A 72,089-nucleotide genomic window follows, 5' to 3' on the forward strand; every position below is an offset into this window, starting at 1 on the left:
ACCCTCCGAGATGTCTGCGCTCCTCTAATTCTGCCCTCTTGAGCACCCCTGATTATAATTGCTCAATCATTGGCGGTTGTGCCTTCTGTTGCCTAGACCCCAAGCTCTGGAACTCCCTTCCTAAACCTCTGTCTCTCTACCTCTTTCCTCAGTCAAGGTGCTCCTTAAAACATACCTCTTTGACCAAGCTTTTGGTCAACTGCGCTAATTTCTACTTATGCGGCTCAGTGTCAATTTTTTAAATCTCATAATACTCCTGTGAAGCGCCTTGGGATGTTTCATTACTTAAAAGGCGCTATATAAATACAAGTTGTTGTTGTTAATTAGATCTTTCTGACCAAATCTCCCCACATCCCCTCCGCCCCCCCTCCCCCGCCTCCCCGTAGCTCAGAGGTCATGTTTTTGCTGGTCTGGTGACGGTAAGCGCCAGAGAGAGATGCTTATGGCTGCTTGCCCCATGATAATGAGGTGACATTGATGCCCACTGACCCCTCAAACTCGTGCTGGAGGGCACCATTGGACATGATCCTGGCAGGACCAAGAAACTGTGAGCCATGGAATCTCGAGAAACCTGACACTTTATGCACTTTTAGAGCTCTTGTTGGACAGTGTTACAGCATGTTCAATGTTTGGTCAACTACTTTGTCACGATTCTTTCCTGACTAACTGTTTAACAGCTTACTCTTCATTCTATAATCACAATTCCTAATTTTAGTACCATTACATATCATCTTAAATGTCTCCGTATTAAATGTCATTGGTGATTCATCTACCCAGTTGCTGAAGCTCTCATCTTCCGATTCTGCTGCATCCTTGGAGAATTCCAATACATTTTTTTGGCATGACCTACCTCTCATAAACTCATGTTGGTTTGGAATTATTGCTTTTGCTCTCTTAATTTTCTCTTGTTATAATAGATTCCAGTGTTTTGAACTGCAATAGATGTCAAGAAGAAGGTTTGTAATACCCAGGGTCATGTTCGTCAGTATTTGTTACAAGTTGATAAAAACATGAGCTACTTTCCAGTCATCCAGAAATGTTGTTTCTATCAACCAGGAAAATATTTCAACTGCCACGACCCCCTACTCAGTTGGTAGCACTTTTGCCTCTGAGTCAGAAGGCTGTGGGTTTAAGTCCCACTCCAGCGACTTAAGCACGTAATCTAGACTGACACCCCAGTGCAGTATTGAGGGAGTGCTGCACTGCCAGAGATGCCGTCTTTCAGGTAAGACATTAAAATAAAGGCCCCACCTGCCCTCTAAGGTGGACATAAAAGCTTCCATGACACTATTTCAATGAAAAAATTAGAAACGATAATCCATGATAAAATTAACAGTCACTTGGACAAGTGTAGATTAATTAAGGAAAGCCAGCACAGACTGTGAAAGGCAAATCGTGTTTAACTAACTTGATTGAAATTTTTGGTGAGGTGACAGAGAGGGTTGATGAGGGCACTGTGGTTGATGTAGTATACATAGATTTCCAAAAGGCGATTGATAAAGTGCTACATGAAAGGCTTGCCAGCAAAGTTGAAGCCCATGGAATAAAAGGGACAGTGGCAGCATGGATACGAAATTGGTTAAGTGACAGGAAACAGAGAATAATGGCGATCAGTTGTTTTTCAGATTGGAGGAAGATATACAGTGGTATTCCCCAGGGGTCAGTACTAGGACCATTGCTTTTCTTCATATATATTAATGATTTTTATGTGGTTGTGCGGGACACAACTTCAAAATTTGCTGGTGGTGCAAAACTTGGAAATATAGTGAACAGTGAGGAGGATAGTGACAGGCTGGTGGAATGGGCAGACATGTGGCAGATGAAATTTAATGCCGAAAAGTGTACATAGATTTTCAAAAGGCGTTTGATAAAGTGCTACGTAAGTGCGAAATGGAACATTTTGGTAGGAAGAATGAGGAGAGATAATATAAACGAAAGAGTACAATTCTAAAGGGGGTGCAGAACAGAGTGACCTGAAATCATTGAAGATGGCAGGGCAGGTGATGAAACGGTTAAAGAAACATACGGGATCCTGGGCTTCATAAATAGAGGTATAAGGGCAGAAATTGCTCCCCGCCCGAAACTGGGTTTTTACCGCAACTTTTTTTTTGTTTTGATCCGGAAGTCGGTCTTAATAGAGACGGTGACAAGACTTGAGGAGCGGAAACGCGGCGGTGACAGCAACTGAGGGGTGGAAGTTGGGGGAGGAGCAGAGTCACCGCCGCAATGACGTCACCATGGCGACGCGCCACCATGGCTTTCCCCTTCACTTAAAGGGGAGAGCCTCCACACTGTTAAAACTTCGGCCCACTGGGCCGCCTGGGAGAGTTTCAGTCGGACCAGCAGCCTCGCACCCAAGAGGGGATGCCAGGCTGCCTGTTGGCTGTTGGCCAACAAAAAAAACATGGCGGCAGCGGCAGTGGTCCCTCCTCTTTAAGGGAAGCCATACCGCCACTGCAGAAGGCCATAGCCTCACTGGACCATCGAGATAAAACAGGTTTTGGCACTGCCAGGTGGGCCAAAGATTTTCTGAGGGGATTATAGAAACATAGAAACATAGAAACATAGAAAATAGGTGCAGGAGTAGGCCATTCGGCCCTTCGAGCCTGCACCGCCATTCAATGAGTTCATGGCTGAACATGCAACTTCAATACCCCCTCCTACTTTCTCACCATACCCCTTGATCCCCCTAGTAGTAAGGACTTCATCTAACTCCCTTTTGAATATATTTAGTGAATTGGCCTCAACTACTTTCTGTGGTAGAGAATTCCACAGGTTCACCACTCTCTGGGTGAAGACGTTTCTCCTCATCTCGGTCCTAAATGGCTTACCCCTTATCCTTAGACTGTGACCCCTGGCTCTGGACTTCCCCAACATTGGGAACATTGTTCCTGCATCTAACCTGTCTAAACCCGTCAGAATTTTAAACGTTAAAACGTTTCTATGAGGTCCCCTCTCATTCTTCTGAACTCCAGTGAATACAAGCCCAGTTGATCCAGTCTTTCTTGATAGATCAGTCCCACCATCCCGGGAATCAGTCTGGTGAATCTTCGCTGCACTCCCTCAATAGCAAGAATGTCCTTCCTCAAGTTAGGAGACCAAAACTGTACACAATACTCCAGGTGTGGCCTCACCAAGGCCCTGTACAACTGTAGCAACACCTCCCTGCCCCTGTACTCAAATCCCCTCGCTATGAAGGCCAACATGTCATTTGCTTTCTTAACCGCCTGTTGTACCTGCATGCCAATGAGGATAGATTGCATAAACTTGCCTTGTATTGCCATGAGTTTAGAACATTGAGGCATAATTTAATTGAAATGTTTAAAATGACAAATGGATTTAATAGAAGTAGATAGAGAGAAACTATTTCCGATGGGGGAGGGATCCAGAACAAAGGAGCACCATCTTAAAATTAGCCAGCCTGCACTTTGTTTACACAAAGGCGACTGGAAATCTTAAATTATCTCTCCCAAAAGGCTGTGGATGCTGGATCAATTGAAATTTTCAAGAGTGAGACTGATAGATTTTTTTTAGGTATGGGCATCAAGGGATATGGAACAAAGGTAGGCAAATGGGGTTGAGATACAGATCAGCCACAAACTAATTGAATGGCAGAATAGGCTCAATGGGCCAAATGGCCTACTCCAGTTATTATGTTCCTAATAAAGCAAGTTTTATTTTTATAAATCACTGTTGACACACTCAGCTATTTCCTTTTGTGGGGGAATCTGGAACAAGGGGACATAATCTTAAATTTAGATCTAGGCCATTCAGGAGTGAAAACTGAAAGCACTTTGGTTAGGCAGTGTAAAACGGTGCTACTATAACTACACATTTTAAAACAACATTGGTGCAACATAAATACACTCTTAGTTATCATCAGCAAACTTAGCAACATTACACTCGATTCCTTCATCCAAATCATTAATATAGATTGTAAATAGTTGAGGCTCCAGCACCGATCCCTGCGGCACCCCACTAGTTACTGTTTGCCAATTTATCCCGACTCTGTTTTCTGTTAGTTAGCCAATCCTCTATCCATGCTAATATATTACCCCCAACCCCATGAACTTTTATCTTGTCCAGTAACCTTTTATGTGGCACCTTGTCAAATGCCTTCTGGAAGTCCAAATACACCACATCCACTGGTTCCCCTTTATCCACCCTGTTCGTTACATCCTCAAAGAATTCCAGCAAATTTGTCAAACATGACTTCCCCTTCATAAATCCATGCTGACTCTGACTGACTGAATTCTGCTTTTTCAAATGTCCTGCTACTGCTTCTTTAATAATGGACTCCAACGTTTTCCCAACCACAGATGTTAGGCTAACTGGTCTATAGTTTCCTGCTTTTTATCTGCCTCCTTTTTTAAATAGGGGCATTACATTTGCAGTTTTCCAATCTGTTGGGCAGTATAAGTGAGGAGAGTTGTTCAGAGTGTGTCATTAGGAGCAGAAGGAGATGGAGTGAAGCGTGCTGCAATGAATGCAGCAGAGTGCAGGTAATTGGGGGGAAGGAAGGTTAGTGAATGCCGAGACTTCAGGTAGTTCAGGGTTATGCAGAGAGTGATGCGAGGTAGGAGTTATGAGTCTTACCTTAGCAACTCTGGTCAGGTCATTAAACAGTTTCCTACATTGGAGCCAGGCCCATGACGCAATACTCCAGGTGCTAACACCCTCTGCCACTTGTGCCCACTGCTTGTATCGTCAAAAATGCCAGATATTCGATCCATAGGACCAGTGCTGGCAACCTGCCTATTTAATGATAATGAACTTACGCCGCGAATATGCAGTCTCCAGAGAATACAACCACCATACCAGCAAGACGTGCTGATCTACGATGAGTTGAACAACTTACCACCAACCCGTCTCAAATCTAGAAGGCCATTTTGGACCGTCGCTGAAGCCCGTCAGCGATCTCCCCTGAGCCTTGATGACCGATGGCAAAATGCCTAGATGAACTGTGACATATGGAATGGATTCCTTATAGAGGAGTCCACAGTACAACCTGAAGGATCAAACCTCCCTCACAAACAGTGGACAACCATCAACCGCCTCAGAACCGGTCATGATAGATGCTATCATCTTCTCCATAGGTGGAAGATTAAAGCATCCCCATCATGTGACTGTGGAGCTCCTGATCAGACCCTGGAGCACATCACTGAGCACTGCGCTGTTACACCAGAAGCTTTGGCCTGGATATCTGACTTAGATATTGACACTTGATTGGCTTTGCTACTACCATACGAAAGAAGAATGACAATGAGGGTCCTGAACCATAATCTATCCTGTTGGCGAGTCGTCGATTCTCATCCCGAAGATGGGCCCATGCGAATTTCCACCCCTTTAAGTTCAGGCTGTAACAACACTTGCGCATAGAACAATTCAAGGGGGTAGAAATTGATCTTGAGCAGTAATGCAAAGGGGCGGTATCGAATCAAGCCGTCGGTTATAAACCCTGCCCGACATTTAGGTCCATTGAAATAAGTGGAATAAAATACTGAGCGGCTGATGATGGCTGTCCCAAGATAAGTTTCTGCCCCAAGGTGCTTTGACACAAAAAAAGCTTCTTACAAATACAAGTATTGCTAATTATTCCGTAAAGTTCACATCCATTAGAGGAGAGATGGTCTAATGGTGATGCTAATTATTTGATTAGTAACGTTGAATAATTAACATTTAGAAACCATACTAGCTATATATCAGCAGTACAAGATGTAAAGTAGAAATCATTTAATGAGGTCAGATTCTTTTCTCAGGGATCTGAGAGTTGAAGAGTCCTTACCATGTCTCAGCACGTGTGGATATTCCTCCAGACAGACAGGTGCGCTAAGAGAGACTCAGACAAACAGGCAGCTCCTGGTCAAATCCATCACTCAAGGTAAGGCTAAACTTTCTGTTAGCTGACCAAGCAAGTAGGTCAGTGATAACCTTCGCAATTAGGGCATGCAAATCAATGAAAAACAGGCTGGGGATGGAAGAGGATGAGGTAGAACATCAGGGAAGCGATGGGCTGTAATAATCTTGGTAAATAGTGAAAGACAAGAACATTTGCAATGGAGAGAGAGAGCGAGAGAGAGGCTCGTTACTTGAAATTCAGGCAGCTGAGAGCCAAGTTACGTTTTGTGCTACATTTTCCGCTCGGTATTCGCACCTTCTGCTCCTGCACACCTGATTTGGCAATATATTTGGACGTGTATACAGGGGCCGCCATTTTGGAGACAGAATTCAATGTGTAGTTTCCATCCTGCATTATTTAACGGGAAGCCTCGGAATTGGCGATAAAAATAGAATGAGAGTATGAGACTCTTTATTTAAAAAGAGAAAAATGAAAAAGGCTTTAGCTCCATGAGGCCTTTGACTCACGAGTCTGCATTTTGAACTACGATAGAGACAGTTAATTCAGCACACTGAACCAGAGCATTGATCAATCGCTCATCTCTGCCAGCAGTGGCTAGTCTGACCTGAATCATCCGACACAGCCCTTAGTTTGCCTTCATACTATAGCTGTTGAGCCAGAATTTGCTGCCAAAATAATGGCGAGTGCCGATATTAATGTGGAAATTGTCCAGCAATTTCAAAGAGTTGTTTTTATACAGCAACTGTAGGATGTCCCACAGTGCTTTATATCCAATGGAATACTTATTTGAAGTGCAGTCAATCGCTCATCAGGGCAAGGATAGACCAGGAATAAGAGCTCGAAATTGGGGAAAAGCCACTTTGCTAAGCTGGGAGGTGATTTGGCCATAGTGGACTGGAAACAGCTACTTGAAGGTAAATCAGTGTCAGAGCAGTGGGAGGCATTCAAGGAGGAGATCCTGAGGGTTCAGACCAAATATGGGCCCTTAAAGAAAAAGGGTGGGAATAACAATTCTAGAGCCCCCTGGATGTCGAGGGACATATAGGGTAGGATAAAGAAAAAAGGGCAGCCTTATGACAGATACCGAGGGCGCAATACTGCAGAATCTCTAGAGGAGTATAGAAAGTGCAGGGGTGAAATTAAAAAGGATATTAGGAAAGCAAAGAGAGAGCATGAAAAATTCTTGGCAAGTAAAATCAAGGAAAGCCCAAAGATGTTTTATAAATATATTAAGAGCAAGAGGATAACTAAAGAAAGGGTAGGGTCTATTAGAGACCATGAGGGTAATCTGTGTGTGGAGGCGGAAGATGTGGGTATCGCTCTTAATGAATACTTTGCATCTGTTTTCACAAAGGAGAGGGGTGATGCAGACACGGTTATCGAGGAGGAGGAGTGTGAAATAGTGGATGAAATAAACATAGTGAGGGAGGAGGTACTAAGGGATTTAGCATCTTTAAAAGTGGGTAAGTCCCCAGGCCCAGATGAAATGTATCCCAGGCTGTTAAGCGAAGGAAAGGAGGAAATAGCAGAGGCTTTGACCATCATTTTCCAATCCTCTGTGGCTTCAGGTGTGGTGCCAGAGGACTGGAGGACTGCTAATGTGGTCCCTTTGTTTAAGAAGGGAGAAAGGGCTAGACTGAGTAATTACAGGCCAGTCAGCCTAACCTCGGTGGTGGGAAAATTAATGGAAAAAATCCTGAGGGGCACAGATTAATCAAGTACAGTCAGCATGGATTTGTTAAGGGAAGGTTGTGTCTGACTAACTTGATTGAATTTTTCGAGGAGGTAACCAGGAGGGTCGATGAGGGCAAAGCATATGATGAAGTGTATATGGATTTTAGCAAAGCTTTTGATAAGGTCCCCCATGGCAGACTGGTCACGAAAGTAAAAGCCCTTGGGATCCAGGGCAAAGTGGCAAGTTGGATCCAAAATTGGCTCAAAGGCAGGAAGCAAAGGGTAATGGTTGATGGGTGTTTCTGTGACTGGAAGGATGTTTCCAGTGGGGTTCCGCAGGGTTCACTACTAGGTCCCTTGCTTTTTGTGATTATACTTCAATGATCTAAACTTGAATATAAGGAGTATGATTAAGAAGTTTGCAGATGATACTAAAATCGGCTGTGTGGTTGATAATGAAGAAGAAAGCTGCAGACTGCAGGAAGATGTCAATCAACTGGTCAGGTGGGCACAACAGTGACAAATGGAATTTAATCTGGAGAAGTGTGAGGTAATGCATTTCGGGAGGGCTAACAAGGAAAGGGAATACACATTAAATGGTAAGACACTGAGAAGTATAGAGGAACAAAGGGACCTTGGAGTGCAGGTCCACAGATCCCTGAAAGTAGCAGGCCAGGTAAATAAGATGGTTAAGAAGGCATACGGAATGTTTGCCTTTATTAGTCGAAGCATAGAATACATGAGCAGGGGAGTTATGCATGAACTGTATAAAACACTTCGGTTAGGTCACAGCTGGAATACTGGTCAGTTCTGGTCATCCCATTACAGGAAGGACGTGATTGCACTGGAGAGGGTACAGAGGAGATTTACAAGGATATTGCCGGGAGTGGAGAATCTTAGTTTTGAGGACAGATTGGATAGGCTGGGTTTGTTTTCCTTGGAACAGAGGAGGCTGAGGGGGAGACCTGATTGAGGTATATAAAATTATGAGGGGCCTAGATATAGCAGATAGAAAGGGCCTATTTCCCTTAGCAGAGGGGTCAACAACCAGGGGGCATAAATTTAAAGTAATTGGAGAAGGTTAAGAGGGGATTTGAGGGAAAATTTCTTCACGCTGAGGGTTATGGGGGTCTGGAACTCACTGCCTCAAAGGGTAGTAAAAACCCTCACCACATTTAAAAAGTACTTGGATGTGCACCTGAAGTGCCGTAAACTGGAGGATTACGGACCGAGAGCTGGAAAGTGGGATTAGGCTGGATAGCGTCTTATTGGCCAGGACGGACACAATAGACCGAAATTGCCTCCTTCCATGGTGTAAACTTATATGATTCTAGATTATTTGATTCAGTCAGTGCTGTAATGCGGGAACCACTGCTGCAGCCAATTTGCAGACAGCAAGCTCCCACAAACAGCAATGTTATAATGACTAGATAATAGGGTCAAAATTGATGGCCTTACCGCTCAGTGCAGCCCACTGCTGCCGACATTCCTCTGATCGAACCACCCAGTGCCACTTTCGACGTGGCCTGGAGCGGGCGGGAGGGGAGAGCCACCGGGACATCAGCAGACGGCCGAGTCGCGCAACAGAGCTCCCGTTCGCCGAGATGCGATATTCATGCGGGCGGGAGTCGGCGGGACTCGGGGCGGCAGAACGGGGGTGGACCGCTGGCTGGAGGCTGGTCTGTCCCCGACGGTAAGTAGGAAGATGCTGAAAAAAAGGTTTGTGAACTTTTTGTAACTTATCTCTTTGCAGGGACTTACCTGGATGGGGTCCCCTGGTCTAATTGGTCTTCAGGTGTTTTCTTTCTTGATGCTCTTACCTTCCAGCTCTTCGACCCTCCATGGGCCCAACTCCGTCCTTGGCGGCAAGCGCCTTTGCTGCTGAGATTGAGAGCTCCCATCAGCTGCCGCCCAGATTGGCGGCATAATTCTCTCATTTACCGCCCGCCGACCTTCAAGGGACCTTCTTCATGAATATTCCACCCAAAGAACCGCCAGGGACCTCGGCGGTCATCAGCGGTCCTTTGGGCGGGCGGAGGCCTTTATCAATTTTGGGCCCAATATGGTTTAGTGGTGATAGTTGAGGGATAAATATTGGCCAGAAGACCGGGGAGAACTCCCCTGCTCTTCTTCGAAATAGTGCTGGGAGATCTTTTACGAGTGAGCAGACAGGGCCTTGGTTTTAGAAAGACGGCATCGAAAGACGGCACCTCTGACAGTGCAGCACTCCCTCAACACCGCACTGGGGGTGCCAGTCTGGGTATTGTGGTCAAGTTTCAGGAGTGGGACTTGAACCCACAACCTTCTGATTCAGAAGCGTGAGTACTGCTATTAAGCTACGGCTGACAGTTGTATAATTTCTGGATCAGAGAATGTACAAGCTGTTAGTGCATGTTTTAAACCAGTTATGATTGTTTTATGGCTCGTACAAACCAGTCTATTATTTTCCTTCTTGCAAATCACTGAAAATTAGTCTGGGAATACCACACTCTCTGCCTCATAGATTCAACCAATTAGTTCCACTTAACAACTGTACTAATTTACACTCACCTTCTCTGCTTATATGTACAAAGCGGTTTGCGTTAAGCTGTGCTGTGCTTTTCTAATTTCGATTTAATAGCATGGAGGTAGGGATCTAACGCTGCTTATTGCCACAGCAATGGACCTGAGGAGACTCTGGTGACAGAAGGGGAAGAGAATCCCATTTTTGATGGGAGGGCTCGACACATTTTAATTGGTTGTTTTCTAATAAAGACTTGCATTTATATACAAGGTCTTCTCAGTTCTCTCAGAAATATCTTGAAGGGTCAGTGTGACTGAAATTCTGCTGGTGTTTCACCCGTCTCTGTCCCCAGCATAAACTTTATTGGCACAACAACTCGGGGAAACAGTACCATTATTTCTCTTGGGGTTCCTCAGAACTCCTGCTGGAATTATGGTGGAACACCCATCGAATGATTTTGAACTGTAGTGAGTGCCGTCATGTAGGCTAATGACTGCACAGTGAGACCCCACAAACAATGAGAAGAACAAAGAGCTGATGGGCTTTAGGTTGAGAAAGACTTGCATTTATATAGCACCTTTCCCAACCACTGGATGTCTCAAAGTGCTTTACAGTCAATGAAATACTTTTTGGAGTGTAGTCACTGTAGGAAACGCGGCAGCCAATTTGCACACAGCAAGCTCCCACAAACAGCAATCTGATAATCACCAGATAAACTGTTTTTGTTATGTTGATTGAGGGGTACATATTGTCCAGGACACCGGGGATAACTCCTCTGCTCTTCTTCGCAATAGACGGGTCCTCGGTTTAACGTCTCATCGGAAAGACGGCACCTCCGACAGTGCCTCAGCACTGCACTGGAGTGTCAGCCTAGATTTATGTGCTCACGTCACTGGAGTGGGACTTGAACCCACAACCCTCGAACTCAGAAGTGAGTGTGCTACCCATTGAGCCACAGCTGACACTGGCGATTGGAGGCTCGGGCACCAGGAGGGACTGATCTTTCAATTGGGCTTTTGTTATTTCTGGCCGGAATATTCTAGAGGGTCTGGAATATTTTTTAAAAAACAGCTAGTTATTGCCACAGCAATTGGAGTATTTATTCAGACAATCTCCACTGAAGTCAAATGGGAAAGAGAAAACGGGGCGGAGAGTGAAACGAGCAGCCAATTCGCGATCGCCCGAGTATCGCTCCCGCCCAAGGCCCATTCCAACCCACGTCCAGTAACAAATACAACAGCACAAACATGGAGTACACAGTCTCGTCACTCACAGTAGCTTTAATGCTCTTTCCCCACCCCCCAGTTTTTAAAAAAACAAACTACATTACGACAAAGTGTTGCGATACAATTCCTTCTTTTCACCTGGTATAAAACGAATGGATAAATAAACGCACGATTTGCCAACTAAACCATCGGACATTGAGAAAAAAGTTCAGATGAGGCGTCCCTCGGGCCTATGGTAAGGAACCGTGTTGGTGAGTGAGCAGCAGCCGCGAATGGCGTGTTGGAAGGTGACCGAGGAACACAAGTCATGGAGCAGCGATGGCAGTGACCCGCAAAAGGAGGTTTCACGAATAGACGGTTACTGAGCACAACGCGGGGCGTTTTTGTCTTTCACTTTGGTGGAGGGGGGAGCGTAAGAAAAAAATAAAATATATATATATATATATATATGTACACCAGGGGTGTATTGATAATTCAACAACATTTTCGGAGATATTTATACATGTCAACTTCATAGCCAGCCAACTGCAGCCCTGCCCCTGCCCAACAGTGAATGTAACCCGGGTGGGGCAAGAGGTAACTGCAGCTCCGGGAGAGGTGGTCCTCCATTGCCTGGTAACTGCGTTACCTGTGATCGAACCGGCTTGTCAGGAGTAAGTTCCCATCTCACGTACTTTTATTTCTTTTAAAACACTGCCGCGTGATAGAAAAGAGTAACGGCGGGAGAGAGCCCAGAGGCCATCGACTTATGTCATCAAGCCCCTCACCAAATCACCTCCCTCCAATAAAGTGGCTCTTGGACACATGTCTGCCTCTCCCCACCTTCCACCGTATTCTTCTCTTACTATTTTCCCTCCTGTGAGTTGATATGGCCTGAAGCCAAATCGATAGCCTCCCAGTTAGGCAGAGCCTCCATTTTGGTATTCATTGCTATTTCCTCCTGTCCCAGTAGCTCTTAAAAGCCTCTTATTGACGGGCATTTCGTAGACTTGAAACCAAGACGGTATTTAAAAAAAATGTTTAAAAAAACTACTTGAGGGACTTTTTACTCACCAAAACAAGATCAAATTCTGCATTTAAAACCCCCAGAGGCGCTTTGCGCGTTCGATAAGGGGACTTTCCTTGTGGAATAAGAACAGAATTATCACCGTAAAGGGGGAGGTTAAAATGGCTGTACATTCATCATTTTTAAGCAATACATAATCAGCATCACAGGCTCAGATCTGACCAAATAGTTCGGGCCGACCGACAAGCATCACATCACTTCTCCAAGGTGAAGCTTTTGTTATTGGCTCTGTGTGAGTTTTCTTACACAAGTGGAAATCCCTTCATCAGCATCAACCAGGCCTGGATTTGACAACAGTGCCCCAAGGCAGGATTAACCTCACCTTTCACTTTACAATGCCAGTACTTGTTTCCGTTTGATTATTATAGTCTGGTGGCGTTGTACAATTGGAATACACTCAAAATGAACAGCTGCAGCTCCCGGGGTAATTCAAGCAAGTATGTGTGGAGTATGTGTATATCTGATGTGCGTGTGTGATATGTGATGGTGTGTTGGACAGGTGTATGTGTATATATGTGTCTGGGTGATGTGTGTGTGTGTGTGTCTGGTGGATATGTGCATGTGTATGGTGGATGTGTGTGTGTGTATGTCTGGTAGATGCGTGTGTATGTGTCTGGTGGATGTGTGTGTGTATATGTGTATGGTGGATGTGTGCGTGTGTATGTGTCTGGTGGATATGTGCATGTGTATGGTGGATGTGTGTGTGTGTGTATATGTCTGGTAGATGTGTGTGTATGAGCCTGATGGATGTGTGTGTGTATGTGTCTGGTGGATGTGTGTGTGTATGTGTGGATGTGTGCGTGTATATGTGTCTGGGTGGATGTATGCGTGTATATGTGTCTGGTGGATGAGTGTGTGCGTGTATGTGTGTCTGGTGGATGTGTGCATGTGTATGTGTTTGGTGGATGTGTGCATGTGTCTGGTGGATGTGTGTGTGTGTGTGTCTGATAGCTGTGCATCTCAATCCTTTAAGGGCAAATGTATTTATCTAAATTACCCAGTAATCCTAAATGCTCTGATGGGAGGTTTCTGTCACATTACTTGCTGGTATCGTTCAGTCTTCCTTCACTTTTATCTGCTTGTGAGCACCCTTTCCCCACCAGTACCCAGTGTGGTGCGGAGGCAGCAGGAAGCTCCAGAGTTTGGTACCTGTTCTGTGATGGGTCCGTTGATCTCAGTGAGGGGGTTGTAATTGTCTGCAATGGCTCCAGGTTAGGGAGGGGGAAAATGAGCTGGAGTTCCTCTTGCTGGTCTATCTGGATGGAAAATGCACAAGTGTGGACATCATATGAGGAACCAATCAGAGCTCCCTAATGCATGTCTGACAGTTGATTAACCTGCTGATAGTCAATGTGACCGGGGCTGACCGAGGAGTAGACCAGCGTTAGTTAACAGCATCAAGTGAGTTAGAAAGAAAATTGGGGGTTGCGGAGAAAATATTTTAATCATTCATGGGATGTGGGTGTCACTGCGTTTATTGCCCATCCCTAATTGCCCTTGAGAAGGTGGTGGTGAGCCATCTTCTTGAACTGCTGCAGTCCGTGTGGTGATTATTCTTTTCTGTAGCAACTGAGTGGCTTGTTAGGCCATTTCTGAGGGCAGTTAAAAGCCAACCACATTGCTGTGGGTCTGGAGTCACATATAGACCAGACTGAGTAAGCACGGCAGGTGTCCTTCCCTAAAAGACGTAAGTGAACCAGATGGGTTTTTATGACAATCTGATAGCTTCATGGTCACCGTTACTTCTTATTCCAGATTTATTTAATTAACTGAATTCAAATTCACAAACTGCCGTGGTGGGGTATGAACCTGTGCCTCCAGATTATTAGTTCAAGCCCTCTTGAATAACTAGTCCAGTAACATAAGCACTGCAAGACAAGAGCACAGTAAAAATCTCAGCTTAACACTGATGCAGAAGAGGCTCCAGTGGGACGGCGTGTTGAAGATGGAGGCGGCCTATCGGGACTGGATTTGGATCCCAAATTCAGCAACGGCAGGTGGAATGAAAGGGGGTAAGTATCTGCAAAGGGGTTTCTCCTGAGAATCTGTGGTAACGAGCCACAGGAAATCCCGGAACAATGGCATAACAGCTGAAGGAATGGCACGATCAGGGAGGACCAACCCCTGTGGAAGGTCACCCGCAAAACTCTACCTCGCGAAGCTGGGAATTACAGATATTAACAGGCAAGTACTCAGCACGAGCATCTGACAGTCTTCTGTCTACCTAGTGCATGGAGCTGTTAACACTTTTAAAAAGGTTGCATTTGCCATTTATGAATGGGATGGATGGATGTCAGTCGATTGCGTTAGGAACACAAGCCATTCAGCCCCTCAAGCCTGTTCTGCCATTCAATTAGATCATGGCGGGTCTGTATCTTAACTCCACAGAATCATAGAAAGATACAGCACAGAAGCAGGCCATTCGGCCCATCATGTCCATGCTGGCCGACAAAGAGCTATCCAGCTGAATCCCACTTTCCAGCTCTTGATCTGAGTAGCCTTGCAGGCCACGGCACTTTAAGTGCATATCCAAGTACTTTTTAAATATGGTGACGGTTTCTGCCTCTACCACCCTTTCAGGCAGTGGGTTCCAGACCCCCACCACCCTCTGGGTGAAACAATTAGCCTCAAAACCCCTCTAAACCTCCTACTAATTACTTTAAATCTATGCCCCCTGGTTGTTGACCCCTCTACCTAGGCCCTTCAATAAGGTCTCCCCTCAGCCTCCTCTTTTCCAAAGAAAACAAACCCAGCCTATCCAATCTTTCCTCATAGCTAAAATTCTCCAGTCCAGGCAACATCCTCGTAAATCTCCTCTGTACTCTCTCTAGTGCAATCACATCTTTACTGTAATGTGGTGACCATTATTCACCTTCATCCTTGGTTCTGTATGCCTTAATACCCTTGCCGAACCAAAATATATCAATCTCAGTTTTGAAATTTTGGCATGACCTCGCCTCAACAGCTTTTGGGGGGAGAGAATTCAAGATTTCCTTGACCATTTGAGTGAAGAAATGCTTCCTGACATCACCCCTGAGCGGCCTAGCTCTAATTTTAAGGCTATGCCCCCTTGCTCTACACTCCTTCCATCAGAGGAAATAGTTCCTCTCTAACAACGCTGTCAAATCATCTTGAACATCTCATTAAAAGATCGAACAAAAAAAGGCGTCAATGCCGGGGGCAATTGGAGCATCCAAGACTGAGCTCGATAGATTTTTGTTGGTAAGGGTATCAAGGGATATGGAACAAAGGCGGGTGAATGGCGTTGAGGTGCAGATAAACCATGAATGGCGGAGAACGCCTCAGGGGTTAAATGGCCTACACCTGTTTCTATGTTCCTTCATTGATATGGTCCTTCTCACTCCATCTCTCCCTCTCTGATTGACAACATTTGATCATTGGATTCTAAGGGGTGATAGAAATAACATTTCAAAACAATTAAAGGCTTAATTGGTGAGGCAGTCTGGTACTGGGTCATAAAGGATCGGAAGGTCCCGGTTTTAACTACCAGCTGATGTGGGAGTAAAAGAAAGACTTGCATTTATATAGCACCTTTCACAACCACTTGACGTCCCAAAGCACTTCACAGCCGATGAAGTACTTTTTGGAGTGTAGTCGCTGTTACATTGTGGGAAATACAGCAGCCAATTTACACATAGCAACTCCCATAAACTGCAATGTGATAAAGATCAGGTCATCTGTTTAAGTGATAAATATTGGCCAGGACACCAGGGATAACTTCCCTGATCTTCTTCTAAATAGTGCCATGGGATCTTTTACATCCACCTGAGGGAGCAGACGTCGGTTTAACGTCTCATCTGAAAAATTGCACCTCCGACAGTGCAGAACCCCCTCAGTACTGCACTGGAATGTCAGCCTAGATTTTTTTTTAACCCACAACCTTCTGACTCAGAGGTGAGAATGCAACCCACTGAGCTACAGGAGTTGGAGCTAGGGAGGGGGAAAAAAGAAATCAGCCAGGTCTGTCCACTCCTGAAAGCTATCGAATGATCCCGTGGGACAGTGCTGTTACGTGGACCTTTATATATTCCTTTAATATTCTTTTTTGAAGTAATTATCCAATTCCTTTTTAAATAATAACAATCTCTGCCTCAATCCCACTTGCAGTAAAGCAGTCATCATCTAATGACCGTCTGTGTTAAAGCATGTATTTTAATTACCCCCCCTCCTCTTTATTCCAAGTCTACATCCTCTTGTTGCTGATTTGCTAGTTAGTGATAACAACCTTTGTTTATTTTCTAAAGAGAAGTCTAAGGGGTGACCTAATAGAGGTCTATAAAATCATGAAGGAGTTTGATCGAGTGGATGGAGAGAAGATGTTTCCACTTGTGGGGCAGACCAAAACTAGGGGTGATGAATATAGTATTAGTTACTAATAAATCCAATAGGGAATTCAGGGGAAATTACTTTACTCAGAGAGAGGTTAGAATGTGGAATTCGCTACCACAAGGAGTAGTTCAGGTGAACAGCATAGATGCATTTAAGGGGAAGCTAGATAAACACGAGGGAGAAAGAAATGGCAGGTTATGCTGACAGGGTTACTTTGAAGTAGGGTGGGAGGAGGCTCATGTGGAGCATAAACACCAACATAGACCAGTTAGGCCGAATGGCCATTTTCTGTGTTGTAAATTCTATGCAATTCCATGTCATTTACCCTCTCAAAACCTTTCACTATGTTGATAAAGTGGATCACCTGTCTGTTCCAGTGCACAAAGCTGAGAATTTCTTGGTAACTATAACCTCTCATTCCTGGGATTGATCTGGGGAATCTTCGATGCGCCCTCTCTGTGGTCCGGCAACCCTCGCCTGCAGTCCGCTTAACCGTTGCCTAACCGTCCTCTTGTACAAACTAAACATGGCTTCCTTCCTTTTAGATTCTGTGCTCCTCAGTGCAAAGACCCGCAAACCCTATTTACTTCTCGGGGCTTGGGTGTGATGCACCCTCCCACCTTTGAACTGCCTGGTGACTGGCCGGGGCCACGCATTGAATGGCCTGGTGAATGTGGTATCAGCGGGCAGTACCCTCTGTGGAACCCTACCCCAGCAAGAGTCAAAGCCTTCGGGAGAGAGAAAACTAGAGGAGTGGGGGCTGGGGGGGGAGGGGAGGGGCGGGGTGAATGTTACCTACTCTGCTTTCAGCACCGCAGTGCTGTTTGTTACTGACACCGTGCTCACTTTGCAACCTCCCTTCCTTGCTGAAGAATCAGTCCGGGAGCTGCAGCTGATTGTGATAAAGGACGTACCAGTGTAAGTTAGCGTCACATTCAATGTGGGACTTAGTTCGGGTGTCGCAGCTAAGATCCGGCACAAATTTGTTTTGTACGTGTTGCCGGTTAGTGCGACATGCGTTATGCAAGGACCACAGGCAAAAGGTTGTATTTTGTTTTTGAAAGCATTGGTATTATTTCCCATTCACTGAATCTCCTGGCGGTTCTGCTCTCGTTCCCTGCCAAGTCAGCCGGGATTTGCTGAAGCACTCAAACCCCGCTCTCCCCTCCCCCACCGCCTCTGCATTCACAGTAGATTTTCCGTAAGCTTGGCCGAGTCCTCCTCTCGCCCTTTAAACCGTGCTCTCCATCACCCAGTCTGAGCTGCAGTACATCCCTTTGGTGATCTCGAAGTCGTCCTCGTCGTACTGGAGGAGCACGCCGTTCACCGACAGACTTCTCTTAGTCCAGATGTTGGTGATCTTTTTGGGGTAGCTGTAGCACTGGGTGGAGGCGAAGTCGCCCATGTCGAAGGAGTGGCTGCGCCGAGTTTTCCCTTCCATGGGCAGCGCGAGCAGCTTGTTGAGCCGGGACTCGCTGCGGCCCAACAAGGGCTCCTTGTCCGAGTAGTGGGCCAGGGTGGAGGCCTTGGAGTCGTAATCGCCCTCCTTGCGCTGGCACCTCAGGTCGAGGGAGGCGAAGGCCCCCATAAGGCGGTCGATGTTGTGCCGGGACCTGGACGTGGACCGCCACTTCTTGGAGAGGGTGCTGGAGTTGCTGTGGAGGCTGTAGCAGTCCTCGCAGTCCTGGCTGGAGCCCGTGGACGAGGACAGGCTGCTGTGGATGGAGCCGCAGTTGAACTCCAGCAGCTCGTCCCGCCCCACCGCCTTCGGCTGCAGCTGCGGCAGGATCCCGTTGTGGACGGGCTGGGCGGCGGTGGTCTGCGAGTACACGTCGCTGACGTTGGCCATCTTCTCCTGGCCGCTGCAGAACTTGTACTTGAGCATCAGAACGATGATGAAGACCAGCAGCGAGGCGACAATGATGCCGCCGATCACCAGGATCATGGTCCCGCCGAGGAAGTGGCTGTGGAAGGAATTACACTGACTGTAATCCTCCCCGGTCATGAACTCGATGCAGCCGACCACATTGGTGGCAGTGAGGGTCGTGGCAGTGTCGTCCCATATCGCCAGCACACAAAGGTCGTAGCCGGCGCCAGATACCAGGTTCTTCACCACAAAGGCTTTATTTGAAGCCGGGATCATCCTGAAAAAAAACAACAAAAGTTAAAGGATTAATCTTGTGACAATCGGAGTCATCGACCCTTATATAGAATTACACGGAGTTTTACAGCGCAGAAGCGGGGCTGGCCGGCCCAACTGGTCCGTGCCGGTGTTCATGTTCTGCGCGAGCCTCCTCCCACCCTATCACTTTATCACCAGCACATCATTGTGTTTATACATCGCAAAGCACCTCACCGGCTGTGGCTGGGGATTTCCTCACAGCTGCTCCTGCTCCGCCGCTATAACCTCACTAAGTTCGGCGGGAACCTGATTCACCAGCAAATGGAGTTTTATCCTCACTGCCAGCAAAGTTGGATGGGACCAGCACAGCTCAGCTCTCTCCCGAACCTCCAGATTGCACCTCCTTCCAATTGCCCCTCCTCCTAATCCCCCCATCTCCCGATTCCACCCCCGCGCTCCCAATCCTACCTCCTCCCAATCCCCCCTCTCCAAGGACCTATGTGACGACCACTGCTGGCAACATAGCGACACACAATTGAATCCTCTGCACCGGGCAGCTGCCGAGTAGGCATCTACGTCTCCCTGGTCTCAATATTGGGCCTCAGGCCCACCTGTTCCACGAACAATCCCTGCACACAGTTTGCAGGCCAAACAAAGACCCTTCGGAGAGGTCCTGTATATCATCCCATACCCCTCCGAACCTTTGCATTCCTCAAGGCCAAGGATATTAGAACTCGAGAATGGAACTCTCATTTCAGTGTAACCATGTTAGGTACAGAGCAGCGTATGGTAGAGTAAAGCTCCAGCTCCATCCCTTCCAAACTCAGAATTACCTCTGTGTCACCAGTGTGTGGACAGTTTAAAAAGAGCGGGAGCGGCGAGTCGGAGAGCGGGCAGTTTTTAAAAAGTGGGAGTCGGAGGAGCGGGCAGTTTAAAAAGAGCGGGAGTCAGAGGAACGGGCAGTTTAAAAAGAGCGGGAGTCAGAGAGTCGGAGGAGCGGGCAGTTTAAAAAGAGCGGGAGTCAGAGGAACGGGCAGTTTAAAAAGAGCAAGAGTCAGAGAGTCGGAGGAGCGGGCAGTTTAAAAAGAACGGGAGTCGGAGGAGCGGGCAATTTAAAAAGAGCGGGAGTCGGAGGAGCGGGCAGTTTAAAAAGAGCGGGAGTCAGAGGAACGGGCAGTTTAAAAAGAGCAAGAGTCAGAGAGTCGGAGGAGCGGGCAGTTTAAAAAGAGCGGGAGTCGGAGGAGCGGGCAGTTTAAAAGAGCGGGAGTCGGAGGAGCGGGCAGTTTAAAAAGAGCGGGAGCCAGAGAGTCGGAGGAGCGGAGCAGGTCGGTAGCAGCGAGGCCCATAAAAGGGGGCCCAGCAGTCGGGAGGCTAGCTGGTACAGGGACAGGAGCAGAAGATAAACAAAGAAGTAAAAAGAAATCGAAGTGTGACGTCACAGCCAAGAGGGTAAGTGATTGGCTGGTGGATTGTTGAGTATTTAATCTTTTTCTTTTCTGATCAGTAAGAAACTGTTGGCATTATTATCAATTAGGTTCTTTTCAGAGTTAAGCCCAGACCCATGTCATGCTCCTCCTGTGCTATGTGGGAAGTCAGGGACGCTTCCAGTGTGCCTGACAACTACATGTGCAGGAAGTGTGTCCAGCTGCAGCTCCTCATAAACCGCATTGCTGTGCATGGATTCACTGTGGAGCATCCGCGATGCTGAGGATGTCGTGAATAGCACGTTTAGTGAGTTGGGCACACCGCAGGTAAAGGTTACACAGGCAGATAGGGAATGGGTGAACATCAGGAAGAGCAGTGAAAGGAAGGTAGTGCAGGGGTCCTCTGCGGTCATCTCCCTCCAAAACAGATACACCACCTTGGGTATTGTTGGGGGAGATGGCTCATCAGGGGAAGGCAGCACAGCCAAGTGCATGGCATCAGAGGTGGCTCTGCTGCACAGGAGGGCAGGAAAAAGAGTGGGAGAGCTAAGTGATAGGGAATTCTATTGTCAGGGGAATAGATAGGTGTTTCTGCGGCTACCCCACCTCCTTTTCCTTCCTGTCTGTCCTTCCTGATTATTGAATACCCCTGGATGTTGAGTTCCCAGCCTTGGTTAGAGCCTTGTCTCCGTAATCCCAATTACATCATATCCGTTAACAGCTATCTGCGCAGTCAATTCATCCACCTTATTACGAATGCTCTTCGCATTGAGACTCAGAGCCTGCAGGCTTTTTTTTTTCACACTCTTTGTCCTTCTAGAATTATGTTGTAATGTGGCCCTTTTTGATTTTTGCCCTTGATGGTATGTTGCCTCCCTGGTGCAAGGGTCAAGGATGTCTTGGAGCGGCTGCAGCGCATTCTGGAGGGGGAGGGTGAACAGCTAACTATTGTGATACATACAGGTACCACCGATATAGGTAAAAAATGGGATGGATCCTACAAGCTGAATTTAGGGAGTTAGGAGTTAAATTAAAAAGTAGGACCTCAAAGGTAGTAATCTCAGGATTGCTACCAGTGCCACGTGCTAGTCAGAGTAGGAATTGCAGGATAGCTCAGAATACATGGCTTGAGGAATGGTGCAAGGGGGAGGGATTCAAATTCCTGGGATATTGGAACTGGTTCTAAGGGAGGTGGGACCAGTACAAACCGGACGTTTTGCACCTGGGCCAGGCCGGAACCAATGTCCTCGGCGGAGTGTTTGCCAGTGCTGTTGGGGAGGTTTAAACTAAAAAGGCAGGGGGATGGGAATCTATGCAGGGAGGCAGAGGGAAGGAGAAAGGGGGCAGAAGCAAAAGGTAGAAAAGCAAGAGTGGAGGGCAGAGAAATCAAGGGCAAAAATCAAAAAGGGCCACATTACAACATAATTCTAGAAGGACAAAGAGTGTGAAAAAAAAAGCCTGCAGGCTCTGAGTCTCAATGCGAAGAGCATTCGTAATAAGGTGGATGAATTGACTGCGCAGATAGCTGTTAACGGATATGATGTAATTGGGATTACGGAGACAAGGCTCTAACCAAGGCTGGGAACTCAACATCCAGGGGTATTCAATAATCAGGAAGGACAGACAGGAAGGAAAAGGAGGTGGGGTAGCGTTACTGGTTAAAGAGGAGATTAACGCAATAGTAAGGAAGGACATTAGCGTGGATGATGTGGAATCTATATGGGTAGAGCTGTGAAACACCAAAAGGCAGAAAATGTTAGTGGGAGTTGTGTACAGACCACCAAACAGTAGTTGAGAGGTTGGGGATGGCATCAAACAGGAAATTAGGGATGCATGCAATAAAGGTACAGCAGTTATTATGGGTGACTTTAATCTGCATACTAATTGGGCTAACCAAAATGGTAGCAATACTGTGGAGGAGGATTTCCTGGAGTGTATAAGGGATGGTTTTCTAGACCAATATGTCGAGGAACCAACTAGACAGCAGGCCATCCTAGACTGGGTCTTGTGTAACGAGAGAGGATTAATTTGCAATCTTGTTGTGCGGGGCCCCTTGGGGAAGAGTGACCACAATATGGTAGAATTCTTCATTAAGATAGAGAGTGACACAGTTAATTCAGAGACTAGAGTTCTGAACTTAAAGAAAGGAAACTTCGATGGTATGAGATGTGAATTGGCTAGGATAGACTGGAGAATTATACTTAAAGGGTTGACGGTGGATAGGCAATGGCAGACATTTAAATATCACATGGATGAACTACAACAATTATACATCCCTGTGTGACGTAAGAATAAAAAAGGGAAGGTGGCTAACGAGGAAAATTAGGGAAAGTGTTAAATCAAAGGAAGAGACATATAAATTGGCCAGAAAAAGCAGCAAACCTGAGGACTGGGAGAAATTTAGAATTCAGCAGAGGAGGACTAAGGGTTTAATTCGGAGGAGGAAAATAGAGTATGAGAGTAAGCTTGCAGGGAACATAAAAACTGACTGCAAAAACTTCTATAGATATGTGAAGAGAAAAAAGATGAGTGAAGACTAGTGTAGGTTCCTTGCAGTCAGAATCAGGGGAAATCAAAATGGGGACTAAGGAACTGGCAGACCAATTGAACAAATACTTTGGTTCTATCTTCACCAATGAAGACACGAATAACCTCCCGAAAATACTAGGGGACCGAGGGTCTAGCGAGAAGGGGGAACTGAAGGAAATCCTTATCAGTCAGGAAATGGTGTTAGGGAAATTGAAGGGACTGAAGGCCGATAAATCCCCAGAGCCTGATAGTCTGCATCCCAGAGTACTTAAGGAAGTGGCCCTAGAAATAGTGGATGCATTGGTGGTCATTTTCCAACATTCCATGGACTCTGGTTCAGTTCCTATGGATTGGAGAGTAGGTAATGTAACCCCACTTTTAAAAAAAGGAGGAAGAGAGAAAACAGGGAAATATAGACCGGTTAGCCTGACATCAGTAGTGGGGAAAATGTTGGAATCAATTATTAAAGATATAATAGCAGTGCATTTGGAAAGCAGTAACAGATCGGTCCAAGTCAGCATGGATTTATGAAAGGGAAATCATGCTTGACAAATCTTCTTGAATTTTTTGAGGATGTAACTAGTAGAGTGCTTAAGGGAGAACCAGTGGATGTTGTGTATTTGGACTTTGAAAAGGCTTTTGACAAGGTCCCACACAGGAGATTAGTGTGCAAAATTAAGGCACATGGTATTGGGGGTAATGTATTGACATGGATAGAGAGTTGGTTGGCAGACAGGAAGCAAAGAGTGGGAATAAACGGGTCCTTTTCAGAATGGCAGGCAGTGACTTCTGGGGTGCCGCAGGGTTCAGTGCTGGGACCCCAGCTATTTACAATATATATTAATGATTTAGACAAAGGAATTGAAGGTAATGTCTCCAAGTTTGCGGATGACACTAAGCTGGGTGGCAGTGTGAGCTGCGAAGAGGATGCTAGGAGGCTGCAGGGGAACATGGACAGGTTAGGTGAGTGGGCAAATGCATGGCAGATGGAGTATAATGTGGATAAGTGTGAGGTTATCCACTTTGGTGAGAAAAACAAGGAGGCAGATTATTATCTGAATGGTGACAGATTAGTAAAAGGGGAGGGGCAATGAGACCTGGGTGGCATGGTACATCAGTCATTGAAAGTGGGCATGCAGGTAAAGCAGGCAGTAAAGAAAGCAAATGGCATCCTGGCCTTCATAGCGAGGGGATTTGAGTATAGGAGCAGGGAGATATTACTGCAGTTGTACAGGGCCTTGGTGAGACCACACCTTGAATATTGTGTGCAGTTTTGATCTCCTAATCTGAGGAAGGACATTCTTGTTGTTTGAGGGAGTGCAGCGAAGGTTCACCAGACTGATTCCCGGGATGGCAGGACTGACATATGAAGAAAGACTGAATCGACTAGGCTTGTATTCACTGGAATTTAGAAGAATGAGAGGGGATCTCAGAGAAACATAACATTCTGACGGGATTGGACAGGTTAGATGCAGGAAGAATGTTCCCAATGTTGGGGAAGTCCAGAACCAGAGGTCAGAGTCTAAGGATAAAGGGTAAGCCTTTTAGGACTGAGATAAGGAGAAACTTCTTCACCCAGAGAATTGTGAACCTGTGGAATTCTCTACCACAGAAAGTTGTTGAGGCCAGTTCGTTAGAGATATTCAAAAGGGAGTTCGATGTGGCTCTTACGGCTAAAGGGACCAAGGGGTATGGAGAGAAAACAGGAATGGGGTACTGAAGTTGCATGATCAGTCATGATCCTATTGAATTGTGGTGCAGGCTTGAAGGGCCGAATGGCCTACTCCTGCACCTACTTTCTATGTTTCTATGTGGTATATTTTCCACATCCAATATTCTCACTGCATGTAATAAATGGGATAGCTTCAGTACAGGTCTAGCAGCTCAAAACTGAGCATCCTTGAGACACTGTGGGCCATCAGCAGCAGCAGATTTGTGTTCCACCTTAATCTGTCATTTCATGCCCCGGCTTATCCCTCACTCTACCATTACCTAAAGCCAGGGGACCAACCCTGGTTCAATGAGGAGTGCAGAAGAGCATGCCATGAGCAGCAGCAGGCATACCTAAAAATGAGGTGCCAACTTGGGAAAGCTGCAACACAGGACTACATGCATGCTACACAATGGAAACAGCATGCTTTAGACAGAGCTAAGTGATTCCACAACCAACGGATGCAATCCTGCCACATCCAGTCATGAATGGTGGTGCACCATTAAACAACTAACAGGAGGAGGAGGCTCCATGAATATCCCCATCCTCAATGATGGCGGAGCCCAGCACGCAAATGCAAAAGACAAGGCTGATGAGTTTGCAAGCATCTTCAACCAGAAGTGCCGAGTGGATGATCCATATTGGCCTCCTCCTGACGTCCCCACCATCACAGAAGCCAGTCTTCAGCCAATTCAATTCACTCCACAGCTGAGTGCACTGTATACAGCAAAGGGTTGTGGGCCCCGACAATATCCCGACTGTTGTACTGAAGACTTGTTCTCCAGAACTAGCTGTGTCTCTAGCCAAGCTGTTCCAGTACAACTACAACACTGGCATCTACCCGACAATGTGGAAGATTGCACCGGTATGTCCTGTCCACAATAAAGCAGGAGAAATACAGTCTACTCTCAATCATTAACAAAGTGATAGAAGGTATCGTCGACAGTGCTATCAAGCAACATTTACTCACCAATAACCTGCTCACTGATGCTTAGTTTGGGTTCTGCCAGGCTCACTCAGCTCCAGACCTCATTACAGCCTTGGTCCAAACATGGACAAAAGAGCTGAATTCTAGAGGTGAGGTGAGAGTGACTGTCCTTGACATCAAGGCAGCATTTGACCGAGTGTGGCATCAAAGAGCCCGAGTAAAATTGGGAATAAGGGGGAAAACACTCCACTGGCTGGTGTCATACCTAGCACAAAGGAAGATGGTTGTGGTTGTTGGAGGCCAATAATCTCAGTCCCAGGACATCACTGCAGGAGTTCCTCAGGACAGTGTTCTAGGCCCAACCATCTTCAGCTGCTTCATCAATGACCTTCCCTCCATCATAAGGTCAGAAGTGGGATGTTCGCTGATGATTGCACAGTGGTCAGTTCCATTCGCAACTCCTCAAATAATGGAGCAGTCCATGCCCGCATGCAGCAAGACCTGGATGACATTCAGGCTTGGGCTGATAAGTGACAGATAACATTCGCGCCACACAAGTGCCAGGCAATCACTATCTTCAACAAGAGAGCAGCTAACCAACGCCCCTTGACGTTCAACGGCATTACCATCGCCGAATCCCCCAACATCAACACCCTGAGGGTCACCTTGACCAGAAAAATAACTGGACCAGCCACATAAATACTGTGGCAACAAGAGCAAGTCAGAGGCTGGGTATTCCATGGTGAGTGTCTCACCTCCTGACTCCACAAAGCCTTTCCACCGTCTACAAGGCACAAGTCAGGAGTGTGATGGAATACTCTCCACTTGCCTGGATGAGTGCAGCTCCAAAAACACTCAAGAAGCTCGACACCATCCAGGACAAAGCAGGCTGCTTGATTGGCACCCCATCCACCACCTTAAACATTCACTCTCTCCATCACCGACGCACCGTGGCTGCAGTGTGTACCATCTACAAGATGCACTGCAGCAACTTACCAAGGCTTCTTTGACAGCACTTCCCAAACCCGCGATCTCTATCCCGTAGAAGGACAAGGGCAGCAGGTGCATGGGAACTCCACCGCCTCCAAGTTCCCCTCTAAGTCACACACCATCCTGACTTAGAAATATATCGCCGTTCCTTCATCGTCGCTGGGTCAAAATCCTTGAACTCCCTAACAGCACTGTGGGAGTACCTTCACCACAAGGACTGCAGCAGTTCAAGAAGGCAGCTCACCACCACCTTCTCAAGGGCAATTAGGGACGGGCAATAAATGTTTTTTACAACGATGCCCACATCCTGAGAATGTATTTTAAAACTCCACTTATCTTCATTGATTACTCGGAAACTTAAGCCAATCATAAACACAATACTTTGCCACTATCTGCTTACTTCATTGATACTCACAAGCCTCTACAACAGCAACTTGCATTTATATAGCACCTCTGAAGTAGTAAAACAACCCAAGGCGCTTCACTGAAGCGTTATCAAACAAAATTTGACACAGAGCCATGTAAGGAGATATTAGAACAGGAGAAAGATACTTTTTAAGAATTGTCTTAATGTAGGAGAGAGGAGTAGAGAGGCAGAGAGGCAGAGAGGTTTAGAGAGAAAATGCCAAAGTTTAGGGCCTAGGCAGCTGAAGGTACGGCTGCCAATGGTGGGGCAAAGGAAATCGGGAATGCACAAGAGGCCAGAAGTGGAGCAGCGCAGAGTTCTCGAGGAGTTGATAGCACGACTCAATGTAAGTGAGCAACACTGGGGTGATGGGTGAGTGGGACTTAGTCCAAGTTAGGATATGGGCAGCAGAGTTTGCATATCCTCTGGTTAATAGCTAGCAATGTCACACAGATCTTTGAACGATAAAAAGAAAGCCTTGCATTAATATAGTGCATTTCCTAACCACCAGATGTCATAAAATGCTTTACAACTAATGAAGTACTTTTTTTAAAAAGTGTTATCACTGTTGTAACGTGGCAGAAAATTTTCACTCAGCAAGCTCCCACAAACAGCAAATTGATAATAACCAGATAATCTGGTTTTGTTTTGTTGATTGAGGGATAAATATTGGCCAAGACTCCGGGGATAACTCCCTTGCTCTTTTTCAAAATAGTGCCGTGGGATCTTTTATGTCCACCTGAGAGAGCAGACGGGGCCTCGGTTTAATGTCTCATCTGAAAGACAGCACCTCCGACAGTGCACTACTCCCTCAGCACTGCCCTGGCATGTGAGCCTAGATTTTTTGCGCTCAAGTCTCTGGAGTGGGACTTGAACCTACAACTTTCTGACACGGAGGTGAGGGTGCAACCAACAGAGCTGGCTGACAAATGATAACAGGGACTTTCATAATAAACGACCATCTTGGTCAGTTTGGGATTCAGGATCAGACCTATCTTGGGCCCACCCTTGAGCCAGAACTCTTAAACTGAATAAGCGTGGCAATATTTTCAGGCTCACAGTGGCTGCACTGTAAAATCATCCGAACTGAGAAAGGCAAATGCACTTCACAGGCCCTTCTTGTCATCTGCTCCCTTTTTAGATCGATGTCTATTTACACTCGATAATTCCCAGTCAGAATTTTTCTTTTTGATAAAACACACAGAAAATGCACGCAATTTATTGTCACAGCCGCTCATCTGAAGAAATACTTTGGGATTCAGCAGTAGCCCACGGCTTTTTCATTCCAAAGCAAAATTAATCTTGTCACACTAAATGTACAATACATGCTATCTCATTACGGTTTAATTTGATTATGCTCCTATTCATTTACTCATAAAAATTAAAAATGTAAATGACTAACCTCATGTGAAATATTGTTCATCATGAGCAGTGAAGGGGAAAGTCTGTGGTTAATTTGCAGAGCTTACATTGTATGGAATTGCATCACCGACAATCTGCAGCACAGGCACAGGCCATTCAGCCCAACTGATCTAGACTCCACACAAACCTCCTCCCACTATAATTACCTCTCCCACCCAGAGCCCATATCTTCCTACTGCCTTCTCCCTCGTGTATGCATCAAGCCTGTCCTTAACAGCAACAGTCCTATCTGGTTCAACCACTCCACGTGACAGTGAATTCCACAGTCCCATCGACCTTTGTGTAAACAAATTCAACCTAATTTCATGGCTTGATCCATTAGTGCCGACACAGGCACAACGTCTGAAATCCGGCAACCTCAGGACCGAAACCGTGTCGGTTTTTGGATTTTGCCGGATTTTGGTCCTCGCTGCTTGCGCTTCTCACCTCCCGCCGATTCCCGCCGCCCGTGACACCCCGGCGCTATGTTTTTACCGGTTTCCTCCTCCCTCGCCACCGGATATCGCCATCTTGGCCGCCTCAAAACTGTCCGGTTTTCGGACAGCCAGATTCGCGAGGTTGTACCTGGATTACATTTACGTCCCCTTGTTCTGGATCACCCTCGAGTGGAAACAGTTTATTCATATCCACCCTATCGAACTCCTTTGTAATTGTAAAGATCTCTATCAGGCTTCCTCTTGGTCTATTGTTCAGAGAAACATGCCCCAGGCTGCTCAATCTTTCCGGATAGTTTTCTCCTCTCAATTCTGATAACATCCTGCTAAATCTTTGCGACACTTTCTCCAGTGCTTCAATTTTCAATTGATCCTTTTTTGCGCCCCGATAGCACCATCAGTAGGTTCTAACGGGGCACAATTGCCTTTTCGCCCGGGGGCGGGTAGCAGTGGCGCCTGGGGCAAAATTGCCCCCAAGATTTTGAGGGCAATTTGGAATTTACCGGCTGCCCTGCGATTTGTGTCCCCGGGTCGGGGCACACCCGCCGATGATGTCATCACAGCTCGAGCCTGGGGCTGGGCACTGACATCTGCCCAGGGCGCCACTTAAACGGGAGGCAGTGCGTGCCCCAGGCCGCCATTTCTTTTTGGCGGGCGACTTTTTCGGCAATGGCGGCCCTAGCTGCGACTGGGCACCATCATGCAGCCAGGCACTCCTTTTTGCGTGCCGGGCCGCTGTCCCATTCGCGATTCTTCCTGGTGGCCCAGCGTTGGCCGCTAAACGGCCTGCAGAGTCTGCAGCTGCCCTCCCCTTTAAACGAAGGAGAGGGCGTTGCGGCACATTAGTGCCACGCGGAGCAACCGTATAGAGCTGACCTGTTCAGCGCAGCGCTGACCTCGGTGCCGCGCTGACGCCTCGGGAACACCCCTCCAACAAGGTGGAGTGCCTGAGATAGCGCTCTGCCTCGTTTGAGGGGCACATAGGGCAACTCCACGCCGGGAGTGGGACTTCTGCCCCGGGAATTAACTGACTGGAAGGTTACCGGCCTCGGACAATCGCAGGACAATTTCGGCCCCAATATCTTTTTTTAATATTATAGTGAGCAGAACTGCACACTGTACCCCAAGCGTGATCTAACCAAGGTTAGATGTAAATTTAACATTACCTCCCTGCTTATGTATTCTATTCTTCTAGAAATGAAAGCTAGTGTTGTGTTTGCACTTCTCATAGCCTACTTGTGTTGTAACTTTTATAAGAACATAGAACATAAGAAATAGGAGCAGGATTAGGCCATTTGGACCCTGGAGCCTGCTCCGCCATTCAATATTCATGGCTGATCTGATCATAGACTCAGCTCCACTTCCCTGCTCGCTCCCCATAAGCCTTCACTCCCTTATCGCTCAAAAATCTGTCTATCTTCACCTTAAATATATTCAATAGAGTCCTGAACTTAAAGAAAGGTAACTTTCATGGTTTGAAACGTGAATTGGCTAGGATAGGCTGGTGAATGATACTTAAAGTGTTGACGGTGGATAGGCAATGGCAGACATTTAAAGATCACAAGGATGAACTTCAACAATTGTACATCCCTGTCTGGCGTAAAAATAAAACGCGGAGGGTGGCTCAACTGTGGTTTACAAGGGAAATTAGGCATAGTGTAAATCCAAGGAAGAGACATATAAATTGGCCAAAAAAAGCAGCAAATCTGAGGACTGGGAGAAATTTAGAATTCAGTAGAGGAGGACAAAGGATTTAATTAGATGGGGAAAAATAGAATATGAGAGTAAGCTTGCAGGGAACATAAAAACTGATTGAAAAAGCTTCGACAGATAGGTGATGAGAAAAAGATTAGTGAAGTCATAATGGGGAACAAAAAAATGGTAGACTAATTGAACAAATACTCTGGTTCTGTCTTCACTAAGGAAGACACAAATAACCTTCCAGAAATACTAGCGGAACGAGGGTCTAGTGAGAAGGAGGAACTGAAGGATATCCTTATTAGTCAGGAAATTATGTTCGGGAAATTGATGGGATTGAAGGTCAATAAATCCCCAGGGCCTGATAGACTGCATCCCAGAGTACTTAAGGAAGTGGCCCTGGAAATAATGGATGCATTGGTGGTTATTTTCCAATATTCTACAGACTCTGGATTAGTTCCTATGGACTGGAGGGTAGCTAATGTAACCCCACTTTTTAAAAAAGGAGGGAGAGAGAAACCGGGTAATTATAGACCGGTCAGCCTGACATCGGTGGTGGGGAAAATGTTGGAATCAATTATTAAAGATGTAATAGCAGCGCATTTGGAAAGCAGTGACAGGATCGGTCCAAGTCAGCATGGATTTATGAAAGGGAAATCATGTTTGACAAATCTTCTAGAATTTTTTGAGGATGTAACTCGTAGAGTGATCAAGGGGGAGCCAGTGGATGTGGTGTATTTAGACTTTCAAAAGGCTTTTAACAAGGTCCCACATAAGAGATTAGTGTGCAAAATTAAAGCACATGGTATTGAGGGTAATATATTGACGTGAATAGAGAACTGGTTGGCAGACAGGAAGCAGACAGTAGGAATAAATGGGTCCTTTTCAGAATGGCAGGCAGTGATTAGTGGGGTACCGCAAGATTCAGTGCTGGGACCCCAGCTATTTACAGTATACATTAATGATTTAGGCAAAGGAATTGAATGTAATATCTCCAAGTTTGCAGATGACACTAAGCTGGGTGGTGGTGTGAGCTGTGAGGAGGATGCTAAGAGGCTGCAGGGTGACTTGGACAGTTTAGGTGAGTGGGCAAATACATGGCAGATGCAGTATAATGTAGATAAATGTGAGGTTATCCACTTTGGTGGTAAAAACAGGAGGGCTGATTATTATCTGAATGGTGATAGTTTGGTGAAGGGGGAGGTGCAACGAGACCTGGGTGTCATGATACATCAGTCATTGAAGGTGGACATACAGGTGCAGCAGGCGGTGAAGAAGGCAAATGGCATGTTGGCCTTCATAGCTAGAGGATTTGAGTATAAGAACAGGGAAGTCTTACTGCAGTTGTACAGGGCCTTGGTAATCTGAGGAAGGACGTTCTTGCTATTGAGGGAGTGCAGCGAAGGTTCACCAGACTGATTCCCGGGATGACAGGACTGGCATATGAAGAAAGACTGGATCGACTATTACCCCCAACCCAGTGACCCTTTAGCGATTTATGTTTATATATACCAGATACCTTTGCTCCTCCACCTCATTTTGGGGTGAAATTCCCTTGTTGTGCGCCTCCCGTTAGCGCCTCGGGGGCGGGGGCGCTAATGATGCGCAATTCTGTTTTTGCCTGGGGTGTGGGGGGGGCGGCGGATGCACTAGCAGCTCCCGTGTAATTGCGCAGGAGTTAGCAGAGGTAGCGTGTGTCCCGTTGGTAGCACCCGGGCCAGCGTGTAGCTGGCGATGACATCGTCACTGTGTGTGGCGAACCCTTTCTGCCCCGCAGTGGAAATTGTTCAGCAACCCGCGAGGCTGCTGCAAGCAGTGCCAGCACCAGCCTCACGGGTCGTTAACTGCGGCATCCGCTCGCGGGGCGGAATACAAAGGGGAGGTGTGCTGCGCCGCACACAGCCATTTTTTCCTTTTGGCCGACTCATTGGTCAGCACGTCTTGAGGCTCCGTGGCGTGGTCTGGGCCGCCATTGTGCAGCCCGGCACTCCATTTGTTGCCCCGGCATCACGCTGCCCTGGTGGCCCAGTGGAGGCCATCAGAGGCCCTGCAGAGTGCGCAGTGGCCCTCCCCTTTAACGGAAGGCAAGCAGCGTTGAAACGCATCAGCGTTACGCAGAGATGCCGCCTAGCGTTGCCGATCCCGCCTGCGTAGCGTCATGGTTACCACCCCAACAAGAAATGGAGCACGTGACATTGCGTTCCACTTCCTGTGAAGGGCAGCAACCCCAATTTCGCGGCCAGAGCGGGACTTCTGCAGCGGGCGCAGGAAGTCCCTCCCTGACTGGGTTACCATCCCAAAACGGGGCACTGGGGTATTTTATCCCCTTTATTTCTTACCTTCCAAGTGGCTTCCTTATTCCTCCTACCAAAATGAACGACATCACACTTTGCTATACTGAATTTCATTTGCCATTTATCTGCCCACTCTGTGAGCCAGTTTGTCTTCCTGTATTTTGTTGCAGTCCTCCATATTATTAACTACACCCCCCAATTTAGTACCCTCTGAAAATTTCGTACCTCTGCATTCTTTTTTGTTTTGCAGCCATCTTTCAAATCACTCTGCTACCTGTCTCTGACTCCACATGCCCTAACCATTCATAGAATTATAGAATGGTTACAGCACAGAAGGAGGACATTCAGCCCGTCGAGCCTGTGCCGGCTCTCTGCAAGTGCGTTTCAGCTAGTTCCACTCCCTCGCCCTTTCCCCGTAATCCTGAAAATTTCTTTTTTTCAGGTACTTATCCAACTTTCTTTTGAAAGCCATGATTGAATCTGCCTCCACCACTCGTTCATAAGAACATAAGAACATAAGAATTAGGAACAGGAGTAGGCCATCTAGCCCCTCGAGCCTGCTCCGCCATTCAAAAAGATCATGGCTGATCTGGCCGTGGACTCCGCTCCACTTACCCGCCCGCTCCCCATAACCCTTAATTTCCTTATTGGTTAAAAATCTATCTATCTGTGATTTGAATGCATTCAAAGAGCTAGCCTCAACTGCTTCCTTGGGCAGAGAATTCCACACATTCACAACCCTCTGGGAGAAGAAATTCCTTCTCAACTCGGTTTTAAATATGCTGCCTTTGGTTCTTTTGCCATTCACCTTAAATCTCTGTCCTCTGGCTCTTGACCCTTCTACCAATGGGAACAGGTTCTCTCTATCTTTCTGTCCAGACCCTTCATGATTTTGCACACCTCTAGAAATCTTCTCTCAATTTTCTCTGCTCTAAGTAGAACAACCCCAGCTTCTCCAGTCTATCCATGTAACTGAAGTCCCTTATCCCTCGAATCATTCTTGTAAATCTTTTCTGCACCCTCTCTAAGGCCTTCACATCCTTCCTAAAGTGCGGTGCCCAGAATTGAACACAATACTCCAGTTGAGGCCGAACCAATGTTTTATAAAGGTTCATCATAGTTTCCACGCTTATGAACTATCTCTGTTCATGAGGCCCAAGGTCCCATATGCTTTCTTAAGCTGCCCTGCCACCTTCAATAATTTTTGCGCATGTACCCCTCGGTTTCTCTGATCATGCACCCTCTTTCAGATTGTACCCTTTAGTTTATATTTCCTCTCCTCATTCTTTTTACCAAAATGTATCGCTTCACACTTTTGTGCCACGTGTCCACCCATTTTACCAGCCTGTCTATGTCCTCTTGAAATCTATCACTATCCTCCTCACTGTTCACTATATAGGTACTTCCAAGTTTTGTGTCATCTGCAGATTTTGAAATTATGCCCTGTACACCCACACCCAAGTCATTAATATATATTGAAAAGCAGTGCTCCTTGAACTGACCCCTGGGGAACACCACTGTCACAAATCTCTTAGATAGCACCTTATCGAAGACCTTTTGAAAGTCCCAGTGCATTGCCCTTGTCTACTCGTTCTGTTACTTCTTCAAAGATTGGTGAAACATAACCATCCTTTTAGAAATCCATGCTGTCTATGTTTTATTGTAACCTCCATCTGCAGATGTTTAGTTATCTGATCTTTTAGCAAAGATTCTGCTGACTTTCCTATTACTGATGCTAAGCGAACTGGGCTGTCGTTCCCTGGGATAGTTCTATCACCCTTTTTGAAGATCGGAATTACATTTGCTGTTCTCCGGTCCTCTGCTACTATTCCTATTGAATTGTTATGTGTCTGCTGCCTCTTCCCTAGTTTCTCTGAGAATCTGCAGGTGCAATCCATTTGGACCTGAAGTTTTGTCTTCCTTAAGTTTGTCAAGTATCTCCTTTCTTTCTAACTTAACTGTTATAATATTCCCCTTGACTTCTACTGCTGTCACTTCCTCTTTGGTAGCCTCTTCAGTACATAATAAGGCAAAATATTGATTCAATATCTCTGCCCAGTGTCATCTCCTGTGAGTTTATCTTGCTCCTCCCTTGGTGATCCGATACCTATATTAGTTCTCCTTTTGTTACTTAAGTTCCTATGGAATATTTTACTATTTCTTTTTCTATTCTTTGATACTTTCATTTCATATTTCCTCCTTGTTTTCCTAATTATCTTTTTAACCTCGTCTCTAAGATCATCATTCCCCTTTGTCATCCTTTCCTTCATTTTTTATGTACTTTGCATATGCCTTTTTCTTTAGATTCAATGTTTTATTGATCCTTGACATCTCATTATTGGCTCGTATGTTCTTATTTTTTTAGTGGAATAATTTCCTTCTGAACTCTATTGATTTCTCCTTTAAATATTGTCCACTGTTTTACTGCTTTGTCTGTCGATATTTTTCTCAAATTTACCTCCCTTAGCTCAATCCTCATTTCCATACCATTGTCGATTTTCCAATCCATTACTTTGTTTTTTGTAATATCTATGTCTCTCGTAATCATTGCCTTACACTTTATTGTATTGTGATCACTACTCCCTAGATATTCTCCCACGCTTACTTCTCTTATCTTAAGAACATAAGTACATAAGAGATAGGATCGGGAGTAGGCTATACGGCCCTTAGAGCCTGCTCCGCCATTCAATAAGATCATGGCTGATCTGACCATGGGCTCAGCTCCACTTCCCCGCCCGCTCCCCATAACCATCTTCTTTTGGTTCATTTCCCATTACTAGGTCTAGCAGTGTTCCTCGCTTGTTGGGCTTCATTATATATTGGGTCAGAGGGGAGTCTTGTACGCACTGTAAAAGCTCCCTCCCTTCTCTCCTTTCACTCCCAGCATATATCTCCCTCCATTCCCATTCCACTCCTGTGTGAGCGTATGGTGGCATTCTTGAACTTGCCATTCTATGATGAAGCTCCCTTGCTTCTTCAGTAAATTAGGAGTTTTCTCAAAACAAGAGCTATTCTATCACCGTGGGAGGAATGGCCAGAGACAACTGCTGAGGTCTGATGGGGAGGGAGAAAGAGCAGAGATTTGTTTTCATCGCCAAATGTTGGAGACTTCAAACAAATAGCGGGAACGTTTCCTGTTTAAAGTTCTGCTAGAAGTGGTGACCAGATTAAATCTTCCTGCTGTGTTTAACAGAAATACTTACATTTACATAGTGCCTTTCACAATCTCAGAATGTAGCATTGCACTTCATAGCCAATGAAAGTGTAGTTACTGTTGTAATGTAGGAAATGCAGCAGCCAATTTGTGCACAGCAAGATCCCATAAACAACAATGTGATAATGCCCAGATGATCTGTTTCAGTTTGTTGAGGGACAAGTAATGGCCATAACACCAGGGAGAACTCTCCTGCTCTTCTTCAAAATAATGCTTGTTTTAAGATTCAATGAGATCATGGCTGATTTGTGACCTAATTCTATATACCCGCCTTTGCCCCATATTCCTTAATACCTTGGGTTAACATAAATCTATCAATCTCAGATATAAAATTAACAATTGACCCAGCATCAACTGCTGTTTGCAGAAGAGAGTCTGAAACTTCTTCCATCCTTTTCGTGTTGAAGTTTTTCATAACTTTACTCTACAAAGACCCGTCTCTAATTATTAGACTTTGCCCTCCGAGTCTAAGATTTCTCAACCAGCAGAAATAGTTGATCTCTATCTACCTTATCAGTTCCGACTAATAACTTAAAAACTTCGATCCAATCACCCCTTAATCTTCTAAATTCCAAGGGATACAACCCTAGTGTGTGTAATCTTGCCTTGTAATTTAACCCTTGAAGTCCGGGTATAATTCTGATAAACCAACGCTGCACTCCCTCCAAGGCCAATATATCCTCCCTAAGGTGTGGTGCCCAGAACTGAACACAGTACTCCAGGTGTGGTCTAACCAGGGCTTTGTATAGATGCAGCATGGTTAAGACATTGCAACCGGCAGCAAACTCCTTTGCCCTCTCCTCCACCAATTGGAAAGGTTAGCCTGCGACCTTCTGCTGAAACCAGGTAGATCAGTAGCATGGTAGGTGCTACAATTAGAATTCTATTTTAGTTTCATATTTTTGTGTACAGTGTGAACTCTCACTGAATTCTATTGTACGATATTTTAGGATCCAGAATTGTTTTTGTACACGAGCCTCTGTGGCTTAGGATCGGTTCATCAGCCTGATGCAAAAATTGCGACCACCCGTTAAAATGAGCTGATCGACCCGGGACAGTCCTCTCGCTGCCAGTGACATTACTGGGATTGTGTCCAGTGAGAAAGGGAGCCAAAGTATCAGGAAATATCGAGGACTTTTTGTAACCGGTTAACAGATAGTTTCGATAAAACGTTTTCCCTAACGGTTTTTGTTTAAGCTATGTGAGCACGCCAAAGGTGCAGTTATACTGTCACTTCAGCATCACAATACAACTCTGGAATTGAACACATTCCGACTCTGGACTACAGCAGTGCGAGATCCCCTCAAGGCAGTCCACTCACAACACTGGGGCCAAAACACCACACAGTGCGGGAGGGGGCATCCATTTTAATGACTGAAAATTGGGGGGTGTTGAATGGGGAATGTTGGTCTCCATGAACTAATCTCTCATTCTCGGTGAGCATGTTCCCCCCACGCCAATAGTTCCTCCTCATAAAATCCGCTTCTGTATCTGGACGGGGATCATTGGATTCAAACTGTTGGGTACATTTGCTCAGAGTAGCAGATGTGTGAAACAGACTTGTCACTGAAGTAGTTGACAGTGAATTGGTTAACTCCTTCAAGAAGGAATCATAGAGAAATAGGAGGTTTGTGGGGCCGTAGAAAAATTATAGAATGATAGAAATTTACTGAACAGAAGGAGGACTTTTCGGCCCATTCGTGTCCACGCCGGCCGACCAAGAGCTATCCAGCCTAATCCCATTTTCCAGCTCTTGGTCTGTAGCCCTGTAGGTTATGGCACTTTAAGTGCACATCCAAGTATTTTTTAAATGTGGTGAGGGTTTCTGCCTCTACCACTCTTTCAGGCAGTGAGTTCCAGACCCCCACCACCCTCTGGGTGAAGAAATTTCTCCTCATATCTCCTCTGAACCTCCCCCCAATTACTTTAAATCTATGCCCCCTGGTTGTTGACCCCTCTACCAAGGGAAATGGGTCCTTCATATCCACTCTATCCAGGCCCCTCATAATTTTATACACCTCAATCTAGTCTCCCCTCAGCCTCCTCTGTTCCAGACCCAGCATCTCCAATCCTTCCTCATGGCCAACATTCTCCAGTCCAGGCAACATTCTTATAAATCTCCTCTGAACCCTTTCCAGTGCAATCACATCTTTCCTGTAATGTGGTGACCAGAACTGTACACAGTACTCCAGCTGCGGCCTAACCAGTGTTTTATACAGTTCAAGCATAACCTCCTTGACAGCAGCAAGGAAGGTTCCACGCTACCAGCGTGAATTCAGAAAAAAAACTTCCAATTAGGGTAGTGAAGGCAAAATGCCTGGAATCCTTTAAGAATGATGGTACAACCTGGGAGGAGGGGTAGTGGAGGGGTTAGGATCTCTTCAGATGGAGGAGCTAAGATGGGCCAAATGATCTTCGTCAACCATAGTTATATTCTGAATTTTTTATATATAATATATATATATAAAGCGAGATGATCGAACATATTAAGAGACTGAATGGATAGGAGGAATGTTTTCTGTGAGGACAACAGCCCAAGGTTTAATAGTGGAAGTGGTTGTATATTCTGAAGTTTTGTTTCACTACCTTTCGGAGAAGCGAGGACAGGGGTCAAGGATTTATGTAGAAGAGAGGTGGCTGACCTCTTACAGTGGAAGAGTCAGGAACGTGAATTGCAGCTGACAATGAGCTACTGCCTCAGCACGTCAGAGGCCAGGTCACTTATGTTTATGCAGTGCCCTCAATGACCTGTCAAGCAGATGGTGACATCTGTAGCCAACAGCATACCATCAAGGTGATAGCTCCTGAAACGTACTGACACTCATGCTTTCTGATGTTCCCACAGTAAACTATTGCACACTTACTTTGTTCAGTATAAATTGTACAATTACTTGATTTTAAAATTCTCATCCTTGTTTTCAAATCCCTCCCTGGCCTCACCCCCACCCTGTCTCCGTAACCTCCTCCAGCCCTACAATCCACTGAGATCTCTGCTCTCCTCCAATTCTGGTCTCTTGTGTATCCCCGATTTTATTCGCTCCACCATTGCGGCCGTGCCTTCAGCTGCCTAGGCCCTAAGCTCTGGAATTCCCTCCCGAAACCTCTCTACCTCTCCCTTCTCCTTTAAGAAGCTCCTAAAAAACCGGCCTCTCTGTCCTAATATCTCCTTATGTGGCTCGATGTCAATTTTGTTTAATTACACTCCTGTGAAGCGCCTTGGGATGTTTTAACTATGTTAAAGACACAATATAAATCCAAGTACTTGTGACTGGAAAATTCCAATTTTTTTTTAAGCTTGAAGATTTTTAGATTTTTAAAAATTGAAATAATCCCAGTAATTAATAGGGAAACAAAGTCTAGGGCAATCAATTTTACAAACTTGATCAATGCGCTTTAAATTCACACACAGTTCAACAGGATAAATACAGCAGAGGGAGGCCTATTTCCCCAGCCAGCTCATCCTTCCATAGCAACTTGAGGCTCCCCATTATAGCAGCAAGTAAACTGTCTATCGAATGACTCCAAGGTTTTTGCCTCCACTAGAGAACCAAGGTAACATTGCAGGTATAGATTACTCTTTGGGTGAGGTGCCACCTCACATCAGTCCTGAAATTGCATTTAACCAGTGGCACCTATGTCTCCTTGTACTGCAGTCATGGTTTACCAAAATAGTGCTCAGGATTAACCTTTTCTATTTCACTTCGTGGAAGTAAAACGGGCGATGTCGGATCAGCCGTCCGATATACATCTATGGTCGTCAATGGAAAATAAATTCGGGAGAGATGCATAATGGGTGGCTGATGCGATATCGGCTATTTTGCACTATCGCCCAAAGTCAAAATTACCCCCAGTGTCTTTATATACCCCCATAAGGTCCCTTCTGCTCCATCTCCTTTCAAGTTTGAAAACTCCCGGTTTTTCCAACCTTTTCTCATAACTCAGTCCCCTGACACTCGGAATCAGTATCTGCACTGCTTCCTGGACTCCACTGGTTTCCTCGCTCCTTGATGACCAGATATAAATGCAGAATTCACAGGTGTGGTCAAACCAGAACATTATACAGGTTAGATGCAGGAAGAATGTTCCCGATGTTGGGGAAGTCCAGAACCAGGGGACATAGTCTTAGGATAAGGGGTAAGCCATTTAGGACTGAGATGAGGAGAAACTTCTTCACTCAGAGAGTTGTTAACCTGTGGAATTCTGTACCGCAGAGAATTGTTGATGCCGGTTCATTGGATATATTCAAGAGGGAGTTAGATATGGCCCTTACGGCTAAAGGGACCAAGGGGTATGGAGAAAAAGCAGGAACAGGGTTCTGAAGGAATGATCAGCCATGATCTTATTGAATGGTGGTGCAGGCTCGAAGGGCCAGATGGCCTACTCCTGCACCTATTTTCTATGTTTCTATGTTTACAACTTCAGGATGCTGGTCTCAGACTTGTACTCCACTATTTGGCAATATACATCTCAGCGTTCAGTTTGCTTTGTTGAGTGCCACTCTGCAATGCCTGAAGATGGTGACTGTTGAGTTTGCTGATACTCCCAAGCCTCTTTCAGCCTCTCCCCTATCTAGTTTAATATCATTCAATTCAAAGATTTTCAGTGCATTGAATTCCACTTGCCATTAGTTTTGCTTACTTACAATATTACCTACGTCCTTCTGTAATTCTTTGGCTGCTATATTGGACTCTGTCCCCTCCTAGTTTAAAATGACTTACAAATTATTCCTCTGACTAGTAACCACCCGGATGTTAATATTCCCCTGAGCGTTATTATGAATTGGCGGAAGTGGCAGCTTTCACAAGAGGTTAATCTGAGACTCTGTCTATCACTCAGGTGGACTTGGGCCCAAGTTTCCGCATGATTTGCACCTGATATTTAGGAGCAACTGGTGGAGAATGGACTATCTTAGAAATCGCAATTCTCCACATTTTTTTTTCTGCAGTTCTAGTCAGGTAGAACAGTTCTACTTTGGAACAGAATTTTTTCTTCAAAAAGGGGCGTGTCCAGCCACTGACGCCTGATTTCAAAGTTTCCACAGTGAAAACATACTCCAAACTAAAGTAGAATGGAGCAAGTGAAGGTTTTTGTGGAACTGAAAAAACCTGTTCTACACATTAAAAATTCAGGCGCAGGTTACAAATTAGGCGTCCAGAACGAGGGGGGGGGGAAGGGGTGTGGAAGGGAACTCATTAAATTCTACAATAAATCCTTATTTATACTTCTACAAATATTATACAAATAAATCCAACCTGAATAAACATTTATAAGCAAAGAAAAGATTAAATAAACCATCTTCCTACCTGTGTGAAAGTGCTTCAGGCACGGAGAATTCTGCAGTCAGCCTGAGGCGCCCGTTCTTCCTGCGGGGGCGGGGGGGGGGGGAAGGGGAGAGGAGGCGCCCTTTCTTTCCCGCGGGGGGGGGAGGGAGGCGCCCGTTCTTTCCCGCGGCGGGGGGGGGGAGGGAGGCGCCCGTTCTTTCCCGCGGCGGGGTAGGGGAGAGGAGGCGCCCGTTCTTCCCGCGGGGGGGTAGGAGGCGCCCGTTCTTCCTGCCAGGGGCGGGGGGGGGAAGGAGACAGTGAGAAGGCTGCAAGTGCTGATGTGCTGATGGCAATGTGCTTTTATTAAAAAAATGTTCAAAAATTAAACAGCTACAAAGAACTACAAAAATGGCCGAGTGCCAATGTTTTTTTCACACTGAGCATGCACGAACGCTCTAACGCGCATGCGCAGCGTTGCCGGCAGGAAAAAAACTAATTTAAATTGTACCCGCCCCCTCCCACTTACAAAATCGGCGTGAGTGCAGGCTCCGCCCCCCTGGGCACCGCGCCAGGCAGACAAGGAGCTGAAGAACGCTCCAGAACCGCGATTTTTTTTTTAGGCGCTGTTTTAGGCGCGAAAAACGGGCAACCAGCTCGGAGGGGCGCCCGTTTTTTATCTTGTGGAAACTTGGGCCCAAAAGATCCAATGGTAATATTCAAAGAAGAACATTGAGTTCTCACAGTGCCCTGGCCAATGTTTATCCCACCACTGACACCACTAAAAACAGATTAACTGGTCATATATCTCATTGCTGTTTCTGGGACCTTGCTGTGCGTAACTTGCCTGCTATTACTGCTTGAAAAACAGTAACCAAAGTCATTGATAGACTGTGAAGTGCTATGGGATATGCTAATGACACTAACGAGTCAATCTAAATGTCAGTTAGAATCATAGAATAGTTAGGGCATAGAAGGAGGCCATTTGGCCTGTCGAGCCCGTGCCGGCTCTCTGTAAGAGCACTTCAGCTAGTCCCACTCCCCTGCCCTTTCCCTGTAGCCCTGAATTTTTTTCTCCTTCAAGTACTTATCCATTTCCCTTTTGAAAGCCACAATTAAATCTGCCTTCTCCACTCTTTCAGGCAGTGCCTTTCAGATCCTAACAACTCGCTGTGTAAAAAAGCTTTTCCTCATGCCACTTTTGGTTCTTTTGGCAATCAGCTTAAATCTGTGTCTTCTGGTTCTTGACCATTCCACCAATGGGAACAGTTTTTCTCTGTCTACTCTGTTTAGGCCCCTCATGATTTTGAACACCTCTCGCAAATCTCGTCTCAACCTTCTCTGTTCTAAGGAGAACAGCCCCAGCTTCTCCTGTCTATCCATGTAACTGAAGTCACTCATCCTCGGAACTATTCTTGTAAATCTTTTCTGAGGCCTTCACATCCTTCCTAAAGTGCGGTGCCCAGAATTGGACACAATACTCCACTTGAGGCCAAATCAGTGTTTTATACAGGTTCATCATAACTTCCTTGCTTTTCTTTGGCCATTCTGATAACACCAAGTACAGGGAGCAACCCAGTGGCTCCAATGCAAGCGGTAAGAAGTGCAACTTCCAACTAGCTTATTGTTCTGTTACTCCCCAATCTAGGAGGACCCTGCGACAAGCTGGCAATTCAGCACTGACCAGGCGGGTTGTGAGCAAGCGATGGAGTCTTTGGTCAGGTCAGTACAAGACATACTAGATTAGGTCAGTCTTGTCTTCTACAATAGTTCCAATTCCTTACCTCAAGGCGAGCAGACAATAGAGCAAATCTATCATACATGTAGCTGCACATTCTGTAGTTTATGCTGCTTTATGATGATTCTTAAAACCTATCTCTTTGACCAAGCTGTTGGTCCCTTGTGGCTCAGTGTCAATTTTTGACTGAAAACATTCCTGAGAAGCGCCTTACTATGTTAAAGGCAATATATAGAATCATAGAAATTTACGGCACAGAAGGTGGCCATTTGGCCCATTATATCTGTGCCGGCCAAAAAAGAGCTATCCAACCTAATCCTACTTTGAGCCCTGTAGGCTACGGCACTTCAAGTGCACATCCAAGTACTTTTTACATGTGGTGAGGATTTCTGCCTCTGCTATCCTTTCAGGCAATGAGCTCCAGATCCCCGCCACCTCTGGGTGAAAAAAGTTCTCCTCAGCTCCCTTCTAACCCTTCTGCCAATTACAATCACCTCCTGGTTATTGACCTCTCTGCTAGGGGAAATAGGTCCTTCAATCCACTCTATCCAGGCCCCTCATAATTTTATACACCTCAATGAAGTTTCCCTCAGCCTTCTCTGTTCCATGAAAACAACCCTAGCCTATCCAATCTTTCCTCATTGCTTTAATTCTCCAGTCCTGGCAACATCCTCGTAAATCTCCTCTGTACCCTCGCTAGTGCAATCACATCTTTCCTGTAATGTAGTGACCAGAACTATACACAGTACTCTAGCTGTAGCCTAACTAATGTTTTATGCAGTTCAAGCATAACCTCCCTGCTCTTATATTTTATGCCTTGGCTAATAAAGGAAAGCATCCTGTATGCCTTCTTAACCACCTTATGTACCTGATCTGGGGCCCTAAAGAAGAAAAATGGCGTTCACTTACCTGGACGCCCATTTGTTTTTTGGCCCCACAGCGCTGAAAATAAAAATGCAGTTTTCTCACCACATGCGCACCGTCTGGTGCCACCCCATCCAAATCTGCAGGGAGGAGCCTCCAATGTGTGCTGAAACCGCACAGCGCATGCGATGAAAAAAAAATGGCCACCAAATCGCGCGCACATTGCACTCAAAAAAAAAAAAAAAAATTTTTTTTTAACCCACTGGGCATGCGCGTTGCGCATAAAGAAAAGCAAAATACCCATTTGCACATGCGCAGTAGAAAGTATTAAAAAAACAGCATGGGAGGGAACTGTGGATCACCATTGAGAATCCATTAGTGGCAGAGGTAGATTCGCACGCAGATTCGCAGATAGCTTCGATCACAAGGTGGCTGCAATGGAAGGGCGCAGAGAAGACGAAAGGGACAGGGACGGAGAAGGGGAAACCTAAGAGTGAAGAGATTTTGCGAGGTTGAAATTGAGCCCCTGGTAGACTTAATCAAGAGTAGATGGGGAGTTCTTGAGAACAAGGGGAGCTTCAGTAAAAATAAGCTTAAACCGCCTGCACTCGAAAAAGTTCGGGACCAGGTCGCAGTCCAGTTTAATGGAATGTCCATCACCCCGAGAACTGATGCGCAGCTGAAAAAGAAGTGGGAGGACAAGCTGTAACTGTAAGTAATACGTTAAACTTACATTTATTTGGGCTTTTAAATATATGTATATTTATGCATTGCAATGACATCTGTAAATGTGATCCGTGTGTGTGTGTGCGTGTGTGTGTTCAGAAGGACCCTCTTAAAAAGAGCCATTTGCATCTTTGCAGAAGATGGTGTCACAGGTCAACCGAGAACGGTCACAAACTGGAGGAGGTCTGCCAAGTAGGCTGCAACTAACAGCCCTGGAGCAGAGGATAGCGTCAATGATTAAATGTCACAGGAGAAGACCACCAATCAATGCAGAAGCTGGTCCAGTTTTCCATTGGAGAGTAAGCCCTGCAAATTGCACAGTCTGGGTTGCTAAATGTTACATCAGGCATGTGCTTCCTACGCTTCTCCTTCCTCAATGCTGCTAACCAAGCACCTATCTTTTGTTTCGCAGAGGTTGAGCATCAGGAGGAGACTGAAGGTGTACCTGAAGTTGAAGGAGTGCATGTTCAAGAAAATGCCACGCCAGATATTCCAACTCAGGACAATGATGGGCAGCAAGAAGTCATAGATGATGAGATGGTTTACCCTGGATTTGGAGGTGCTGAACCCCTCGAGGATTCCAAGCCCTTTCAGAGGGGACAGAGTGTAGTGCAACAAAATTTGCAGATGACACTAAGATTAGTGGGAAAGCGGGTTGTGTAGAGGACTCAGAGAGGCTGCAAGGAGATTTGGATAGGTTAAGCGAATGGGCTAAGGTTTGGCAGATGGAATACAATGTTGGAAAGTGTGAGGTCATCCACCTTGGGAAAAAAAACAGTAAAAGGGAATATTATTTGAATGGGGAGAAATTACAACATGCTGTGGTGCAGAGGGACCTGGGGGTCCTTGTGCATGAATCCCAAAAGGTTAGTTTGCAGGTGCAGCAGGTAATCAGGAAGGCAAATGGAATGTTGGCCTTCATTGCGAAAGGGATGGAGGACAAAAGCAGGGAGGTGTTGCTGCAACTGTATAAGGTATTGGTAAGGCCGCACCTGGAGTACTGCGTGCAGTTTTGGTCACCTTACTTAAGGAAGGATATACTAGCTTTGGAGGGGGTACAGAGACGATTCACTAGGCTGATTCCGGAGATGAGGGGGTTAACTTATGATGATAGATTGAGTAGACTGGGTCTTTACTCCTTGGAGTTCAGAAGGATGAGGGGTGATCTTATAGAAACATTTAAAATCATGAAAGGGATAGACAAGATAGAGGCAGAGAGGTTGTTTCCACTGGTCGGGGAGACTAGAACTATGGGGCACAGCCTCAAAATACGGAGGAGCCAATTTAAAACCGAGTTGAGAAAGAATTTCTTCCCCCAGAGGGTTGTGAATCTGTGGAATTCTCTGCCCAAGGAAGCAGTTGAGGCTAGCTCATTGAATGTTTTCAAGTCAAAAATAGATAGATTTTTAAGCAATAAGGGAATTAAGGGTTACGGGGAGAGGGCGGGTAAGTGGAGCTGAGTCCACGACCAGATCAGCCATGATCTTATTGAATGGCGGAGCAGGCTCGAGGGGCTTGATGGCCTACTCCTGTTCCTAATTCTTATGTTCTTATGTTCATGAGTGAATCAAGCGAGAGGACTTTTCCAAGTGTGACATCTGAGGCTACGGGTGAGACAAGTGGTGTCACAGAAAGTCACACCTGCGAGGCATCATAGGAGGGCGAACTCCAGACCTGATGCAGAAACACTGGATTCGGAGAACATAGAACATCTTGTGGGGATGAGCGGGGAGAACATTGAGCAATCTCGATTGTTCCTGGAAGCCTTTGGTGGAGTGAGGACAGAGTTGGGGGGACTGTCATTACAGGTTGAAAGACTTTCAGGATGGTTGAACGAGGTAGTATCGGCAATATGGGGCTCACTCAGGTTGTCTTTAATGCGAGGAGCGCTTTCCACTCTGCACCAAATTCCAGGGTTGATCCTGAGGCGGAGGTTGACGATGAAGAGGAACCCGGGCATTCCACAATGACACATTTTGGCTCTGTCCCTGTTGTAGCCCAGCATCAAGAAACACCGCACCGGAAAAGAAACAGATTACACCTGGGGGTACGGGGGGTGGGGGGGGGGGTGGCAAGGAAGCAGAAGTCTGCAATTACAGGCACGCGCAGGGGTAGTGGCATCTACTGGGGCAGGATTGGTGCACAGCCCTAAGGAAGAGGATAAATGTCTTGTTTGTTTTTTGATTGCTTTCGTTGATTGTTCTTTGTAAAGTTTGCCACGTTTTGAATAACGTTTTTAAAGTTATGAAGGTTTAAACATAAGTAAAGTCAAGCTAATTACAACTGTGCTGTACACATTTTTAATAAACATTTTAATTTGGGACTTTTAACCTGACTCCTGCACTTCATTTTTTCATGCTGCACTAATAAATATTACAGAATAACCAGATTCAAAATGTAAAATGGCCTCACCCCTTGCAACCTATTGCTTTAAATGATACAGGGCCAGGTTCCAGTACTGAGGTGTTCATGGATCCTGCCTTGTTCTGGGTCACTGATACATGCAACGAAGTACCATGGTGCATATATCAGTGACCCTCACCCAGACTGGATCCATGAACAACTTAGTATCAGTGTCCACCTAAGCACTCCATTAAAAACATACAAGATTTGTGGTGGGAATATTTAATAAACATAAACATAACGTAATGTCCACCTGAGCACTCCAACACTCCTTTGAAACATAAAAGATTTGTGGTGGTAACATTTAATATAAATTATGTATTTTTCACCTAAGCACTCCAATGCTCCATAAAAACATAAAAGATTTGTGGTGGGATTGTTTTTTTTTCAATGTGATGTTCCACCTTTATTAGAGATCACTGCTGCTTCCCTCTGAGCCTGGAGTATCTTGCACTGTCTTTTGTGTGCAGTCCTTCGGCCAGGGGCTAGCAGCGGGCCGTGTGGGTGGAGGACCTTCGGCCGGGGGCTAACAGCTGCTGCATTCGACGACCAGGAGAATGGGGAGAAGGTTGCACTGGATGTCAGAAGATGACGACTTCAATTGGTATGTTGATTCTTCATTTCTGGAGGTTTCAAAAGGTTTCCCTTCACTACTTGGAGTATTTTGGGCAGTGAGAACATCGATGGAAAAAGGTGAAGATTTTTTATTTTCCTGCCGTCATTCTTCTTTCATCGCAGGATGGGTAAGTTTATATTTATTTTTAATTTTATAGCTGCATACAGTCAATATTTGGTTTTTAAATTACCGTAAAAGTTTATTTGTAAGAGAGACAGGGAGTCCCTTCGGCCAGGGATAGGAGCGGGACAGCGCGGATTCTCGAACTGCAAGTAAGGGTTTTCCTACGGTGCTTCTAGGGTCTCTGCGCCGGTTTAAAACATTTTGTTCGTGGGGAAAGTTGGCCTTAGGTAGAGAAATGGCGCACAACCTTTTACAGGTACACCAGCGCCAGAATGTATGGCGGCAAATATTCTAGTGCTGGTAATAGACGCCGGCGCCCCGACATTGGGGAATCTTTCAACTGAGCTTTCGCGCCAAAATATTCACTCGGCGCCGGAAAAATGGCGCCAGTGATGGGCAAAATTGGGACCCTGCTACCTTCAGGGATCTGTGGACATGCACTCCAAGGTCCCTCTGTTCCTCTACACTTCTCAGTGTCCTACCATTTAATGTGTATTCCCTTGCCTTGTTAGCCCTCCCCAAAAGCAGTACTTCACACTTCTCTGGATTGAATTCCATTTGCCACTTTACTGCTCACCTGACCAGTCCATTGATATCTTCCTGCTTTCTTCCTCACTATCAACCATACGGCCAGCTTTTATATAATCTTCAAGCTTCTTAATCATGCCCCCTACATTGAAGTCTAAATCATCGATGTATACCTCAAAAAGCAAGGAACCAAAGCCCTGTGGAACCCCACTGGAAACAGCCTTCCCGTCCCAAAAACACCCTTCGACCATTACCCTTTGCTTCCTGCCACTGAGCCAATTTGCATCCAACTTGCCACTACCCCATAAGAACATAACAGGAGCAGGAGTAGGCCATACGGCCCCTCGAGCCTGCTCTGCCATTCAATGAGATCATGGCTGATCTGATCTTGGCCTCAACTCCACTTTCCCGCCTGTTCCCCGTAACCTTTGACTGCCCTATAGTTCAAGAATCTGTCTATTTCAGCCTTGAAAATACTCGATGACTATGCCTCCACAGCTCTTGGATCCAATGGGCTTTAACGTTTCTGACCAGGCTGCCATGTGAGACCTTGTCAAAAGCGTTGCTGAAATTCATGTCGACTACATATAAATGGCCATTGCTACTGTTGTTAAAAGACTGCACGGGCACGAGAAGGAAATGAGGATATGCAGACAGATGACTCACTACTTTTTTACCACTGGGTCACGGTCCTCACTGCTCCCTGCCAGATTCCCGTCCCGTCATCCCATTCTTTCTGATCCTTGGCACTGCGTTTGCAAACTGTGGCTGCTCAATTCGTGACAACCCACAACAGGTTACACCAAAGCTGGTCCAGCCAATTCGAGAGGGGATCCAGATTCGGGGGGGCAGAGATACGTCTCAGGGACAGATGAGCGGCTCATGAATCAATAGCTGACTACCCCGATGTGCAACATTCAGTCAAGAAAATAACCGGATGAGTTAGAATCCAGGATAGATTAGAATGCCTGCAGCCTGTGGAAAGAACAGGATCGATGGGCCAAAAGGAATCGTCTTCATTTGGTGCTTCAATGTGTGAGAAAATTAGGTGGCCCCAAGGAAAATCAAGGCATGTTAAGGTAAATTCACGCATCCCATGCTCCCAGTGGCAAATGTTTGAAGCACGGATCCCAGCTGGGAGTGTGGGATCGGTGAGTTTATCCCCAGTTGACTATGCATCAGTTGCAATTATTGAACAGAACATGAAAAATATTTACAGAGAATTATGTCAAAATTACAGCACAGAAACTGACCTGTGCTGGTGTTTATGCTCCACACGAGCCTCCTCCCACCACACTGCATCTAACCCTATCAGCATAACCTCCTATTTCTTTAACATAACATAAGAAATAGGAGCAGGAGTAGGCCATTTGGTCCCTCAAGCCTGCTCCGCCATTTAATAAGATCATGGCTGATCTGATCATGGACTCAGCTCCACTTCCCTGCCCGCTCCCCATAACCCTTTACTCCCTTATCGCTCAAAAATCTGTCTATCTCCACCTTAAGTATATTCAATGACCCAGCCTCCACAGCTCTCTGGGGCGGAGAATTCCACACATTTACAACCTTCTGAGAGAAGAAATTCCTCCTCATCTCAGTTCTAAATGGGCGGCCCCTTATTCTGAAACTATTCCCCCCTTGTTCCATATTCCCCCACGAAGGGGAAACATCCTGTTTCTCCATCGTGTACTTATCCAGCTTCCCTCTATGATCTCCTCACGCATTTACTGCAAGTATAATAAAAACAGAAAATGCTGGAAACACTCAGCAAGTCAGGCAGCAGCTGTGGAGAGAGAGAAACAGGATTAACGTTTCCGGTCACAGCAGTTCTGACGAAGCGTCATCGACCTGAGACACTAACTCTGTTCCTCTCTCCACAGATGCTGCCTGACCCGCTGAGTGTTTCCAGCATTTTCGGAGTTATTTTTTTATTTCAGTTTCCATCATCCGCGTGTATTTGTGCTGTAGTGTTGCTGTGAGTGTGACGCGTGTTTCCCGCTTATTTATGTACCTGTAAACTAACACTTGGTCGGACGAGCTGTTGTACTGGAGCTGGTACATTTTAACCTTTGGTGCCGACTGGCCCACGGACCACTTGACCAAGGCCGTGCTCGCCGTCACCTGCGACACCGTGACCACCTTCTCGGCCTTGGCCTTGGCCTCGCCGCGGTGCGACTTTGTGGAGCCGGTGATGTCGGAGAGACGGGAGTCGGGCGGCGCGGCCCGGCCCGTGCCGTTGCTGAGGTGAGGCAGCTGGACGATGGACAGCTCGACCGAGGCGGTGGCCTCGCCCGCCGCGTTGGCCGCGATGCACGTGAAGGTGCCGTAGTCCTGCGACGTGGTGATGAGGATGTCCAGCGTGCCGTTGCCGTAGATGACGGTGCGGGAGGAGTTGGCGAGGATCCGGTCGTCGGGGGCCACCCAGTGGATGACGGGCCGCGGGTCGCCGATGGCCTTGCAACGCAAAGTGGCCATCTGGCCCTCGAGCACCAGCACCTTGAGGCTGTGCTGGGTGATGAGCGGCTGCTCGCACACAAACTCTTCCTCCGAGATGTACCAGAAGTACCGGCCCTTGAGGTGCGGCGGCGAGGCGCATGTCTCCATGTCGTCCTGGCGGCTCAGCCGACGCAGCCACAGCAGCTCGCAGTTGCAGTGCAGCGGGTTGCCCCCGATGCTGAGCGTCAGCGGCGGGAAGTAGGGCGTGGTGGACATGAGCAGCAGCTCGGAGCGCGCGAAGATGGGGTCGGGCGACAGCTTGTGCAGCCGGTTGGAGACCAGGTCCAGCCTGGCCAGCTTCTGCAGGTCGGTGAAGGTGCCCTCCGGGATGTAGTCGATGAGGTTGTGGTCCAGGCTCAGCGTGTGCAGGTTGCCCATTTTGCTCAGCGCTTCCCACGGCAGGCTCACCAGGTTGTTGTAGGAGAAGTCCAAATCTTCCAGCGTCACCAGGAAATCGTCGAGCGCCCCGTCGGCCACTCTCCTCAGCTGGTTGTTGTTCAGGATCAAATGCTGCAGGTTTAACAGGCCTCGGAAGGCGTTGCTGCCGATTTCGGTCAACCGGTTGGCGTCCAGGTGCAACGAGCGAAGGCTTTCGAGATCTATGAATGAATAGGGCTGGATGTAGTCAATGGTGTTCCTGGACAACGTCAGATCAACAAGGCCACTCATGTTGGCAAAGTCGTGCCTGTTTACGGTGATAATGAAATTGCCCCCTAACCGTAGCTCAACTGTCCGCCGATCAATGTTTGGTGGGACAAACAGAAGGCCCTTGGAGGGGCAAAGAGTTCCCAGTGACTCAGACAGGTTTTGACACACGCAGTATTTGGGACAAGCATAGACTGTCATGGCCATTCCAATCACCAGCAGGCTACAGAGCAGTTTTTCCATTGTAGATCATGTAGAGGTACCTGAAAGAGATACAGACAGTGTGAGTATTCTGCTGAAATGGAGCAAAAAAACAACCACTGCATGACCAATGAGTACAGCATCCTTCTCTTACCTGCAGCCTTCCAATTCTCTCTCCCCTTTATGTCTTCTCTATTTTATCAATACAATTATGACCATTGCTTATCAAAACAGTTTTGTAGCCTGTATCTCCTGAGCTTCAAACACGCCCCTTCCCATCCTTGTCCTCTTCCCTTACATTCCCCCCAGTGTTGAAATTAAGACACCTCACACCCCGGGTTGCCAACTCTGGTTGCCCGCGTTACCGGAGGTTTCATCGCATGTTCTCCCACCCACAACCGCCCCACCCGCTCAAACAGCCACTTCCTCCATTTCCAATATTTTTATAATTAATAATAAATTACATTTTCAAAGAAAATTATAAATCGATGCAATGTTTTTGTATTATCTATGATTTATCTCCCGAATTGATCGCAGCAATGTCCTGGAGATGAATCTTTAATTCCTGGAGACGCCAGTGCAATCCTGGAGAGTTGGCAACGCTGCTCGCACCTTCCACTGAGAGACTCAGCCAGTGAACTGTGCATTCTGTGTTTGAACCCTGGGCCAGATGCACCGAAATGACCTTTCCTGGCCCTCTCTATCCTGATGCTTCCCAATTCATTCTTCCCCAAAACCTCAGAATAAACAGGACTAGCAACACGAGGTCAATGGGCCACATTGAGGCACAGAAGAACACAATGGAGCATAGCAGAAGTAACTTATTTGTTGTCAGCCCCCCTCCCCTCCACCCCAAGAGGTGGCCATCGCTTACACCGCAAGACTGGGTTGTGCTCATTCCGAACAAGCTTTCTGCTGGTAGTTAGAATGGAGGACAGCATTTCACCAAGTCACTCATGTCCTGCTTGAGTATTGTGTACTCGTTTTGTGTTCTTGCTTTCTTAACAGCATCTGCCCTTAGTTAGACTGACCCCTGCACCCTTCAGCTCAAAAAATGTTGGCCCACAAAGCTGCTGGAAGTTCGAGTTGATAATGGTGCAGCGAGGGCAACGATGTATCTGGGACCTGAGTAAACAGGTATCTTCTCAGCCAATGAGATTAGGAAATAATCACAGGCAGGACTGAGAAGGAGGTTGAATTAGAGTAGGGTGGGGGAATTCAATGTCAAATCAGGTACGGAAAGAAAAATAGAGAGTAAAAGAAAGATTGGAGTGAGAGAGAGAGAGTAAAAAGAGACAGAAAGGAAAAGTTAGAAATCTAAAATTTAGCATTTTTAAAATCTCCCCGAAAACTTCAAAACATGAAGGAATATGACTTGACACTTCATTTTCGGTGCCAGAGAGGTTGATTGGCAGTCATTAATCTTACCTGATCGTTAAAAGGGTAGTTACGCTTGTAACGACACGACAACTTTCTGTAACGAATTTAATGGGAAATAGAGAAACTTCCCGAAGCTAAGGGCAGAGTGGCGCAATTCGGACAGCCACCTTTGGATATTGGCATTTAACCGTGTATCGGCACCTCGCCTGAAGTTGCCGTACCATTTACCCATAAATTAGGGTGAGTGCCTTTAGCTGTGCGATTTGTTTGACAGCAAATCCCCAGAGGGCTGTGGAGCCTCCGTCGTTGAGTGTATTCAAGACAGAAAGTGATAGATTTTTGAATATCAAGGGATTTGGGGCTAGTGCGGGAAAGTGGAGTTGAGGTCGAAGATCAGCCATGATCGCATTGAAAGTCGGAGCGAGCTCGAGGGGCCGAATGGCCTACTCCTGCTCCTCGTTCTTATGATATGTTCTGGCCCAAAGGCAAGCCCTCACTACTAAAAGTGTGAACCCAGTACGGTTTGTGTGAGGCAAACCAGAAGGCGGGGTTATCACACCCTCGCTCGCATTCTCCTGCTGGTTTACACTGTGTGTATGCTCGGATTTAAGTATGATACATGACTTCTTCTTGTTGGTTTACCTAGATGTAAAACACCTCATGAATCAGACTGCCTGCGGTGCTTCAACCTGACAGTGCACAGTAGTTCATGTTTTAACAGCCCACTGCTCTTGGCTGCGCATCCTCTATTTTCTAAATTGCGGGATAAAAGGCCCAGCCCGTTGCTCATTCCCTTATGCATCCTGTCTGTAAAATGGACTGTCAGGCCTTAAGAATCAGTTCCCTTGCACCATGCAAATGGAGCTCATGTTGCCATATATCTTTGTTGTCCGCTCCCTGTAATGAGTCCATCATTCAAGGGACATTAAATGTGAGTGCAAGTAAATGATACCTTGGAATAACAAAAAAAATATAATTAAAGCGGGTACGGCAGACTCATTTATAAAACAATGCAACTCATAGCTTAACATAGCGCTTTAGAAGGCACAGCCAGCCCCTATCCATATCGGGAAGTTTTCTATGAAGTTTGCCTGTAACACGGGGCCTGTTTGTTATTATCTCGGGAGACTACCGTATTTGAATGCTTTATATCTGAAGGACCACCTCCTCCTCCCCTCCTCTATGTATGGAATATGTAAGAAAAATAAAAGAAAGCTGGCAAATAACAAAAGCCAAAACCGTTCAGAGCCCTGGAGTGCTGAGCTCCTGAACTATACTGTCGGCCTGGTCCTGCAGCCCACCGTGTGCTGCACTCCTGGGCTCAGCCAACATATCGCTCCTCCACAATGGGCCAAATCGCCTCCTTCTGTGCTGAATCATCCTGTGATTCTACCAGAGAAAACTCCATCGCTTGAGTCTCTTTGATTTAACCAGTGACATCTGCTCCCAATCGCTCAGTGGGTAAGCACGCTGCACGCTGTCACACACACACAGCAGGTTTGACCAGGTTGAGGACCTTGTCCTTCGACTTGCGCTCTACTGTTTTGGCTACCCAGCTCTGCATGCTCCTTGCTTTACTGATCGCTGCTCCAGAGTGATTGGACACGCCAGACGCTGCTGCCACTCACACACCTAGAGCGCTTCCAACTTTCACCTTAATGCTATTTTGACGGTGTTCTTGGAGCTTATATTGACCGGCTCCTGGTTAACCCCCACTTCCCCTACCCACCTGAGGGCAGCTGTGACACCAGCAGCCGCCCTACCGCCCACCATGCTTCACCTGCGAGTCAACCGTTGCTCGCGGCTTGTTGTACATGAGTCAGAGGCCCACTATCGGGGACACCTTAGGCCTCACCATGCAGGGATTGTTCCCTATGCCGCTCCACTCCCACCCAACCCCCAACCCTGTTACTCTACCCTCCACCCCTACACCCCCTGCCAGCCCACCCCTACCCCCACCTCCCACCTCCCAGCCCTACAACCCCTACCCCTCATCCCTACACCCCCTACCACCCCCCACCCCTATATCCCCTACCACCCCCCCCCACCCCCCACCCCTACACCCCCTACCCCTACACCCCTGCCCCCTACCCCTCATTCCTACTCCCCCCCACCCCCCACCCCTACACCCCCTACCCCTACACCCCTGCCCCCTACCCCTCATCCCTACACCCCCCCCACCCTACACCCCCTACCCCTACACCCCTGCCCCCTACCCCTCATCCCTACACCCCCCCCACCCCCCACCCCTACACCCCCTACCCCTACACCCCCACCCCCCACCCCTACATCCCTACACCCCTACACCCCTGCCCCCTACCCCTCATCCCTACACCCCCCCACCCCCCACCCCTACACCCCCTACCCCTACACCCACTACCCCTATACCCCTTCCCCCCACCCCTCATCCCTACACCCCCCCCACCCCCCACCCCTACACCCTCTACCCCTACACCCCTGCCCCCTACCCCTCATCCCTACACCCCCCCCACCCCTCACCCCTATACCCCCTACCACTCCATCCCTGCCCCCTACCCTCACCCCTACACCCCCTACCTCTCCCCCCTTCCCCTCACCCCTACCACTCCTCCTCTACCCTCCATCCCTACACCCCCCCCACCCCCCACCCCTACACCCCCTACCACTCCACCCCTGCCCCCTACCCCTAAGTCCCCACCCCTACCTCTACTGTCCCACCCCTGCCCCCCCTACCCATACCCCTACATCTCCCACCACCCCACCCCCTACCCCTCCCACCTCCCCCTACACCCCCACCCCTGCCCCCTACCCCCCACTCCTACATCCCCTATAAGACCATCCTTGCCCCTACCCCTAAGTCCCCATCCCTGCCCCAATAACCCCACACCCCTTCCCTGCCCCCGACCCCACCCCTGCCCCCTACCTCTAAGCCCCCACCCCTGCCCCAATACCTCTACCTCCCATTCCCCCTACCCCTACTCCCACCCACACATCCATGATTGGGCGTGCCCAAATTTCTAGGCCCTGCTGTTCAGACTACGCTTGCTAATCCTGCAATCATGCGATTCCTGCCAGCTCAGCATTATGCCTTTAAATATATTCCGTCTGTCCTCAGCTCAAGGATTGATCTCACGCTACTATTGACCTAGAGTAGGCTATGAAGGGGGACAACCTGTCAGGATATTTGCTCCTGATCACCCTCTCGTGACCCCTGTCACTACAGTTCAGGTGGTTAGTTGGGCTGGGGAGTGATGTCGGAAGGCTATTGGCATCCGCTGAACTGTATGTCAGCAGAAGTCAGCACCAGGAAAGGAGGTATAAAGTGGGAGGGGGCAGGGAATTGTAAAATACATTGTAGGAAATTACAAATGGGATATTTATGTAGAGCTCAAAAATCTCCAATGACTCATTCAGAGCTAATGGGAATTAGTAAGAAGATTCCCCCGAGCTCTTCATTTGGCGCACATAATAATGTGTGGGAAATTAACACAAGAAAGATGAAGATATGCCTGTTCTGTTTTGTTCGATTTCCTACAACTGTTACAATTCACTTGAGTTGAATGCAGTGTTACTTGATTAATTGGGGAGGCGCCAATTGGAATGACTTCTGCCTCTGTCTGTTGTAAAGGAGGGAGAGCGCGCACAGAGAAGTGTGAGATTTTCTTCCATTCCAGAATCCAACATTGCCCCTTCGGATGTTGTCGCTGTCAATGCCGCTTCTTACCGCTCAACCCGGAATTGTGCTTTGATACAATTAACTGGCTTGTGACGCCACTTCAGACGGCAGTTACGAGTCAACCACATTGGTGTGGAACTGGAGTCACATATAGGTCAAGCCAGGTAAGGAAGAGCAAGATGGACTCTTGTTAGTAAAGGAGATATAAAGCTGTTAGTTGCAGAACGTGATGGGGTTATTTGAAAGAGTAGACTAATTGGATGAATGTTTTCTTTTCCCTGCCCAAAAACATGTTACCAAATGTAGCAACCATTTTGACACCCCGCGAGATGAATTTTTTTCAGGTAGGATTGGTTGAGAGAAGATTTCAGGACATCAAATTTCTGCTTCAAGTAGTACCATGGCATGTTAATTTGCACTGGGATAGGCAGATGCAACCTCAGTTTAATAGCCTTTCTGAAAGATGGCATCTCCGTCAGTGCAGCACTCCCTCAGAATTGCTTAGTTTATGTGCTCAAGACCTTGAAACTGCCGCCCATGTTTTCCGTAAATGTCTTTCTTTGGTCATTTCTGAACTCAAATCCCCGCAATCACTGACCGATAGCCAGCTGATTAATACAGGCGCTTTGGTGACATCTCAATCGCTGTTGTTGCTCCCATTGTTGCACGGAGGTTTATTAATGGACCCTAATATATAATAGAAATAACGGATTTGCACATATCAATCCCAACATTTATTCAATACTGTTTCTGGTCCTCACTTTTCTGACCTTTCCTTTCATATCCCTCCTATGCCATCCTACACGCACTTTCTCCTTCTTGCATTCTCACTGTGTTGACATTAAGATTCATCGCACAGCCTCCTCCTCGAACTCATTCTTTACCAAGGCATTAAAACTGTGGAACTCTTCACCCACCTTCGGTTTGTCTGTGTTCTAGAATATAATGCAGGCTTTTAACCCCCATCTTGGGGGTCAATTTTAACCTAACTGGCCGGGTGGGAAACCCATGGGATAGGGTGGAACGCAGGTTTTACACCTGGCCATTGACTTCAATGGAAGAGTAAATTGGGCAAGGTGTAAAACCAGCATTGCACCCGATCCCGTCAATTTTCCAATGGGCCGGTTAGGTTAACATTGTCCCTAAGCATCGCCTAACCGCTATCACTTGATACCACCTGTGAAAAACCACCAGCCGCAGGTGGTTTTTGGTGTGGAAGCAAGTCATCCTCGATATGAGGGACCGCCTAAGAAGAGAAGGAGAATCACTTGATTTATCTCAATATTCTCTCATGTTCATGCTAACTTTGATGCGCTATGGATTCCAGCTCTTCACTAGATTTTTCAGTTAAACATGTTACGCAGTCTGTCCAAACCTATCCTATGAACAGGAGAGACAGACTAAAGTGAGATAGTCTGGGATCTGTCTCTAAATCGCTCAATCCTATTGGCAGCAGATTTATGGGATATATGTGCTGCTCAGGAATCCTCGGCCTGCTTGATCACAGCATGCTCCTATTCTCCTACTCCTATTTCTTATGTTCCTATGTTCTTATGTCTGCCCCATTTTAATGGAGTAATGCAGAGCTCCAAGGGAGAGGCCCGAACATAGACTATTAAAGGGTCATTGTCATCACTAAAACTGTGTCTTGCAAACCTTATATCGGGGAAGGGAGACAGGTCAGAGGAGGAATATGATATTTTCATTGAAATGTCGGCAAAATAAAAAAATAGTTTGCAAAGACTTTTCCATCAAGATAATGCCTCTTTCAACAATGAACTTTCCCTCTTTGATTCCCAGTCTGTGTTAAGCCTCTGAGTCAGAGATTGTGGGATCAAACACCACTCCAGAAACTTGGACACAAAATCTAGACTGACACTCCAGTGCAGTACTGAGGGAGTGCTACACTGCTGGACATGCTTTCTTTTGGATGAGGCATTAAACCAGGTCTGCCCTCTCAGGTGAATGTAAAAGATCCCATGGCACTATTCGAAGAGGAGCAGGGGAGTTCTCCCTGGGGATCTGGCCAATATTTATCCCTCAACCAACATCAGTAAAACAGATTAGCTGGTCATTGCATTTTGTGGGAGCTTGCTGTGTGCAAATTGGCTGCTGCAATTTTTTTAGAAACATAGAAATTAGGTGCAGGAGAAGGCCATTCGGCCTTTTGAGCCTGCACCGCCATTCATATGATCTTGGCTGATCATTCAACCTCAGTACCCCTTTCCTGCTTTCTCTCCATATCCCTTGATCCCTTTGGTCGTAAGGGCCGTATCTAACTCCCTCTTGAATATATCCAACGAACTGACATCAACAACTCTCTGCGACAGGGAATTCCATAGGTTAACAACTCTCTGAGTGAAGACGTTTCTCCTCATCTCAGTCCTAAATGGCCAACCCTTATCCAAAGACTATGTCCACTGGTTCTGGACTTCCCCAACATCGGGAACATTCTTCCCAAATCTAACCTGTCCAGTCCCATCAGAATCTTAAACGTTTCTATGAGATCCCCTCTCATCCTTCTAAACTCCAGTGAATAAAGGCACAGTTGATCCAGTCTCTCCTCATATGACAGTCCCGCCATCCCCGGAATTAGTCTGGTGAACCTTCGCTGCACTCCCTCAATAGCAAGAACGTCCTTCCTCAGATTAGGAGACCAAAACTGAACACAATATTCCAGGTGTGGCCTCACCAAGGCCCTGTACAACTGCAGTAAGACCTCCCTGCTCCTATACTCAAATCCTCTCGCTATGAAGGCCAACATGACATTTGCCTTCTTCACCGCCTGCTGTACCTGCATACCATCCTTCAATGACTGATGAACCATGACACCCAGGTAGCATTGCACCTCCCCTTTTCCTAATCTGTCACCATTTCTACATTACAACAGTGACTACACTTCAAAAGTACTTCTTTGGCTGTAAAGTGCTTTGGGATGTCCTGAGCTTATGAAAGGTAAAGTTCTTGTTTTTATCATGTGGGGAGGGGTAAAGTCATCCTCTGTGACAGGAGGCAGCACTCCTGATATTGTTCTCTTCCTGTCCTCCCTGCCCCTCCCCCTGTTTTTTAGTGCTGGCAAAGGGTCTACACCCAAAACACGAACCTCCAATTAATGTTGATGGGCCTCTTGTGTATTTCTGGCATTTTCTGCTTTGGGTTTCATTTGCAGTGTCCTCTTTTTCTTGGCACCAGCTTGAGGTGACCGATGAAGTTAAAATCTGTTTACGGTCCGTGACAAAGGTAGGATTTTTACCAGTGTTTTGCGAACAGTGTTCTGTGTATTCCTGGAAACTGGGCCTTGAAGCATTCAACCAAATGCACTCCTTGATGTAATTCCAAGCACTTAAATTTACTATTGGTGCAGTGACCTTTTCCTTTGACAATAGTGGCCAGGTAATTTGATTATGAAGGTACATGCATCTCTTATATAGATTGCTCAGAATAGAAAAGTGGTAGTGACAGTAGGTTAAATGGAACTACATTATTCCCCTAAAAGCTTTATTTTAGAAGGGAAAAAGCACAGCTGGGTTTGACCTCGATAAAAATGAGACCCTTGCCGTTTATCCTGCCTTTTCCATCTACAGATAGTTACACACTGGGGGGGGGGGTGAGGAGTGGCGGTTAAGGGCTGTGTAAATTCATCCACCTGCTGTGACCAGTTTAGCAACCAACATCATGTGCACATGGCTGCAAGACTGAGACTTTTCTGATGTTATTTTACTTGACAGAAGCTCTTCAGGCAGAATCGCGAATGAAAACTGAGGAATGAGCTTTTTTGTCCCAACTTTCGTTGTGAAAATTGAAGACCAAATTTCCTCATTTTTTTTTTTTCTTATTGCTTGAGGCATTTCTGGGGTTACCAACCCTCCAGGAATTGATTAATCTCCAGGACACTGCTGCGAGGAGCATTAAACACAGTTGTGTGTTTTTCAATTTTCTTTGAGCACTTCTGTTTATTAGTTATTGGAGATGGGAGAAAAAAGGTTTTTTGACTGAGAGTCGAGAATCATTCAATTGGGTAATGAAGTGACTTTCCTCTTTCCAATTGGTGTGTCGGAGGCATGGGCAGCAAGGATGGACGCGTTGGGCGACCAATGGCGACAGCAATGGGGGAGAGGTGGTTGGTGGCAGGAGGTCATGTGATGAAACCTCCAGGATTATGCTCACCCAAAGTTGGCAACTACGGCCCAACAGTGGGGTTAGACAGAAAATATCTGTGTTCATACAGCGCCTTTCACGACCTCATGACATCGCAAAATGCTTTAGGGCTAACAAAGTACTTTTGCAATGTCGTCACTGTTGTAAATGTAGGGAAACACAACAGCCAATTTGCCCATGGCCAGCTCCCAAAAACATCAATGTGACACTAACCATGGAATAATAGAAATTTAGAATCATAGAAATTTATGGCACAGAAGGAGGCCATTCGGCCCATCGTGTCTGTGCCGGCTGAAAAAGAGCTATCCAGCCTAATACCACTCTCTAGCTTGTGGTACGTAACCTTGCAGGTTATGGCACTTCAAGTGCACATCAAGTACTTTTTAAATCCAATGAGGGTTTCTGCATCCACCATCCTTTTAAGGCAATGAATTCCAGACCACCCTCTGGGTGAAAAAAGTTCTCCTCAACTCCTCTCTAATCCAACACCAATTACTTTAAATCTTTGCCCCCTGGTTGTTAACCCCTCTGCTAAGGGAAATAGGTCCTCCCTATCCACTCTATCTAGTCCCCTTATAATTTTATACACCCCAATAAGGTCTCCACTCAGCCTATGAAAACAACCCCAGCCTATCCAATCTTTCCTCAGAGACAAAATTCTCCAGTCCTGCCAACATCATCGTCAATCTCCTCTGTACCTTCTCTAGTGCAATCAGACCAGATAATCTGCTTTAGTGATGCAGGTTTATTCTTTCTTCAAAGGCGATTTTCTGTATTGTTACAGATAGATCGTCCTTTAAGGGTCTTCCCCTTTGTGACATTGCTAAGTGAGCTGATCAATTTGGTACCAATCCGAACAGAAATGGAGGCAATTTAGTGCTTTGGACTTAAGTCTACTAGAAGCTTTATTAAGGGATTGTCCCAGTGATTCAGCGAGTTTATCCAATGAATAGCAGAGCCACAGATAACTGGAATGTCTCCGGCTTGAGCCCCAGTCTGTGCTGAGGTTAGCCAGGGATCAGCAGGAGCACTGCAATCGGCCTCAAGGTTCGTGCAGTAAGATAGGAACAGCAAAGCCAGAGCTCTCACTCCTGATTGCGAGCTGGTGAGCTTTGCTGGAAGTGTGGATGTGAGGTGAGGATAGGGTTTCCTATCATGTACTCTCTTATAAATACTTGAAGGGGGAAAATGTGCAGGGCTATGGGGAAAGAGCAGAGAAGCGGGACTAATTGGATGGTTCTTTCAAAGAACTGGCACAGGCATGATGGGACAAATGGCTTCCTTCTGTGCTGTATGATTCTATGATTCTACGTTCCCTGTGAGCAAATAGCCAGCTAACACTCACTGTCAAGGACCACACCATGAGTGTTGGTCACTGGAGGTACCAGAAGGTAAGTGGCACTCCAGCAAGTAGTCAACCTGTCAGGAGAGATAGATAGAAAAAAATAAGAACATTGGTTGAGACTTTTTGGGTTCATTTCACTTCAGTCAGCAGAGAGAGGAGATGTTGGCACACAGGTGACTGGCTTGTCTCAGTTTTTGCACTCTAGTCTCTGAGGCACAACGTCATGAGTTCAAGCCCTAGTCCAAGACTTGAACAAGTAACTAATCCAGGCTGACACTTCATTGCCCTGGCCTTGAAAGGGTGCTGCACTGCGAGAGATCTTGCAGACAAAATATTACACGGACGCACTTTCTGCCCTCTCAGGTAGATGTAAAGCATCCATGGCATTACTCGATGAAAAGCAGATGTTCCAGTCAATAAACATCACTAAAAACAGATGATCTGATCATTTACATCACTGGTATTGCTGGACCTTTCTGTGTGCAAATCGACTGCTACATTTCCTACATTAAAACAGTGGCGACACTTCAAAAGTACTTCATTGACTGTATAAAGGCAAGTACTTTCTATCAGTTGGCTTTCAAATCCAGCTCCTAGAAATGAAAGGACAATTTTCTAGCCCCATTGTACCAACTGCAAATGTGTACATGCCATAAACCATGAGAACAAATCTCTCCAAGTTCATCAAGAAGCCTCAATTGTACAATAAGCCCATCATACGTGAATCTCACTTGGCAATTTCAGAAGCTTGACTCCTGATGTTTGTAACATTGGCAGGAATCCAGCAGGCCCATCTACCCTCTCCTGACATTAAAGTTTAACTGCCATTTGGATGTTAACAAGTGCACCGAGGGGCCTGTATTTGCACGTACAGAGAGAGCTCTGTCATTCCTGAGAAAATGCAGAAAGCAATATTGTCAGGATAGAAAGAAGGAACAAAAAGCTGACATAGTACTCGTTTTACATCCTCAGTTGTGTCAGCTGGGGCTCAGTGGGTAGCACACCCAACTCTGGGTCAGAAGGTTGTCAGTTCAAATCTCACTCTAGGAACTTGAGCACATAAATCTAGGCTGACACTCAAGTGCAGTGCTGAGGGAGTGCTGCCCTGTCAGAGGTGCCATCTTTTGGATGAGATGTCAAACCGAGGCCCTGCCTGCTCTCTCAGGCGGACGTAAAAGATCCCATGGCATTATTTTGAATAAGAGCAGAGGAGTTATCCCTGGTGTCCGGGCCAATATTTATCCCTCAATCAACATAACAAAAATAGATTATCTGGTCATTATCACATTTCTGTTTGTGGGAGCTTGCTGTGCGCAGGTTGCCGGGCTTCCCACATTCCAACAGTGACTACACTCCAAAAGTACTTCATTGGGTGTAAGGCACTTTGAGACATCCGGTGGTCATGAAGGGCGCTATATAAATGCAAGTCTTTCTTTTCTCAGGGCATCCCAAAGCACTTCACAGCCAATGAGATACCAATGAGATCTTCTCAAAGTGCATTACCCTGTTGCTATGCAGGAAAGGGCAGCAGTTAATCTGCACCACAGTAAGGTGTCACAAAGCAGTGACCTGCAGTGTAAATCTGCCCCAGTAGAATTGTAGAATCTTACAGCACAGAAGGAGGCCCACCGTGCCTGTGCCAGCTCTCTAAGAGAGCGATCCAATTAGTTCCACACCCCTACTCATTCCCCATAACCCTGCAAATGTTTTCCTTTTTAAGTATACATCCAATTTCCTTTTGAAAGTTATTACTGAATCTGCATCCGCCACCCTGGAAAAATGTCTCCTCGCCTCCCCCCTAGATTTTTTTGCAAATGGCCTTAAATCTGTGTCTTCTGGTTAGCGAGACTCCTGCCAGTGGGAAGCAGTTTCTCCCTAACGACTTTATCAAAACCTTTCATCATTTTGAAATAGCCAGATATAAATTACGATACGGACAAAAGTTAAGCGGGTCACTGCGTCAATTAGTGAGGAACCTTCCAAGTTTGATGTCTAAGGAGATGCACACCCCACCAAAACCAGCAGAACACAGTCCAATCACGGAGAAATGCAGTGCCCTGTCGATGGAGAGACTGGAGGAATCGTCAATCATCGTTAATTAGCTATCACTGGTGGTAATTTACCTATTCATTTTCTTAAAACTGATAAATAAAGCTCAGTGCCACCATCTCAATACACAATGGAACAGGCACACTATATGGATGGAGCTATCACTACTAACTCCCAGGGGACTGGCTCGTAAATATTCAGTAAATGACTCATATTATTCAAGTTTTATCATGATCTCCTTTAATCTACATGGAGTTTGGAAGAATAACTGACAGTAATGGAGAGTTTAAGATTCTTTTTCGCAGCAAGCAGTTTCGTTTTAATATTTATTCTCAGTATGTGGATTAAACTGGCAAGGCCGCCTTTATTGCCTATCCCTGTCTGCCCTAAGGGCATTAAAAATCAACCATGAAGTGTGGCACTGAAGTCCTATGTGGGCCAGACCGGGTAGGGACAGCAGGTTTCATAGAATCATAGACATTTACAGCACGGAAGGAGGCCATTTCAGCCCAGCGTGTCCGTGCCAAAGATCTATCCAGCCTAATCCCACTTTCCAGCTCGTGGTCCGTAGCCTTGTAGGTTACGGCACTTCAAGTGCACATCCAAGTACTTTTTAAATGTGATGAGGGTTTTTGCCTCTACCATCCTTTCACTTTCTGGGTGAAAAAATTTCCCCTCAAATCCCCTCCTACCAATTACTTTAAATCTATCCCCCCTGGATGTTGACCCCTCTCCTAAGGGAAACAGGTCCTTCCTATCCACTCTTATCTAGGCCCCTCATTATCTTTTACACATCAATAAGGTCTCCCCTCAGCCTTGACTGTTCCAAAGAAAACAACCCCAGCCTATCAAATCTTTCCTCATAGCTAAAATTCTCCAGTCCAGGCAACGTCCTCTAAATCTCCTCTGTACCCTCTCGAGTACAATCACACCTTTCCTGTAATGTGGTGACCAGAACTGTAACTGTGGCCTAATTAGTGTTTTATACAGTTCAAGCATAACCTCCCTGCTCTTGTATTCTGTGCCTTCACTAATAAAGGAAATTATTCCGTATGCCTTCTTAACCACCTTATCTACCTGGCCTGCTACTTTCAGGGATCTGTGGACATGCACTCTAAGGTCCTTTTGTGCCTCTTTCCTTCCCTGAATGACATTACAACAACAAGAACAACTTGTATTTATATAGCGCCTTTAACATAAAATGTCCCAAAGCACTTCACAGGAGTGTTATAAGACAGAAATCTGACACCGAGCCACATTAGGAGAAATTGAGGCAGATGGCCAAAAGGTAGGTTTTAAGGAGTGTCTTAAGGGAGGAAAGAGAGGTAGAGAGACAGAGGGGTTTAGGGAGAGAGTTCCAGAGCTTAGGGCGGAGGCAACAGAAGGCACGGCCACCAATGGTTGAGCGATTATAATCAGGGATGCTCAAGTGGGCAGAATTAGTGGAGTGCAGGTATCTCGGAGAGGGTTGTGGGGCTGGAGGAGATTACAGAGATAGGGAAGGGCGAGGCTATGGAGAGATTTGTAAACAAGGCTGAAATTTTTTTAATTGAGGCGTTGCTTAACCGGGAGCCAATGTAGGTCAGCGAGCACAGGGGTGATTGGTGAGTGGAACTTAGTGTGAGTTAGGACATGGGCAGCCGATGACCTCAAATTTACATCGGGCAGAATGTGGGAGGCGAGCCAGGAGTGTGTTAGAGTAGTCAAGTTTAGAGGTAACAAAAGCATGGATGAGAGTTTCAGCAGCGGATGAGCTGAGTCAGGGGCGGAGACGGGCAATGTTACGGAGGTAGAAATAGGCGGTATTAGTTAAGCTGTGGATATGTGGTCAGAAGCTCATTTCATGGTCAAATATGACACCACGGTTGCGAACAGTGTTTTTCAGCCTCAGGCAGATGTTAGGGAGAGGGATGGAGTCAGTGACTAGGAAACGGAGTTTGCGACTATTAGTGAATCCATTTGGATGCTTACAACAATGTGGCAGCTTTTATAGTTATTTTATCTGGTGCCGGACCACAAATCACCAGATTTAATGAATTCCATTGCCCAACTTGTTATGAGATTTAAACTCAATTAACCTCTGGATTGCTGATCCAATGCAATAACCTCTAGGATACCATACCCACCTGTGAAATGAAGCCCACCTACGGAATACCTGTGAAATACAACCAGAAGTCCGATGGCACGATTTTGGGCAATCTTAATCTCGTTCCTAGTTGCCATGGGCATACAGCTGAAACCGTCTCTAATCTGTCACCATTTGCCAGTCTTGATCAGAGCAGCCACACGATGGCTGATGTGAGATGGATAATGACACTCCAGTCCAATAGGGGGAGCAAGTGCTTCTGAGGTTGGGCCTATGCGCAGAGCCGGGCCTGAGTAGAGAGAAAGAGAAATTCACTCAGTGTCCACCTATGGTGCTACCCTGCCTGGGGGTGTTTCATGCTGATTGGTGCCTGAAACAGAAAATCTTCCATTCTCCAGCACAAACAACCCTCACCTTGATGACCTTGTAAAGATAATTAATAGTAAAAAAAAAGTACTGGAAATGCACAGCAGATTAATCAGCCTACAACAGAAAAACAGAAGTTCCAACTTGGATGTGACTCAGAACATTGTCAGCACTTGCTGTTTTTTATTGAAGATTTCTAAAATTCAGGGTTTTTTGCTTTTATATTTAGAACATTTTGGGGTCCGGTGGAGTTTTTATTTCAATTTTGAGTTTTTCCACAAACACTGTTATTTAGCAAAGTCTGCAACAACATGGGAACAATGGCACAAGCCTGAAACAGGCCATTATAACTCAGCTGACCATTTCCACATTTCAAGCCAGAATTCTGCCTTTCCCCTTCACCCCTTTCTCTGTCAAACATCCATGCGGCTTATTCTTGAAGTTGCCAGCACTGCCACGCGCGACTTCCCACAGTCTGTTCCACATCTTTCGCCCCCCCCTGTCTATCGAAAGCCTCCCTCTTCTCAGCTTGAGTCTGCGTTGGCTCGTTGCAGACTGCGTCCAACACTTTATTCGAGTCCACCTGATCCTAGAATCTGGAACATCTCAATCAGATCTCCCCCTGAGACTTTTGTTCTAACTGATAGCAAGAGAGGCACAGAGACCTTGTAACAATGCTTGTTATCACTACAATTGGGAACAAGGAAACATGTACAGTACATGCAAATTGCTAAATAAAGCTTTTTATAAAAAGGATAACAAACAAAACCTCCGAAGCCTCAATGGCTGAATAAACTACTTGGCATAGAGTTGAACCTGCAGGACAGGAAGATGCCAGGTCCACATTCAGTTGATGCACCTCGGCTCAGGTGACAGTGTGTAGTACATATATTAGATAGATAGGTTTATAAAGCACCTCTCATGACCCCAGGATGTTCCAAATTGTTTCACAGCCAACAAAGTACTTTTTGAAGTATTGTCACTTTAAGCCTCATCACCCCTAAGTGGAAAAGAGACACACAATTCCCAGTATTCCTGTTCCTGATCGCTATCCAGCGAGGAATGTACACATACTAATAGTGGGTGAGGGGCAGGAACAAGCTCGTCTGGGATGGCTTGATCCTGATCTCGCTCATTGCACACATAAATGGCACTGGGATACCAGGGGGCGTGGCCATCTGTGGGATTAACACCTCAGCAATAGTTGCTCACATCAGAAGAGATGGGGAAAGGGGAAGAATATTGGACAAGAATTTTTTTTAAAGATTTGAGACCAAGAACCTGCCCAAAGACACTGTCAAGGTGCATTTATATAGCACCTTTCACAACCTCAGGATGTCCCCGAAGTGCTTTACAGACAATTATGTACTTTTGAAATGCAGCCACTGTTGTAATGTAGGAAACACGCAGATAAATTTTGAACAGCAAGGTCCCACAAACAACAATCAGGTAATGACCAGATAATCTGCTTTTAGTGGTGTTGGTTGAGGGATAAATATTGGTCAGGACACCAGGCAAACTCTCCTGTTCTTCTTCAAAATAGTGCCATGGGATCTTTTCCATCTCGCCGAGAGGACAGACATTAGTTTAACATATCATCCGAAATACGGCATCTCCGACAGTGCAGCACATGAACTTGAACTTGAACATGAACTTGTCATCACATTGTTCCGTTATAGGGATAAACACAAGGCATCGTGGCAATACCCTCGCTCCAAACACTGGCACCTGCTCGGCTACGTCATCGTCCGAGCCAGGGATCGCAAGGATGTGCGCATCACCTACGCCATGACAGGAGATGACGATTGCTGAACGGACCACCGCCTAATCTGATCCATCATTGACATCAACATAGCCCCAAAGCGGAGGGGGCAGCAGAAGCAGTGCAGCAAAAAAGTCAATGCTGGGGCACTTAAAGACCCAGCTAAGAGAGCCCTATACAGTTAGTGCCTCACAGCAAACCTGGCGTGCCTTGGTGACCCTGAGATGCAGAATGCCCACAGTGCTTGGTCTGCCCTCCAGGCCTCCATAACCAGTGCCTGCAAAGAGATGCTCGGTCACTCAACCAGGAAACACCAGGACTGATTTGATGAGAATGATCAGGAGATCCAAGAGCTAATAGATCGCAAGCGCAGGGCATTTCTGAGCCTTTAAACAGCAACCCAACTCGGGAGCAGCAAAGCAGCATTACAGATGGCTCAAGGCTGAAGTCCAACAAAAAAACGGGACCTAAAGAACAGGTGGTGGATGGAAAAAGCATAGGAGTAACAGCAGCTGGCCAGCAGCCATGATTGCGAGGATTCTTCATCGCAGTCAAGGTCAGCTACGGTACAAACACCCAAGGTCCCACCCCACTGCTGGCCAAGAATGGGGAAACACTCATCAAGGACACCAAGTCAGTCAGGGCCCGCTGGAAGGAGCACTGATGTCCTGGAAGGTAACATTTGCTAATGCAGTTCGGGAGTGTTTAAACTAATATGGCAGGGGGATGGGAACTTATGCAGCGAGACAGGGAGAAGTAATATGGAGTCAGAAACATATGGTAGAAAAGGTAAAAAGTAATAGTGGAAGGCCGAGTAAGCAAAGGCAAGAAACAAAAAGGGCCACACTACATCATAATTCTAAAAGGACAAAGGGTGTTAAAAAAATAAGCCTGAAGGCTTTGTGTCTTAATGCAAGGAGTATCCATAATAAGGTGGATGAATTAACTGTGCAAATAGATGTTAACAGATATGATGCGATTTGGAATACAGAGACGTGGCTCCAGGATGATCAGGGCTGGGAACTCAACATCCAAGGGTATTCAACATTCAGAAAGGATAGAATAAAAGGAAAAGGAGGTGGGGTAGCATTGCTGGTTAAAGAGGAGATTAATGCAATAGTTAGGAAGGACATTAGCTTGGATGATGTGGAATCTATATGGGTAGAGCTGCAGAACACCAAAGGGCAAAAAACATTAGTGGGAGTTGTGTACAGACCTCCAAACAGTAGTAATGATGTTGGGGAGGGCATTAAACAGGAAATTAGGGGTGCATGCAATAAAGGTGCAGCAGTTATCATGGGTGACTTTAATATGCATATAGATTGGGCTAACCAAACTGGAAGCAATACGGTGGAGAAGGATTTCCTGGAGTGCATAAGGGATGGATAAGAGACCAATATGTCGAGGAACCAACTAGGGGGGAGGCTATCTTAGACTGGGTGTTGTGTAATGAGAGAGGATTAATTAGCAATCTCGTTGTGCGAGGCCCCTTGGGAAAGAGTGACCATAATATGGTGGAATTCTACATTAGGATGGAGAATGGAACAGTTAATTCAGAGACCATGGTCCAGAACTTAAAGAAGGGTAACTTTGAAGGTATGAGGTGTGAATTGGCTAGGATAGATTGGCGAATGATACTTAAGGGGTTGACAGTGGATGGGCAATGGCAGACATTTAGAGACCACATGGATGAACTACAACGATTGTACATCTCTGTCTGGCGTAAAAATAAAAAAGGGAAGTGGCTCAACCGTGGTTATCAAGGGAAATCAGGGATAGTATTAAAGCCAAGGAAGTGGCATACAAATTGGCCAGAAATAGCAGCAAACCCAGGGACTGGGAGAAATTTAGAACTCAGCAGAGGAGGACAAAGGGTTTGAGTAGGGCAGGGAAAATAGAGTATGAGAGGAAGTTTGTAGGGAACATTAAGACGGATTGCAAAAGCTTCTATAGATGTGTAAAGAGAAAAAGGTTAGTAAAGACAAACATAGGTCCCCTGCAGTCAGAGTCATGGGAAGTCATAACGTGGAACAAAGAAATGGCAGACCAATTGAACAAGTACTTTGGTTCGGTATTCACTAAGGAGGACACAAACAACCTTCCGGATATAAAAGGGGTCAGAGGGTCTAGTAAGGAGGAGGAACTGAGGGAAATCATTATTAGTCGGGAAATTGAGTTGGGGAAATTGATGGGATTGAAGGCCGATAAATCCCCAGGGCCTGATGGACTGCATCCCAGAGTACTTAAGGAGGTGGCTTTGGAAATAGCGGATGCATTGACAGTCATTTTCCAACATTCCATAGACTCTGGATCAGTTCCTATGGAGTGGAGGGTAGCCAATGTAACCCCACTTTTTAAAAAAGGAGGGAGAGAGAGAAAGCAGGGAATTATAGACCGGTCAGCCTGACATTGGTAGTGGGTAAAATGATGGAATCAATTATTAAGGATGTCATAGCAGTGCATTTTGAAAGAGGTGACATGATAGGTCCAAGCCAGCATGGATTTGTGAAAGAGAAATCATGCTTGACAAATCTTCTGGAATTTTTTGAGGATGTTTCCAGTAGAGTGGACAAGGGAGAACCAGTTGATGTGGTGTATTTGGACTTTCAGAAGGCTTTCGACAAGGTCCCACACAAGAGATTAATGTGCAAACTTAAAGCACATTAACTTTGTTCTCCCCATGGGATTGGGGGTAGCGTGCTGATGTGAATTGAGAACTGGTTGGCAGACAGGAAGCAAAAAGTAGGAGTAAATGGGTATTTTTCAGAATGGCAGGCAGTGACTAGTGGGGTACCACAAGGTTCTGTGCTGGGGCTCCAGCTGTTTACATTGTACATTAATGATTTAGACAAGTGGATTAAATGTAGTATCTCCAAATTTGCAGATGACACTAAGTTGGGTGGCAGTGTGAGCTGCGAGCAGGATGCTATCAGGCTGCAGAGTGATTTGGATAGGTTAAGTGAGTGGGCAAATGCATGGCAGATGAAGTATAATGTGGATAAATGTGAGGTTATCCACTTTGGTGGTAAAAACAGAGACAGACTATTATCTGAATGGTGACAGATTGGGAAAAGGGGAGGTGCAACGAGACCTGGGTGTCATGGTACATCAGTCATTGAAGGTTGGCATGCAGGTACAGCAGGCGGTTAAGAAAGCAAATGGCATGTTGGCCTTCATAGCGAGGGGATTTGAGTACAGGGGCAGGGAGGTGTTACTACAGTTGTACAGGGCCTTGGTGAGGCCACACCTGGAGTATTGTGAACAGTTTTGGTCTCTTGACTTGAGGAAGGACATTCTTGCTATTGAGGGAGTGCAGCGAAGGTTCACCAGACTGATTCCTGGGATGGCGGGACTGACATATCAAGAAAGACTGGATCAACTGGGCTTGTATTCACTGGAGTTCAGAAGAATGAAAGGGGATCTCATAGAACATTTAAAATTCTGACGGGTTTAGACAGGTTAGATGCAGGAAGAATGTTCCCAATGTTGGGGAAGTCCAGAACCAGGGGTCACAGTCTAAGGATAAGGGGTACGCCATTTAGGACCGAGATGAGGAGAAACCTCTTCACCCAGAGAGTGGTGAACCTGTGGAATTCTCTACCACAGAAAGTTGTTGAGGCCAATTCATTAAATATATTTAAAAAGGAGTTAGATGTAGTCCTTACTACTAGGGGGATCAAGGGGTATGGCGAGAAAGCAGGAATGGGGTACTGAAGTTGCATGTTAAGCCATGAACTCTTTGAATGGCGGTGCAGGCTCGAAGGGCCGAATGGCCTACTCCTGCACCTATTTTCTATGTTTCTATGTTTCTACTTCGAAGATCTCCTCAATCGAGACTC

The 72,089-nt window shown here is 46.3% G+C and overlaps 1 protein-coding gene across 1 annotated transcript; it reads right to left on the minus strand.

The window, feature by feature from the left end:
• Positions 1–17,910: 17,910 nt before the first annotated feature.
• LOC139266924 (leucine-rich repeat and fibronectin type-III domain-containing protein 2) lies at positions 17,911–51,491 on the minus strand. Its single transcript, XM_070884555.1, has 2 exons — positions 50,119–51,491; positions 17,911–18,823 (listed from the first exon to the last, which is right to left on the minus strand). Exons 1-2 carry the CDS (start codon positions 51,489–51,491, stop codon positions 17,911–17,913), a joined length of 2,286 nt encoding a protein of 761 aa, XP_070740656.1.
• Positions 51,492–72,089: the final 20,598 nt, after the last annotated feature.

This window comes from Pristiophorus japonicus, chromosome 7 (assembly GCF_044704955.1).
Source record: "Pristiophorus japonicus isolate sPriJap1 chromosome 7, sPriJap1.hap1, whole genome shotgun sequence".
Classification (NCBI taxonomy): domain Eukaryota; kingdom Metazoa; phylum Chordata; class Chondrichthyes; family Pristiophoridae; genus Pristiophorus; species Pristiophorus japonicus.

Bases quoted from the DNA above. Each gene is read 5' to 3' on its own strand.
- LOC139266924 (XM_070884555.1), bottom strand. From the start codon at position 51,491: ATGGAAAAACTGCTCTGTAGCCTGCTGGTGATTGGAATGGCCATGACA. The intron at 18,824-50,118 runs GTACATAAATAA...GTTTTTTTTCAG, and splicing joins GACCAAGTGTTAGTTTACAG to GATGATCCCGGCTTCAAATA.